Genomic DNA, 72089 nt, shown 5'->3' on the forward strand with positions numbered 1-72089 from the left:
GTTTCCAAGGGAAGTTTGCATTTTAATTACCTATTCACCTATATGCTTTTTAATGGTTTTTCAACCACCGTTAAATGATATTTGCCTTTTAAGCAGAAGAGGCTATTCAATCAAAACCTGATCGGCATACCCAGTGTGTATCACAGATGAAAACAAACAGATCAGGAGCCGCCAGATTTGGTGTCTAGGGAGGGCTGGCTTTCTGGTTCCTAAACAGCCCAGCTGTGTCCTCCCATAAAGGAGAGAGGGAGCTCTGGGGGGGGGGGCGGGGGGCTCCCTTCAATAAAGACACTGATCATTCATAAAGCTTCTGCCCTCAGGACCTAGTCGCCTCCCAAAGGCCCTACCCGCTCGTCTGCTAATACCATCATCTACTATGAATCTTGGCGGCGGGGAGGGGGGAGACCACAAATTCAGTCTAGAGCAATCCCTTTCCTGCATCACGCCCTCCAGCCTTAGTGAAGTCATCATTCCCCTAATAATTTTAATTTCCTACACCTCCTATGCCTTCCCCGCTTCCCAAAGAATTTCCCAGACCCCAGTCTCTGCCAGTGGACTCCCATGGCCCAGGTTACTTATTCATCGAGGGGGGCTCTTCTCCCCACGAACTATGAGGTAGACGTCACCAAATGCTTTATTCACAGCATGTCCTCAGCCCCCAGCACCCCCAGCACAGCAGGGACAATGTGGACAGTGGTTATATGGTAAGGATAGCAGATTCCTCTGAATGCCCTGTACTATTGAAAGGTGTAGAAAATGCAGTGGGTCTGTAGCCAACTTACGACCGCGCGGGTCCCAGTCCACCTGCACCACGGAGAGAGGGAGCTGTGTCCGCCCTTTGCCAACTGGCACGGTGTAATGCTTCGTCAGTAGAGGGCGTAGGAGGAACACTGGCTGAGGATGTTTCCTTCCTGACTCCTCTCGGCTCCTCAGCCATCTCCTCAAGTAGGCCTAGCTGCTAGCTGCTGGGGATCCCGGGTCAGGTGATACAGGGGGCAGGGGGCTGGCAGCCAGCAGCAGCTCCCCGTCAGCTTCCTCCGACACCCCCCTGGTCCCCAAGCATGGCACCTGCCTTTGAACAGCTTCCCCAAGCACCCTCAGAAAACCTGTTTCTAGCAAGTTCCACCAGTGTGGCCCTTCAGTGATGTCTCCACCGTGGAGCGGGTCCACACAGGTCTGGAACTCAGCCCAGAGACCTGACAAAGGGGGGTTGGGGTTGGGGGGTAGTGGGAGGATCTTAGATTTGCTCTCCCCTTGAGTGTGCTCTCTCACTCCCTAGGGTGGCAGCTGGTCCCTAGAGCTGCTATAACGTTTTCTTTAGTCCTGACTAGCCAAGTTCCCTGTTACCTCAGTGCCTGGTAAGAGTTCCTAGTTATGCTTTTTTCATTTTCAAATTACTGGGTGGTTTTGGTCTGCTGGTTGGGCCCTGACTGATAAGACAGGAGCCATTTTAACACACTCAATCTCCCTGTTAACAAAACCCAGATAAGACTTTTGTCTGCCTTGTTTGCCGACTTAAAAACACTGAATCCAATATCCTGAGGTTGTATACAAAACAGAACACCAACAATATTTAATACAAGGTACATAAAGAGTTTTAAGATTATCCTCCATGAAGGACAAAAGGTTCTATATTCGAGAGGCAAGGTTCACATAGCCATCAACCACTTACCACAAATGTGGAATAAAAAAAAAAAAAATTCCTGAGTCAAAACTTGTCAAGGAAATGAGGTGCTACTTCTGAAGGTGCCCCCATCTCTACCTTATACTTACGGAAAATTACAGTACCTGGAAACGTTCATGTTTGCTTTCCAACCAGTACCCAAAAGGGCAACAGTTACTGTGAATCGTGGGTTTCTATGACACTGTGTAATTACCATTAATTCTTTTATGAACCCACAAATAAATCACACATCAGGGCAATATTCTGGCCCTACTGGTCAAAATGTTCAACTGAGGTCTGAGCTGGGGGCGTGCTCCTGGCTGGGCTACATTCCAGCACTGGGGGCAACATCCTCACAGAGAATCTACTGGCCACTTACTCATAACCAGCTGCTGCTGTTGCTATGGTCCTCCCAGTTACATCTGCCCAATTAAAGAAAAGGATCCAAAGAGTACATAGAAGAAAATGAAGTGCCGTCCGGAACTCACCTGGGCACTGCGAAGGACCTGCTCTCCAACTGTTCTGAAAACCCCAAGAATAGTCACTTAGTTCTGATTTTTTACTTGCGCTGTTAAAACTTGCGATTTCCCGGGGCGCCTGGGTGGCTCAGTCGGTTAAGCATCTGCCTTCGGTTCAGGTCATGGTCCCAGGGTCCTGGGATCGAGCCCCGCATCGGGCTCCCTGCTCATTGGGAAGGCTGCTTCTCCCTCTCCCACTCCCCCTGCTTGTGTTCCCTCTCTCTCTGTCTCTCTCCCCCCCCGCCCCCCATCAATTAAATAAATAAATAATCTTTAAAAAAAAAAAAAAACGTGCGATTTCCCAGGTGAAGGACTCTGTAAGCAAAATCCAAAGTCGCTATCAGCCTCTGCTGTCACTGCCCGATCACCCCGCCATCAAAACAAAACTGTTTTTTTTTGGGGGGGGGGTTGTTTGTTTTCCAAGAGAGAATTTCACCCAGGCACTGAGAATTCAAAAGCAGGGAGGTAGAGTGAAATGAAATTTCTCCCAGACATCGTTAAACAGAATCACTCCGCAGCAGAGAAGGAGGGAGGTCAGGGAATTTATTACTTAATTAAGCTTCATCACCGGAACCGCAGAAAACAAGTCAACCTACATTTCCTCACTGCTTGGGGAACACATTCCTCTTTGTCCAGGGCAGCAGGCCCTCCTCAGGGTCTAAAACTGCATAAAATACAGGGTTACTCGGCACACTACTGACCAAGGCAAGGACGATCTTGAGGAAACCTCTATCTTGGAAGACTGGTTATGAAGTTTATGGAAAAGCAAAATTTATGATACCAGGCCCTATGCAATTCTCAATTAAAGTGATTAACATTTTTTTCAGCATTTATGTTTCTGCAAAACATATTACTCATTTTACCTTCAAAGCAACCCGAAATTCCCGGAGGTAGTAACTTGCTCAAGGTCCATTTGAAGGAAGGGAGTAGGGCCGAGTCTGACACCCAAACTCACATGTTAATCTCTGTATTAGGCTCCCATCCAGATGCCTTAAGAGTCAGAGAATGTTCGAAGAAGGGCTGAAGAGCATCACCCAGTACACTCATACAGGATTTTATATATTTTTTTAAAGATTTTATTTATTTATTTGACAGAGAGAGTGAGCAAGAGAGAAGGAGCACAAGTAGGGGGAGGGGCAGAGGGAGAGCGAGAACCAGGCTCCGCGAAGAGCAAGGAGCCGGACGCAGGGCTCGATCCCAGGACCCTGGGATCATGACCCAGGCCAAAGGCGAGACGCTCGACTGAGCCACCGAGGTGCTCCCAGAATTTTGTATTTTAGAAAAAAGTTAGAAGGTAATGTCTTTCGTGGGGTGAAGTGGGGGGCCTCCTGGCCTCACCCATTCAGCACAGCCCCACCCTCATCATGTCCCGTCCAGCTAACAGAAGCACCCCTGCTCCCACCCAGCAAGGTACAGGCACATAGTTCCAGTTCAACTCCCATTTTAAAAGATGAGGAAACTGTGGGGCGCCTGGGTGGCTCTGTTAAGCATCCAACTCTTGGTTTCAGCTCAGGTCATGATCTTGGGGTCATGAGATGGAGCCCCATGTGGGCTCTGCTCTCAGCAGGGAGTCTGCTTGAGATTCCCTCTCCCTCTGCCTCTGCCCCTACCCCTCTGCACACTCTCCAAATGAATTAATCAATCTTAAAAAAAAAAAAAAGAGGAGGAAACTGAAAAACAGCCATTTACTATTCATGGCTTCCGGGTCCAGCTCAGAGACCACAGCCAGGGATCTGAAGGTTTCCCAGTCATCACTCTTTCCAGTAAAACTGTATTATAAAACACAATAGGAGGGGTGGCCAGGCTGGCTCAGTCAATAGAGCATGTGACTCTTGATCTCGGGGTTTTAAGTTCGAGCCCCACGTTGGGTTTAGAGATTTAAAAAAAATTTTAAATAAATAATTATTTTAAAATAACCACCATAATAGGGTCAACCAACGAAGATTCCTGTGAGTGGTTTAAAAAAACTCCGGGGACGCCTGGGTGGCTCAGTCGGTTAAGCGTCGGCCTTCGACTCAGGTCATGATCTCGGGGTCCCGGGATCAAGCCCCGCATCGGGTTCCCTGCTCGGCGGGGAGTCTCCTTGTCCCTCTCCCTCTGCCCCTCCTGCCCCTGCTTGTCTGTGCTCTCTCTCAAGTAAATAATAAAATCTTTTCTAAAAAAAAATATAAATAAATAAATAGTAAAATAATAAAAACTCAAACACAAAGACCTGAGCTCTATTTCCACCAAGGATGCTCAGCAGATGCCTAGCTTGTCTTTTCAGTGGACAGGAATTTGGGTCTGTATCGGGGCAGCTACAAGAAACACTTGCTATACACCGAGCACAAGGTGGTTGCAGAGTTCCACAATTTATTGCTGGAAGAGCAGTATTCAGGGCAAGGGGGTGGGGCCAGAACTCAGCCACTGAAGCGTATGTGACACACAACGTGATGCTAGCTTGGGGGCATACGGCATAGGGATTCAACATGTCCATACACTACAAGTGATCACCTCAGTAATTACCAGCCATCCATTACCATTACCAACCATCACCACATAAAGTTGTTACAGTATTATTAACTATATCCCCTATGCTGCCCAATGCATCCCCATGTCTTATTTATTTTATAACTAAAAGTGTGTACCTTCTAATCCCCTTCCCCTGTTTCACCCATCCCCACTCCCCCCGGGTGCCTCTTCCTAAAACCACATAATACGGCCATTTGCTCACCAGGCTGGGTACCTCCCGAGGGAGTGTCTGTGAGGAAGATGCCTTTTCTGACTCACACAAAAGCACCCCATGGGCTAGCTGAGGCCCTGGCGGCGAACATTCATTATACACGGCTGATCTTGTTCAATCCTCACTTAATCTCCCCAACCCTATTCGTTGGCTCTGGTCATATGCATTTCGCTGCGGAGGAAATGGTCTACTTCTAGATCACCTGGATTACACATCCAGTAGGTGGTAAAGAAGGAATCGAATTGAGGGCACCTGGGTGGCTCAGTGGGTTGAGCATCTGCCTTCGGCTCAGGTCGTGATCCCAGGTGGGATCGAGTCCTGCATCAGGCTCCCTGCTCAGCAGGGAGCCTGCTTCTCCCTCTGCCCCTCCCCCTGCTTGTGCGCTCGCTCGCTCTTTCTCTCTCTGTCTCTGTCTCAAAAAAATAAAACCTTAAAAAATAAAAAAATTAAAAAAAAGAAGAAGGAATTAAACCCAGGTCTGTGGTACCCAAGCCACCCCCAAGATGTCCTGGTGCAAACAAATGAAAACCTCTGTGGTCACTAGTGTCTAATAAAGGGTCCGCCATATTCACTACAGACCCAGCGAGAACAGCTGCCATGTGATCTTCCTGAAGCCCCCACTTGTACCTTTCTCTCGCCTATGCTCCAAAACAAGGATATAAAAATGAAACCAAATAAACTAGAAGACTGTTGCATTAGTTCTTTCACTGTGAAATATTACATATAAGAACGCACATAAAACAAATGTATAGTTTAAGGAGTAAATTAAAGTGAACGCTCCTAAAATCACCACCCAGGTCAAGAAATTACTAGCACTTCGGAAGACACCTCCCTGGCCATTCCTTACCACTCCTAACTTCTTCCCTCATCCCTACAGGTAACCCTATCCTGACTTTTATGGTAATGGTTTCTCTTTATATTTCGGCACCCACGTATATATCCCTAAACAACACGGTTAAGGTTATTCAATCTTCACTGAGCATCTAATATGTGCTAGTCTCAGTTCTAAGCACTTGAAATTAATAGTAATAAAGATCCTTCCCCTCATGGGGTTATGTTCTAATAACTTCAGGTTGAATCTGGTTCTGAACTTGATATAAATGTCATACAGGCATAGAGAACTATTTCTTTTGCACAACACTGTAAGATTCATTTACTTTGTTGTCTGTAGTTGAAGTTAATTTTCACGGCTTTCTGTAGTATTCCATTTTACAAAGGTTTCATTATTTACTTTATTCTATTCCTGATGAACATCTGGGTTATTTCCAGGTTGGATGATTTTTTTTTTTTAAGATTTATTTATATGAGATAGAGAGAGAGGGTGTGCGTGTGGAGGAGGGGAAATGGACAGGGAGAGAGAGGATTGCAAGCAGACTCCACACTGAGCTCAGAGCCCGACGCAGGGATCAATCCCAGGACATGAAGATCATGATCTGAGCAGAAACCAAGAGTTGGACGTTTAATTGACTGAGCCACCCAGGAGCCTCACGATGAGTTTTCTAGTACCTGTATCCAGATGGACAGGAGCACGAAATCTCTAGGACATATACCTATGAGGAGAACTGCTAGGTTGTTGGGTAGGCAAATCTTCAAATTATTATCCAAAAACAGTTGTACCAATTTACCCTCCCACTAGCAATGTACAAGCTCCTACTGATCCATAGCCTTGCAAATACTTTTTATTATCAGACTTAATGTTTTTTAAAGATTTCATTTATTTATTTGACTGAGAAAGAGAGGGCAAAAGCATGGGAAGAGGGAAAGGGAGAAGCAGACTCCCTCCTGAGCAGGGAGCCCGATGCAGGGCTTGATCCCAGGACCCCGGGATCATGACCTGAGCTGAAGGCAGACGCTTAACTGACTGAGCCACCAGGTGCCCCTATTATCAGACTTCAAATTTTTAGTCAATCTGATCTGTGATATCTCAATGTGATGCTGTTTCTCCCTATCCTTGAACATGTATTGGTCTTTTAGATTTCCTCTCTCATAACATGTCTATTCAAGTCTTTTACTCACTGACAGCAGAGGGGGTTAGGGGGTAGGAGGGCAAGCAAGCAAACCTGATCCGGAGTCTATGTCTGATACTTCCAGGGGACTGCCAGTCTACAAGTCAAGACTGCCATGCCGATGTTAACGTGGACGTGGTGATGTGACTGGGTCCGGACTTGGCGGAGCACCTACTATATGCCAAACACTATGCCAAGCAAACTACGGAGGGAACTCATCTCAAGATGTCCTTCCAAGGTCACTGCTCGAAGAAGAAACACAGCAATCTAAGAGTAACTTTCCACCACCTCATCCCATAGACTGGTCGAGCTCGAAAAATAAAATGGTTCAAATACCAGGAAAAAAAAAAAAATCTTTTCCTTCAAACATATTCTGTATTAACACGACACTTAACCACCAGACAAGAAGCAAAACAGAAGGAAGAAAAAAATCTTATTTCCCCAACCTACCGAGATCAAAGGAATGCTCATGTTACTGAATAGAGCTGAGATATAAATTCCACTGGCAACGGAACTGTAGAGAATCTTCTAGAGAAACTGGGGCTTTGTGAAGGTAACACTCACTGAGTACTTATACACAAGGCATACATTACTTCAAAACCCTACCCATTTTTGGATGAGGAAACTGGCTTTGAGAGGTCATGAAACTGTGCCAAGGTCACCCCCTAGGAGGAGCAGGTCTGCTGTTTGAACTCAAGCCTCCCTCGCTCCGGAGGCAGAGCTCCTTACACGGCACCAGGATCCCCAGGCGGTGGATCCAAAAAGCGTGCCGAATGAAAACATTGTTGGCAAAAATCCAGGAGAGCAACTGAGTCAGGATTTAAGTGGCACTCAGTTAGGGAGGTGGGGAGAATTTACCAGAAGCCTTCCAGAAGTGGTATAGAGATTTGCTGACAAAATTTTCTAGTGCACTCTGATGAGTGATTGAAGACACCAAATGGATCTTCTAGATTATCTCTCTGATGCATTTTTTTTAAGATTTTATTCATTCACTTGAGAGAGAGAGAGAGAGAGAGAGAACACAAGCAGAGGGAATGGTAGAGGGAGAGAGAGAAGCAAGCTCACCGCTGAGCAGAGAGCCTGACGCGGGGCTCAATCCCAGGACCATGACCAGAGCCGAAGGCAGACGCTTAACCAAAGAAGCCACCCAGGCGCCCCTGCACTATTCTATCTTGTAAGATTTGTAATAGGGGCACCTGGGTGGCTCAGTCAGACAAGCATCCAACTCTTGATCTCAGCTCAGGTCTTGATCTCAGGGTTGTGAGGTCAAGCCCCACGCTGGACCCTGCATTGGGCGCCACATTACTTAAAAATAATAATAAATAGGGGTGCCTGGGTGGCTCAGCCGTTAAGCGTCTGCCTTCGGCTCAGATCATGATCCCAGGGTCCTGGGATCGAGCCCCGCATCGGGCTCCTGCTTGGCAGGAAGCCTGCTTCTCCCTCTCCCACTCCCCCTGCTTGTGTTCCCTCTCTTGCTGTGTCTCTCTCTGTCGAATAAATAAATAAAATCTTTAAAAATAGTAATAATAAATAAAAGATTTTTTTTTACTGTAAACCATGCAACATTGTCTTTTTATTATGTATGGGTTTTAAAAATTATTTCCTCAATCTCTCCATACACAGGCAAAAGTAAGTATACTGTTTAACATACTGGAACTGGGAAATATTGACCATTGCCTAAAGAAGGGAAAATTACCCTTAAAACATGCTTAACCAGGAGGTCAATTCATCTGCCGACCTCCAAGAATATGGAGATGAACATGACAGACAGACTGTCCCCCATCTGAACTTTCATTCACCACCATTCGATAACCCTTCTTCAGGCCCAGATCAGCAGCACATTTCTTGCCAACAATCATTAAATGTCCAAGAAGACTTTCATCATCTTCTTCTGCTACAGAAATCTGAGATATAGGTTTCTTGGGTATCACCAGAAAATGAGTTGGTGCTTGAGGGGAAATGTCATGGAAAGCAAGACACTGCTCATCCTCCAAAATGATTTGGGATGGGATTTCCTTGCGAATGATCTTCCCAAAGGTCGTGTCGCCACCAGGCCGCGCGGCCTGAGCCTTGGCGATCTCATCTGCCATCTCGGCCTCCCTCCCGTGCGGCCGCCCGGGGAGAAGCTCAAGAGCGCTAAATAAAAGATTTTTAATAGCTTGTCTTTTGATAAGAATTGCCGAGTTGGCAGAAAAAGTGTTGAAAAGTCCCTGGGAAATTGCACTTTATTTATGAGGTACCACTGGGCCATACACATGTCCGTGTAAGGGTCTACACCTGATTCCAATGTGGGGGGCGGGGTTCTTCACACATCCAAGTGATTCTCTGGATAAATAGCTGGGTGTCTCCAATTTAACTCAATTCTGACACTACCTACCCAGACAAAGCATCAGATTCTACAGTTCAAGGTATTAAAAACAAAACAACAACAAAGACTAAAAAAAACAAAACAAAAAAAACCCAGAGGCCCAAAATGGTGTCACTTAAACCCAAGTTCCCAAACCAGTGCTTAATACATAATCTAATTGCATTTTTTACCTCCCCCAGAAATGTTGTCTTAACATGTCAGTCAGGAATTTTTTTCAATCCGCACCGAGTCCACACTCGGTTCCTTTCCATGCCCCCAGAGAAAGAGATCATCTGTGGGGTAGGAGACCTTGCTATTTCCCCCTAGAAAGCAGCCTCACCTAGAACCTTCCTTTTCTTGTGCTAATAATTCCCTTGCCTTATGCTCCTCCCATAAAAACTTTCCCATTCTGGGCGCCTGGGTGGCTCAGTTGGTTAAGCAACCGCCTTCAGCTCAGGTCATGATCCTGGAGTCCCGGGATCGAGTCCCACATCAGGCTCCCTGCTCAGCAGGGAGTCTGCTTCTCCCTCTGACCCTCTTCCCTCTCATGCTCTCTGTCTCTCATTCTCTCTCTCTCGAATAAATAAATAAAAAAAAAATCTTTAAAAACTTTCCCATTCTGTACAACTCCTCAGAACTCCCCTCTACTTGCTGGATTGGGATGCTGCCCAATTCATGAATCATTCAATAAAGCCAATGAGATCCTCAAATGTACTTGGTTGAATTTTGTTATTTAACAAAGGGCCCAGTCCTACAAGACTGCCTTCTCCCCATTTCAGAGGCCAATCACAAGTCCAGGTAGTCACCTGTGGTTCTGAGCCACTGGCTATCAATCAGATTCCCATGACCCCCCTCCTTGGGATAGATGAATTTGCTAAAGCAGCTCACAGAACTCAGAGAAACATTTTACTTACTGGATCACTGGTTTGTTATAAAAAGATACAACTCAGAAACAGCCAGATGGAAGAGATGCATGAAACAAGGATACCTTTGGGAAAGGGGCACAGAGCTTCCAAGCTCTCTGAGCATGCCACTCTCCCCAAATTTCCATGGGTTCCCAACTCAGAAGCTCTCCAAACCCCTTCCTTCTGGGTTCTTACGAAATCTTCACTATATAAGCATGGTTGATTAAATCACCGGCCACTGGTCATTTAACTCAATTTCCAGCCCCTAGAGGTGGGGTGGGGAGGGGCTGAAAGTTCCAACCCTCTAATTACCTGGCTGGGTCCACCAGCAACCACCCCCCATCCTTAGGTGTGATCCCCAAGTCACCTTATTAACGTAACAGAGGGCATCTTTGGTGAGCTCTTCCCTTAGGAAGTTCCAAGGGCTTAAGAGCCCTGTGCCAGGAACAGGGACAAAGACCAAATGTGTATTTATTATAAACCACAAAGTCACACCATGGCAAATTAGCAGTTATATAAATGGGGTTGGGTCTCAGGGGTCTAGGCTGGACACACACTGTGGAACCATTGTCAAAGAGGTGGTTACTGAAGTCAAGTGCAAAGACGAGAAGATCTAAGGGAGAGGGTAATGTAAGTCAGAGTTCCATTATGTCGGTAATGTCAATTAACAGCCTGGAATTGCAAAATCCTGAAACCCTAAAAGCAAATACAGATGGTCTAAAATTACTCAAAATTCTCTCCCAGAATGTCAGCATGAGAAAAAAAATGCCATGATCTAGATTCTCTAACCCTTCTCTAAAGACGTAGCTCATCTGTGTAGAAGAGATCGGATCTGTAACACATTTCCTCACATTGGCAATCCAAGCCCCCTAGTAAAGACCATGATGGCCTGCCTAATTACAGTCGCTATTTTTACAGCACATGTGAGTACCTGTACCTAATGCTTTAGTCTGAGCTTGTCATCCTGCACCCACCTCTTCTACTAATGCAAAAGCATATTCCCCAGATGTCTAGATCCAAATGAACAGTCACTGAATGCCAAATGGAGCCTAATGTCCTTATATCACAGGGAACCCAGATTGGAAAGACTTAGAAAAATGGCCAGTTGGAGAACAAACTGGGGAGGTGGGTGGGGGATGGGTGAAACAGGTGATGGGTACCAAGGAGGGCACTTGTTGTGATGACTGAGTGTTCTATTTAAGTGATGAATCACTAAATTTTGCTCCTGAAACCAACATTACATGATATGTTAACTAATCAGAATTTAAATAAATTTTTTTTTTAAATAAAAGGCCAGCAGGGAAAAAAGGGTCAACATCATGGATCATCATAATTTAAGAATATTAAAGCCCATAAATTAAGTCTAGGTCAGCGAGTTACATTCCTAGATTGATTGGGAACTGACATAATTTTCTCAAATAATTGAACTTTATTTCATGTATCTCCATCACCAAAATATTTGTCCTGGGGCTCCTGGCTGGCTCAGTTTGAAGAACATGCGACTCTTGAGCTTGGGGTTCTGAGTTCTAACCCCCTGTTGGGTGTAGAGACTACTTAAAAATAAAATCTTAAAAAAAATTTTTTTGGACCATGTTCAATGTGATGATTTTTTCTTTGCCCCAAATCACATACGGAGGTTAATATAGACTGAAAATCTTTCTCATTTCCATAAATAACCTTTTCAAGTATCAAGTAACATCAGTGGTCAAACTATATACAAATGAACTGTGGATAGGTTGAAAACCTGAAGAGAGGTTTTTGTGTCTTTTGGTTGAATTAAAATGGATGAGGCAAAAAATTTTGCAGGGGGAGAAGCAGTTTTCTCCAACAGAGCTTCGATGAGACTATTTCAGATAGGCAAGCTGGAGGGACGCCATTTTAGGAAGGCTCCATGTCCGCTGTTTTTCTGCTAGACCTATTTACTCATGGTCTAGATTTTGCCTCTGAATAAGCCAAGAAGCCATGTTCCAATTCAAGGGGTAATCAGGAAAGTTATTGATGGTCTGAGTTTCGTCCAAGACCCCAAGCACCTGATAACACCTCAGAAGAGCCAGATCCTAAATATGTTCCAGAACATTCGCTTCAAACAAAAGTTGACTGGCATCAGGACCCCTACCTTCGGTAATTTATGGAGTAATACCCACTGTTCACCTGACACTCACCTGTGATCAGACCTTGCCTTGAATTCCTGAAGGAATACATTCCCTAGACCCTTTTCTAATATAAACCCCTAACCCCAGGCAATGATAACACTTATTCTTCTCTTGGTTCCCGAGTCTCCCAGACACTCCATCTATTCTCTGTCACTCATGCCACTGGATAAAGTCCGTTTTCCCTTTTCTGGCTCACACTGGAGTTCTATCCTGGGTGAAGCCAAGGACGCTCTTGGCTGGTCCTGTGGGACCCTCCCCTGGGTCCCTGTCCTGCCTGCCTCATATTCACACATAAAAATTTTTTCAGGGGCACCTGGGTGGCTCAGTCGTTAAGCGTCTGCCTTCGGCTCAGGTCACGATCCCAGGGTCCTGGGATCGAGTCCCGCATCGGGCTCCCTGCTCCTTGGGAAGCCTGCTTCTCCCTCTCCCACTCCCCCTGCTTGTGTTCCCTCTCTCGCTGTGTGTCTGTCAAATAAATTATTTATAAAATCTGTAAAAAAATAAAAAAATAAAAAAATAAAAATCTTTTTCAAAGAGGGCTTCAACCACCTCCTTTTAGACCTCAGACTTTCTAAATGGATTAAGTTCTTCTTTCCAGCTTCTCTCTTACCTCTGGCCAAAGACCCTGCAGGTAAGGCATCCCTGATGGGAACAAACTACCCCAGCAAGCAATAAGGACTGCCCCGAGCCAGCAAGACCCCGCGTGACAGACCCCAAGACAAGGATCGACGGGACCTTTTTTTTTTTTAAAGACTTGATTTATTTGTCAGAGAGAGAACACAAGGAGGGGGAGCGGCAGGCAGAGGGAAAAAGCAGACTTCCCGCTGAGCAGGGAGCCCAACACCAGGATGGATCCCAGGACCCTGGGATTCATGACCTGAGCCGAAGGCGGACGCTTAACTGACTGAACCACCCAGGCATCCCTCATGCACCTGATCTTTGTCCTGCGTTTTCCTTATATAAACCTGGAAGTATTTCAGCGCTTTGGACACAGTCCTTGAGAGGCCAGTCCGTTGCCTTCCTGGTGTTGGCCTCACTGCAATAATTCCTTTCCTGTTTCCCCACCACTCCTCTCTGCCTTTTGATTTTTTCTGCAGCAAAAGTAAGCTCTACGCCCAACACGGGACTCAAAATCACAACCCGAGATCAAGAGTCACATGCTCTACCGACTGAGCCAGCCAGGCACCGTCCTGGCTACACTTTCTGAAGCAATTTATATTTTAGGGGAAAGGAAAAGCATGAAGGGTAGTATAGAATATGAATCAAGACAGATTTGGGGGCACCGTCACCAAAGTACACACGTCTCTGCTCATGACTGGACAAGGTGCCACCTAACGGTAATTCTAGACTCTGTAGATAATTATGGAATTTCCCCTAGGTAAAATCCAGTAACTTCATCCACTTTAGAATCGATCATCTATATCTGAAAATGGCCTATGAATACGTCTTACCACCAAATCCTCGACAAATCAACTTGCATTACCAACTTCAGAGTCCTAGTTTGCTTTTGAAAATACTTACATGCTGAGTCCACTAAAGATCTCGAAAAGACTTGAGAATTTCTTCTCTTCCCAATTCACTATGCCTCCCTTTCCCAAAACTCTGAGCCCTGGGACACCTGGCTGGCTCAGTCAGTGGAGCATGCGACTCCTGATCTCGGGGTCATGAGTTCAAGCCCCACGCGGGTATAAAACTTACTTTAAAACAAAACAAACAAACAAAAAAAACCTCTGAGCCTTGAAAAACTCAAAGGCTTTCAGAGGCAGAGCAAATAACAATGGTATAAAGTGACCCTGAGAAAGAGGATTGCACGCCCTGCCCAAGAGCAGGAAAGCATTGAAGTTTTCGTTGTTTTGTACAAGATTGGTATTTTTACAGACAGGGAAGCGTAACATATGCAGACACATTCCTCCTTGGAGTGGCCACTCTGAAACCCTGTACCTTGGTCAGATTATAAGAGGAGGGGCGCCTGGGGGACTCAGTCGGCTAAGCGTCTGCCTTCAGCTCAGGTCATGATCTCAGGGTCCCCGTGAGGTGGGAAACAAAAGCAGAAAAATACTAAATTTTCTTACTACCTACAGCCCACTGACCGTCCTTGAAACAGGCAGAGCGACATTCCTCTAGGGACTCAGCTGCCTAGATGTTGATACTTGGCTAAGGGCAAAAAAACAATCCTAGCCCAACCCTCTCCCCCGCTCCCAGATCCTCTAAGTCTACTTTAACATATAAAAATGCCTTTGGAAACTCCCTTTCTCTCTAAATCCCAAGATACATGTTGGTAATCATCCCCCAAGCATATGGCTCACTGATACACATCTGAAGGGTCTCGTGACTAAGGTTTTATTAGACCGTAATAAATGACTTTTCCCAACAATGGCTAGCCCCCTCAAGGTCCTGGAAATCTTGCTTCCAAAATTCCTTAGAGACTTAACACTATCTCTAACCCCCTCCCCCAATTTGAATGTATATAATGGGCCACTCCTCCTGACCCCAGGGTAGCTCTTTCTGCCCACGGGTCCTGTCCCGGTGCTTTTTAATAAAACCACCTTTGTGCACCAAAGACGTCTCAAGAATTCTTCCCTGGCTGTTGGCTTTGAATCCTAATGCTCTTATCTACATCACTTGGATTGAGCCCGCATTGCATGGGGCCCCCCGCTCAGTGGGGAGTCTGCTTCTCCCTCTCCCACCGCCCAGCCTCCCCTGGCTCGTGCTCTTTCTCTCTCTCTCTCTCTCTCAAATGAATAAATAAAATCTTAAAAAAAAGTGTAAGAGCAAAGACTAGAAAATCTAACCATCCAACAGTGAAATTCTCTGCTGTCATTAAAAACTTGTTTTTTAAGATAAAAAACATTTCCAATTACTGTCATTTTAAGGGGCTTAGTACCCAATGAAACTGCATTTCAGCCTCTCCCAGAAAGGTCTTAACCCCATCCGTCAGTCAGGTGTGTTTCAATCAGTGCCTGGGAGTCAGCCATTCAGGGGGACGCTCTCCATCCCCTCAAAAGAAGATAAGGTCATCTACATGACAACACCCCTTGCTTTTTCCTCCTAGATGGGAAGGCAGTCTTACCGGTAAGCATCCTTTTCTTCCGCTAAAAACTTTAACCCACCCTCCTTCTATAAAATCCTTCCGCTTTGTACCGTCCCTCTGCTTGTCCCACGAGATGTTACCCAATCCATGAACTGTTTGATAAAGCCAATGATCCCCAAACTTAGTCGGTTGGATTTTGTTGGGGTTTAAAAGATTTTGTTTATTTGACACAGACACAGAGAGGGAACATGAGCAGGGGGAGTGGCAGAGGGAGAAGCAGACTCCCCGCTGAGCAGGGAGCCCGATGCGGGGCTCGATCCCAGGACTTGACCTGAGCTGAAGGCAGACGCTCAACAACTGAGCCACCCAGGCGCCCCTGGATTTTGTTTTTTAACAAATGATACACTCTCCTTAGCAGTGCTGGAGAATTCAAATAAGGTCTCCGATAACGCAGTCAGCCTAGTCTCTGGAACACAGTAGTCAATACACGGCCAGCTTCTGAAATGATCGACCTTTATCGAGGCAAGTCTTTTAGCTGTGGGTTACATTTTGCAGCTAACACATTCTGGTGTCCTTGGGGGCCACAGGTCAGGATCAAGCAAATTCTACTCACACTCTGAAAGACACATGCTGAGATTGGCTGATTTCCTTAAAAGGCTGCAGAGCCTGAGAACCTCTGTGTTCTTTTGGAAGCCTCCACATTTATACCGTACGACACAGGATCCGGGGAGTTTCAATTAAATGTTCGCCTAAATGCCCAAGCTTTTAATACTGCAGTAAAAGAAAATTTGGCCCTTACCTGTAAATCTCAGGAGGCCTACTTTGGAATACGGCTCCCATTCCAGTCGAGCCGGCTCCATTTTCACCGCAAACGAATTCTGCTCTGGTACCTCTCATCCCAGGTCCCTTAGACGTCTGAAAGCCTAGCTAAAGCCTACCCGGTGAGCCGGGGATCAGCCGCCTTGGCCGCACCTGGAGCTGGTTAGCCATGCAGACGCTCCAGTCCCCGCTCAGCCCTACTCAATTAAAACCGGCATGTTAACCGGATCCCCAGGTGAGCCGCACGCCTTTAACACGTGCTGTGGCTTTTTAATTAACCAGTCCATCCCAGCTCCTGGAGCAGCCCGAGAAATCCATGCTGACCTAAATTTCCCTGCGAAGCTGATGCTTGACTCGGACTAACACGGACTACCTAAGACCTTTTCCTCTGCGTGTTATGAGCGCTGGCTCCTTGTTATTTGATAACAAAGAAAGATGCCTGGGCCCTATGATCTTGGTCTCTCAGAATCTAGAGTTATCTGTCCGAATTCTACCTCAAGTGATTCATGTACCTCTTCCAGTTTGGCTTTGGACGTGAGAGGCAAATAATAGCAGGTGAACGTACTATTTACGATTCCCCTGGTACAATCGTGTATTCGAAGATATTCTGATCATTCCTAAAAGATATCTGTGGCGTTAAAAGACCATTTTTGGGACTGCAATTGAAAAGCAGCATGGGTGGGGGGCACCTGGGTGGCTTAGTCCGTTGACCGTCTGCCTTCGGCTTGGGTCATGATCCCAGGGTCCTGGTGGGGCTCCCTGCTCAGTGGGGAGTCTGCTTCTCCCTCTCCCACTCCCCCTGCTTGTGCTAGCTCGCTCTCTCAAATAAATAAAATTTTAAAAATAAATAAAAAATAAAATTAAAATCACACAGGTATTAAATGACAAAACTCACATATGAATCCAAAGCAAAAACCCACACCAACCACCCCTACTTTGGACACGAGTTCCATAGAATCACACAGGCAGTAAATGCTGTGAGAATTCCTGCTGCCAAATATAAAACAATTACCTAATTTTGCCTAACAAGGTAGCACACCAACTTTCCTCCAAACCTGTCAACTCCCACTAGATCACTGCATAAGACTCGTACTGCAATGTACTGACCTCTGCAGCATTTTACAAATGTCTTTAGGCTTCCTCATCACCCAACAATGTGAAGGCATATTAGGTACATTTAAGAAGGAATTCCAATGTCACACGTGAGGGGCACCTGGCGGGCTCATCGGGAGAGCGTGCGACTCTTGATCTCAGGGTTCAGAGTTCAAACCCCACCTTGGGGATAGGGATTACTAAAAAAATAAATAAAGTTTTGGGTTTTTTTTAATGTCACATGTTAAAGTTATGAGCAGAACTGGCAACTCAAGAAATTTTACCAAGAAAATCATTTCTGGGCTACAGATACTTCCTCAATTATCAGATGTGCTTTGCCTGAAAGTGGAGATCAGTTAGGGCAAAAAGAATCAAAATGGGGAAACAAATTAAGGAGTGACAAAGTACCTTAAAACTCTCAAACTTTATCACATATTGAATCCACTCACCACATACCATAAAAGTTCAACTTATAAGCGATTTTCCAAGACCATGTCTTCAGCCAAGCACAAGGTACACTCCATCATGTAAAAAAAAAAACAACCAAAAACTTGTTTTGCTTAAGAGTCAAGGTGTTATAAAATGAAGATCTGAAAAAGATACTAATTTTATGGATCCATCATTGCAAAAATACTTGTTCTAGTTCCAAGATGGCAACATCCTAACTGCCTCTTCCTCTTGAAAGTCATCCCCCACCCCCACAAAAAAGAAAATCACCCTGAAATAAAAATACACAGGAAACTGAAAAGCCAACTCCAACTTCACCCCAACCAGGAGACCTGTGTAACCATTAACGATGCGGACGTGAGAGCAGATGGACGAATGGCAAATGACCTGGTGGAGGAAAGTCAAATCTGATGAAAGCTTGCAGAGGGAGCACCCTGTGAGCTGCAAGCTGATTTACCCACGCAGATCCCCGGCAGGCTCAGGACCCGCAGGGACCACATAGAGGAAGGCAGCAGAGGGTCCTAGGGCTGGAAAGCAGGAGGGATTCGGGGTGCTGGGATCCCACAGTGATAAAAACTGGATACAACTCTTGTCTTGGTGGAGCTAATATTTTAGAGGATGCAGACAAAAGTGAAATGTCTAAGTGCTTCAAGAAAACAACTCACACAGGGAATGGGGGGTATGGCCTGTTGGGGGGAAGGACACAATTTTAAAGGAGTTAAGGACGGCTGGGTGGCTCAGTCTGTTAAGCGTCTGCCTTCGGCTCAGGTCATGATCTCAGGGTCCTGGGATCGAGTCCCGCGTCGGGCTCCCTGCTCAGCGGGGAGCCTGCTTCTCCCTCTCCCACTGCTTGTTCCCCCTGCTTGTGTTCTATCAAATAAATAAAATCTTTAAAAAAAAATTTGAAGAGTTGTTAGGGTTCTTGCTGAGAAAAGATCAAGGTGAAGGATTGTGTGGCAACCTGGAACAGCAGGAATTTGCAAAAGGCTCACGCTTTTCTTTTGCAATTGAGAAAAAGTGACGGTGCAAGGGCTTGAGAGAGACATTATTAGTGCTCGCCCGGATCTGGTGGTCTCCCGCCTGGGCACTTGGAGAAAACCAGATTAAGTTTCTCACTGCCACGCCTGCCGGTTTTAGCACCACGCAATTAGTTCGAGCTAATGAAACATGAACGCAAATGATGTGCTAGGGCATTTGTAGCTGTTGGGGACTTTCCAGCCTCTTTTTCTAGAAACTATGTAAACTTGCAACATTAGAAACCCCGTGCTAAGATGGCATCGCAAAGCGTAGGGAGCATGACCCTCGCATCGACCGCGGAGGAAAGCCAGGGCTGGGCTACAAGGGATTTTGTGAGAGCCAAAAATCCATATGGTTAAGTCCAGAGGTCTCAGGGTTTCTTAGAATTTAGTTATGCAACTAATAACACACGGCTAAAGGAAGGAGACCAGGCAGGAAGCTATTACAGTGACCAGGTGAGAACGCTGGCGGTACCACACAGGCGGGACAAAGTGGACTCTGGAGCGTCTCAAAGTGGAGCCAAGAGACTGTTGGAAGGCTAGTGTAAGGGATGGTTAACCGCCCCCCCAAACCCCGGCTCCCACGTCCCAGGCCCCTCCCAGCTCTCCTGCCCGCCTGGCTCACCAGCACCACTCATTCCTTCCAGAAGTCAGGAGGTGGAGCTTCCGAAGAAAATTGGAGAAGTGACTCAGGGACAGTTAAGGGCACAGAGATCTCCCAGGTAATGGTTTTCTAAGTCTTCTTTTTTGTGTTTTATCATTTCAGGACATCATAAATACCCTTATTTAAGCAGTCCGCACAATGGCCAATAGCCTTTTCCTCCTCAAGTACACCAAGCTCCTTCCCAATTGCACCAACTGTTCTCCGTTTAAGCCACCCCCCCAGACCCCCCCACCAGATGCCTGCTTCCCCATCTCCACCCCAGGATGATCCCTGCTGTCCGCATCTGGAGGGCCCTTGCTGGGTGGCCGCCAGCAGGGTTTAGTCAATAGGCAGCACCAACAGATCCAGGGAAGAGTATTTCTGACTCCCTCCGTGTCCTGGTGCCACAACTCGGGGGTTAGCTGCCTCTCATGGTGAACCCAACTCCCACTAAGCAACCCTTCCTTAATGTCTCTCTCCCCCCCCGACATCCTGGAACACGATTTCCCCTTGCTGTCCTTGCTCTAGAGGCAGCAATTGCTTCGGGTGGTGGCTTGTCCTTCCAGGGCCTCACCATTGCTTGTTTCACCATTGCTCATCTCTCTAAGTAACCCTTTCATCAATGTTTCAACGGAACCCTCTAGGGTGAAGGCTACTTCCTGCCAGTATGCTCACCAGTTCGTGCTCTCAAAGCCTTCTTGAGCTCCTTGTTCTCTCTACCCAGCATGCACGTCCCTTGGCTCTTTGTATGGCCAGCTCCTTCACGGTGAGGTGTCAACCTTCTAGTGCCTCCTCAGAGGGGCATCCCTGACCGCTGCCAAGTCTGAGCCCCCTCCTCAAACACTCTCTAGCACTTTCCACTTCCTCAAAAGGAAGCTCCTAAGAGCAGGAACCTGGCTGGGCGGTCTTGGTCACCTCATACCCAGTACAACAGCTCAATGTCTCAGAAACAGCGGGAGTTAAAAACTTTCTGTAAATAAATGAACTGGGTTCCAAATCAAAAACGTAACCAAATTCCTTCAGGTTTATTTGTTGAAGCAAGAGAGTTCTAAGAAAAACTTCAGTTCTCAGGATGTTAATCGCCATTAACAAGACGGTAAAGATCCTCTAAAATGAATGCACACCTGTCTGGTCGAAATTTCTTATGCAGATTCTTGCCTTTAATGCTTGGTTCTCCACTTTCTGTAGCAAGGCCAGGACTGATGATATTCCCACATGGGACACACTCCCAGGGTCTAATCAGATGACGACCCAGAGTGTATTCAGTGCCTCGGAGATAGCTCTGAGTCCTCCTACTTTTCCGAAAGCAACTGCGAATATGAGAATTAGGTTACTATACAGTATCACGGGGATAGCCTGGAATTGACTTTTTTTTAAAAAAAATGAAGACCCATCAAGCATGAGTAACAATTCATTGTGACACACAACTCCTAGAGCCTGATGCCCCAAGAGTACGAATGTGAACTAAAGGAACAGTCTTCTGATCAAAATCGGATTATGGAGCAGAAAAGGAATAGGAGACAATCTGAACAATTAGCTGAGGTAAGCTAATTTCACGTTAAGCTGTTCCAATATCACTTCGACAAGAGTTAGAGCTAGTAAGTACATGCCCAAAACAACTTTACGTAAAACCTTAGCTCTGAGTTAATATATTCAGCTGAACATCTCTTTAACAATTTGTCTCCATTTTCCACATAAATACACTGAGAATTGCCAGGATGCAGTTCAATAATTACACTTATTTCAATTTTTATTAAAAACGAAGGAATCCAGGAGAACGATTTCTATACAACTATACAAGGTTTTACGCGCCTTCCCTATTCCCGTTAAAGCTTTATGTTTAAAATGTCTACAGGGTATGTGCTTACACAGGCTTGAGACTCAAACCTTACCCACACGTGACTTCAGCAGCCTTCATGCACAATGATCCACGTTAACACTGCGGATGTGTTTAGTTCAGCCTATGTCGTAAAGTGCTATTCATCGGTGGGAAAGTAACAAAGTCTACGCAACACTGAATTTCACCACAGTATCTCCTACTTGGGTTGGGGATAAAAAAGCTAATTTGATGCTACCAGCCTGAAGAACAGACTTCCACTTAAAAATATATATTAAAAACTAACAAGGAAACCAGGTAAGGCCTAAGATTTTGGTTGGTCTATCAAAATAGGTCAAAAGCCTTTCAAAATCATGAGTGCTACAATGTATAGCAGTCTAGCTTCTGAACATTTTAACTTCTAAAAAATAAGCAGTTTAAATAAAAAACATCTAAGTAAAAGGCATCTTTCAAAAATGAATGTAAAAAATTTCAACTAAAGCATTAATTCTGCAAATCAAAGAACTTTTAAATGGGTACACACAGTCACTATGATTTTCGTTATTATTCCTAACAACTAAATCTGTCTTTTACTTACTTTTACAAATGCTTATTACCAATGGGCCACAGAAAATAACATCCAACTGACCAGTTACTCCATATTTTAGAATAATTTAATGACATTAAAAAGAAATCATGAACTTTCCAAACATGTAAACATAAGCCAGGACAATCTGATATATATAGTATCAGTGCCAAAAAATGAAAATCATAAATCATAGGACATGATAAGAGGGCAAAAGAATATGCCAAATATCAGTGAATCGTCACTAATATTTGTGAAAATAAATTATTTGCTATAAGCTCAGATAATCATAGAGTAGGAAAAATTGAAGACAAATTTTACATGAAGTGAAAAGTTCCGTGTGTTAGCCAAGAACTCTTTGTTCCCTGCAAAAGTACAAAAACAGAAACAAAAACAAAAAACCATGTTTAACTACTACACATGCAGGTGTGGAACATGACAGCTAAGGGAACTCTTCAAAATATCCTTAAAAATACAATTTGAAGTCTTAAAAGAAAACGAAAAGCAGTATTCATTTTCCAGGGAATATACTCTGAATAGCCATTATACACCTCAAAATACATAATTTTCCATTTAAATATACTACCATTTCTATGGCCTTTTTACCTATCCATAGGTTTGTTTTCCTATGAAAAACATGCGAGACACAAGGCTAAGTATGAATTCCCACCCGTAAGGCATCTAAAAAAATCAAGACAAACATGATACAAAATGAAAAACCAAACACAAAAGAAACATAATAAATACTTTTGTATCCCCCCCCCAAAAAAGAAATATAAGTATCAGCAACAGGGCTGACATAAATAAATTAGATTTCCTGTTCGTAAAAAAAAAAGAAACACAATCCAGTTACAGAGTTAAGCATTTCAGAGTTAACCAGGAGAAGAGTGTCTCTACTCCCCTGGCTTGTGCAAGTCGGGACGACGACACGGACGAGGCAGGACTGTTTGGGTTTTCCGATTTTAAGAAAAAACACACACAAAAACAAGTGTGGCCACAGACTACTTTGATGATATGTAATTAGTTACGAAGGTTAACACCAAGGCATTATTCTGTTTCCCTTTTCCACCTTAAGTCACAGATGCTTAAACTACATGTGCTCTTGGTATTCTAGGTACTTTGCCGTGATGTGTTCCTCGAGTTGAATTCCTCCACTGCCCATTAATGCAAATGCTGGGTACATGGTGTGCGAACAGTCCACCTGGCGCTCGTAAAGGCATTTCATGTGATCCATGTCATAGAAAGCCACTCTGCCTTTATCATAGTCAAGGAAAACCCCTATGCTCGTGGGCATGGGGAGAACTCTGTTCTCAGGTTCGTTGGCGGAAGTGGCGGACTTGGGGATGAAAAACTTCTTCATGCCTATGGTGACCAATGTGAACGGCTGTGAGGAATCAAAGCACGCATCTTCGCTTCCACTGTCATGGCCGCTGTCTTGCTCGTATCTAGAACGCAACACACGAGAGTCTCAGCTGGGTCGCCAGCCACAGGCCTTCGGCTGGCCTCAAAACATTGTCACAAGATGCTATACATCACTTTAAAATTAAACCATACATCAAAAACTTTCTATTAAAACAAATCAGTTAAAAACATGACTACACACTGCCATTTAGAATGGTACCAGAGACTCAACCCCATATTCTGTGTCATGAAATATCATAAAACATCTATATATACATGCAGATGAGAAAAATAATAAAAACCTGTAAAATCAGGACTTTGGCCTATCAAAACTGAAGTGAGGAAGAGGTGCCTAACTGGCTCAGACTCTTGGTCTCGGGCTCCTGAGTTCAAGCCCCACATTGGGTGTAGAGATCTTAAATAATAATAAAGTAGGGGAAGAAAACTGAAGGGAACTGTCGTAGATTAAATATTCACAGCACATAATCATATGTAAAAAATATATATATATAAAACCAAGACGTGCTCTAATGCAAGGAATTACCAAACTAAAGTAAAATACACGGGCACTGCAAAACAATGCAGGAGAAAAAGTCATGTTTCACGGTCCTAAGAACCCTCTTTCTGGACTGGGATTTCTACGTGGATCTATGAGGTAAGCAAGCACAGTTTTTTTTCCCCACAAGTATAAAACAGTAGCAGCTTATATACATTTTTGATACAAAGGTCCTTCCATTTTCTTCCTATGCATAATTCACTTTTTATATATTTGTGATTACATGGATGCTTTTAATCGGGTTTTCTCACTTCTAATATTTTTTCTGTTACAAGCTTTTTAAACATTAATACCAATACTATCAATATTCTAGGTCTATGGTACTGTGTTTAACTGACCATGTCCCAATTGCAATTTTTATTGTTTTGTCAATTTCTCACCCTTGTGCAAAAAGCTTTTCCTATTAACTCAGATTATTCATTTGGGATTCTGTTCACACAATGATAGGGTCAAAAATGATTTGTGTGGACTAGTAGACCTTATGCCATCTAAAACAACGAAACCATACAATCTCAGTTCAATAATCGATCTTTTATTTTAAAGATTTTATTTATTTGTCAGAGAGAGACACAGCGAAGAGAGGGAACGCAAGCAGAGGGAGTGGGAGAGGGAGAAGCAGGCTCCCCGCTGAGCAGGAAGCCCGATGCGGGGCTCGATCCCAGGACCCTGGGATCATGACCTGAGCCGAAGGCAGATGCCCAACCCACTGAGCCACCCAGGCGTCCCTCAATAATCGATCTCCTAAGAAACTGAAATTCTTGGGGTGCCTGGATGGTCACCATGGGAATACAAGACAACCGACCCCTTTCCTTAGCCAAAGCCCCAGAGTCTAGGGAACGCACTCCATCTGTGGTAAGTAGACCCAAGGGGATTTCCGGGCTTGCCTTGCTCAACAAGGATGTTTACTTGTAAAAGAACTCTCGAGTTCTAGATCAGTAGAAGAACCTACCTTGGGCTAACGGCATCGCGGGGAGAACGGAGCCATTCCTGTAGTTTATCACTGGAAGCAACTCCTGCTTTGACCAGGTATGAATATGGCTCCACACGGAAGGCCCAGAAGTGCTTCCCCTTGGTAATTCCAACATCTCCAATGATGTAGTCCAGGCTTGTGTAATAACCCACTTGGATGCGTTCTGCGGCGAGCAGGAGATTAAACCCAGCTCTGCTCTCTACGCGGTCTCTCTTCAAGTTCAGCAAGAGGTGTTCATTATTATAGCCACATTTTTCATCAAAGAGGAAACTGAAAACTGTAAAGAGAGCTTGAAATTAGTCTGATGACTACGTGTTAGCGTTTCTGTAATTGGCGGTTAAATCCGATCAGGTTTTGAACCAGAAATGACGGAAATGAGCCGTGAAGAGGAACGGTTCACACTACCCTTGACAGACTGGGACAAACCAACTCCCCGATGGAGAAATCACTTACAGGAAATTCTCTACACCTGAACATCTTCAGAAAAGTCAAAAGGCAGAAGGGAAGCATTTTAAGTGTATGAGAAAACTTATGAATGGGGTTCCTTGCAACAGATAGAGCAGATCTCTTCTAAATGTTTTTACACTACTGGATCTGTGCCTTTTCTCCTTAAAATAAGGGACTGTACATTTTCATAATTATCTGTACATTTTCCTAAACATGTATTCCACATTTTATAAATGTGTAAAATATTAGCAATTTTAGTAGGGGCTCTTCCTTCTCAATCAGTATGGCAGATATGAGACACAGTGCATGATGTTTAAAAAAAAAAAGGCAAAGGTTTTGGCTTTAGAGAGATGAGTTTTAATCTCTGCTCAAGGATTTAAATGAAAGTTTAACCTAAGCTTTAATTTCCTCAAGTACAAGATGGACATAATGCCACTCTCCTAAGCCTCTATCATCTCAAATACATGAGCATTGGCTGTTAGCCCCAAAGTGGAAACAATTCAAATGTCCATCAACACATGAATGAATAAAGAAAATGTGGTCTATCCATACAATGGAATAGTATTCAGCCTAAAAAAAGCAAGGCAATTCTGGTACATGCTACAAGGATGAAGCCCCAAATACACCAGGCACAGAAGGATTAGATCAATCCCCTTCTATGAGGTACAGGCAATTCACAGAGGCAGAAAGTAGAAAAGAGGTTCCCAGGCTCTGTGGGAAGACGGAATGGGGAGTTCGTGTTTAATGGGTACAGAATTTCATGTGGAAAAAACGAAGATGTTCCAGAGATATGAGTGGTGGTGGCCGCACAACAGTGTGGATGTACTTGATGTCACTGACCTGTACCCTTAAAAATGTTTAAAATGATCATTTTTAACTATATCGTATACCACAATAAAAAAAAAAAATGTCTAGTAGCAAGCTAAAGCCATTCTCCATTTATAGGCTAACCACTCTTCCTGGTAATGTCTACTGTCCTGCCGTGATCATTCCTGCTTCCGGTGGATCTCAAAAGTCTCCTGGTTTGCAAAATATATGATTGGTCACGCCATTCACACAGCTTCTCTCAGAAAAAAGCAAGTCAATTTTGGGGGCGCCTGGCTGGCTCAGTCAGCGGGGCGTGTGACTCTTGATTTCGAGGTTGTGAGTTCAAGCCCCACATTGGGTGTTGAGATTACTTAAATGTAAAATCTTTCAATAAAATCTTAAAAAAAAAAAACTTGGAACATGTCCTTGCTTCCTTCCCCGTCCACCACATCACTGAAAACTGCAGCTACTTCCAGGTTTCTTTTTAATTCCACTTTCAGTCAGAGAGACGAGAAAAGAAAGGGGAAACTACATAAATGGTAAAATATGACTTAATACTTGCAAATCCATCCCCCCACTCTGTTGGACTTTATTCAAATTCAATAACAATGCTAGGCAACCCTGATTTGTATTTGTATTCTAATTTTTTTTAAATTGGCCACAATGGCCCTAAAAGTAGTGGTGAGTACACTTCAGACAAAAGAGGAAGGAAAGCCGAGTGTATGAAATCCGGGCACATGAGCCAGTGAAATCTGGTGGGGACGGTGGGGTCTGAAAACCAACTACAGGAACCTCAAAGGCAGTGACCAACAGGCCAGAAGGTTTTCCTGCTAAGCACAAGGAGCAGAACTTTGGTTCTGAAACCGTGTTGTCCATGCAGAGCTGCAGGGAGCATCTAACCTGGTGATTCTCATTCTATAAAAATCTACAGGTGCTCTGTAAGGGGCAGCAGTGGTTTCTGCCTCGGAAGGTGGGGGAGGGGGCTGGGCAAGGGGAGCTTTTGGGGGAGGGGGCAGCTACCATGTGGTTCTAATATACGCCCTCCAACCCCGCCTGCCGGGAATCACTGAGTTAAGAGAGAAAATCCAGACAAGTCAGAAGGAGGTTAATCACAACATTTCATATTATAACAATAATTTTTTTTTTAAAAAATCTACCTATAACTATGTTGTAGAGCTTTTTTTTTTTTTTAGATTTTATTTATTTGAGATAGAGATAGAGAGAGCGAACGGGAGAGCAGGAGGAGAGGAGGGAGAAGCAGACTCCCCGCTGAGCAGGGAGCCCAACGTGGGGCTCGATCCCAGGAGCCTGGGATCATGACCTGAGCCGAAGGCAGACGCCCAATGACTGAGCCACCCAGGCGCCCCTGTTATAGAGATTTCTATAAACTTATCAAAAACACAGAATTCTACTGTTTATAAAACTTGTAAGGTAGCATCTACGCCATTTTAATCTCAAATTAATAGCCCTGCTCACTCAAATGTCTTGTTTTTCTGTATCTGCTGTCAGGCCAAACTCTAATCCCGTTCCCAGCCTACCTGATGAAATTCACGTACTTGGTCTATTTCTAAATCCTAGCTAGGGATGGAACCTACTTTCTAGAATTTTTTTTTTTTTTTTTAACAAATGAGAGCTGGTTTCAACGTGGATCTAGACAGAGATGCTGGCTAGGTTATTTTTTCTCAAGGTCTCTTCCAACTCTAAGGCTTTCTGAGTCCCAATATTCACAATACCTGGAGCTGGAGGGGTATGGAGGATCAGCTCCCTGCTGCAAGGGCTGCAGATCGAACCCTTGTAGGCTCTGACTCTGAAAGCATAGTTACAATTGCTTTCCAGGTCTGAGATGACTTTGCTCGTGCCACACACTTCGATCTCACTCCAAGACAACATTTCTTCATCTCTGTTAATCTTCCGATATTCAAGAACATAGCTATCCACTTTATCCTTCTCGGGATGGTACCAGTTGATCAGAGCATTGTTATACACTTTGCTCTGTTCCTCATTGATCTCTGGCACGTCTATGCCTGAAAGCATCAAGAAACAAAAGATGTTAAAATATCAGTCTTTCAGAACCTGTATGTCCCTCAATAAAAATGATGTACCGACGAGACTTTAATCATTTCTGTCCGGTCCAAGACTTTTCTAAGTCTGTAATGCTGTGTATAAGGAAAAGAGGAATTCCGGCAACGTACAACACGGACGGGCCTTGTGACACACAAGCTGAAATACGCCAGACACCAGAGACGTACGCTGACGGCGTGATCCCACTTCTATGAGGAATCTCCAAGAGCCGAGTTCACAAAATGAAAGACTGGAATGCTGGCTGCTGGGGCTGGGGGAGGGAGCAATGGGCAGTTATTAATCAAGTAATCAAGAGGCATGAAGTATCAGTCAAATAAGATGAGGAAGTTCTGGAGACCTCAGTACATCATCATACTCAAGAGTCAAAGCCGCTGTGTTCCATGCTTAGAATTTAAGAGAACAGATCTTGAGGTAAGTGCTCCTACCACAAAATTGAACATGAAAAAGAATAAGCATGGGGCGCCTGGGTGGCTCAGTCAGTTAAGCGTCTGCCTTTGGCTCAGGTCATGATCTCAGGGTCCTGGGATCGAGTCCTGCATCGAGTCCCACACTGGGCTCCCTGCTCAGTGGGGAGTCTGCTTCTCCCTCTCCCCCTGCCCCTCCCCCCCTGCTGTGGTCTCTGTCAAATAAATAAATAAAAAATCTTTTTTGACAGAGACACAGCGAGAGACGGAACACAGGCAGGGGGAGTGGGAGAGGGAGAAGCAGGCTTCCCACGGAGCAGGGATGTGGGGCTCGATCCCAGGACCCTGGGATCATGACCTGAGCCAAAGGCAGACACTTAACGACTGAGCCACTCAGGCGCCCCATAAATAAAAAGTCTTTAAAAAAAAAAAAAAGAAAAGAGGGCGCCTGGGTGGCTCAGTTGGTTGAGCAAGTGCCTTCGACTCAGGTCATGATCCTGGAGTCCCGGGATCGAGTCCCACATCGGGCTCCCTGCTCAGCGGGGAGTCTGCTTCTCCCTCTGACCCTCCCCCTTCTCATGCTCTCTCTCTCTCTTTCTCTCTCTCTCAGATAAATAAATAAAATCTTTAAAAAAAAGAAAAAGAATAAGCAATAAAGATTTTTAAAGGTATATTTAAAGGTATATTTATAACCGAAAGGAAGAAGGAAAATGACAAATAAGTAAAAAAAAGAATCCAATTTAGCTTTACATGTCATATTCATTCTGAAACACCATAAATCAGTTTTTAACCTATGCCTTTCAATTTCCACCTACTAAAACAACAACACTGGACTTGAAATTTTTCATCTGTGTCCTCCTAGAATTATTTTAGTAAATACTTTTAAATCTAAGTTGGGCAAGTCTAACAAAGTTCAATGAAACATTATACAATTTTCTTTCAGGTTTTCTTCCAAAGAGTTGCAAAGCAATTTAAATGAATTTTTCTTGGCATAAATATGACACATAATAAGAAAATCAGAAACTACATAAAACACACTTTAAGCAACTCAAAAATAATCACCACAATAATTCTGTACAGATCCTGCCAGTATTTTTCTCCCACTGGCATTTCACTCCATGGCTGTATCTACATTTAACAATTTTCAGAAACGGGTTTCCAGTTTTTCATAAAAACTAGGATACAAAAGTATCACAGCTAAACCTTTGTGCATATGCAGAATCCCTTCCATAGAAGAAATTCCAATAAGCTTAAGTGCTTAGGATAAGCTATAAAAGTCACACACGCACGTAACACAGATTTACATTAAATCAGAAAAGTATATGGAATGAAAATGAAAAGTCTCCCTCTTGGCCTCCCCCAGATATATATAAGCAATGTAGAAGCATGTCTGTGTATGGTCCGTTTATGCAACTGAATGTTACACAGCCATATGAGATCTGGAAAGTCATTCAAAATACATTTTGGGGGGCAAAATTACATGAGTAGTACATAGCCCAGTCCATACCCCTTTTCTTTTGAAACATAGCTTACTAAAAAAATGTGCATGCAGGACACAATGAGACCATCCATCACAGTCAGAAGCTGGGTAATGACTTTCCATGGTCACCCATCCTCTACACTTGGTTCTTTGTTAGACACTGGTCCAACCCAAGATTACCAACCTTCAACATCATCTTTCCAAGGACTGTTTTGGGACCCCCAGGGACGAGAGGACCTTGTTCTCCTAAGTAAACTAGCATGTATACAAAAAACAATTCAAGTATATGTTTTGGAAAAAGGGAGACTACAGTACCTGAAGTAGAATTAGCATTTGAAAGAGTAACAAATACGTATTTGGAAAAAGATCGTTATAAATAAAATAAGCACATATTCAGGTGCCTGGGTGGCTCAGTCAGTTAAGTGTCCAACTCTTGATTTAGGCTCAGGTCACAATCTCAGGGTCCCAGGATTGAGCCCCACATCGCGCTCTACACGCAGCTTGAGGACTCTCTCTCTCCCCCTCTCCCCCTTCCCCCCTCACTCGCGTGCACTCTTTCTAAAAATAAATAAATGCTCTAAAAAAATCAATCAATCAATCTTTAAAAAAAAAAAAAAAAAAAGATAAGCACATACCTGAAAGGAGATTCAGGTATAGATGTGAAAGAAAGCAGGTCATGGTAATAATCCTTCCGAGTTTTTAACTTCAATTTTTTTTCTTTTTTTTAGGTAGGTTCCATGCCCAGTGTGAGGCTTGAACTCACAACTCTTGAGGTCAAGACCTAAGGATCAAGTCAGATGCTGTACTAAGCCACCCACCCAGGCACCCCTAGAATTTCTAACTTTAACAGGACAAATTTCCTCCAGATGACTACAAAACCACACATACATACCTACACTGTCATCAATCTGCAAGTATTCCATTCTAACGATTCTAACTGTTCACCAGCACTAGAAGAGAAACCCGGGCGGCAGGGGGGTGGGGTGGGGGTGGAATACGAACCAGGCAAGAAGGGAAAAAGGAAAGGAAGACCTCCCCACTGGGGAACAGCAAAACACAATCATAAGCACGTGTTATGGCCCCAAAATTTGCATGCTCAAGTTCTAACCCACGGTAACTCAGATTGTGACTTTATTTGGAGAAAGAGTCTTTATAGAGGTAAAGTTAAAATGAAGTCATTAAGATGGGAACTAATCCACCATGACTAACATGACTGGTATCCTTGTAAGTAGAAATTTAGACAGACGTGTAGATGGAAGGCCATGTGAAGACACCAGAAGGCCGCCATCTGCAAGCCAAGGAGAACAGCTTCAGAAGAAACCAACTCTGCCAACACCTTGATCTCAGACTTTGAGCCTCCAGAACTGGAAGAAAATTACATTTCTGTTGTTCAAGGCAGGCAGTCTGTGGTATTTTGTTTCAGCAGCCCTCACAAACTAATTAATACAGCCAGGCAAACACTTAAAACCTCTTAGCCTGGAGACATCATTTCTAGTTTTCTGCCCTAGAGAAAAACCACATACATGTGCACAAGTGAACACTGACGAAGGTGTTCAACACAGCAATGGACAAAAAAACAGAAACAAATCATCTCTCGGTAGGGAAATGGTTTATATAATGAAATACTATAAACAGCTAAAATAGAGCTTTCAACCAGAACTTTGTGAGTCACAAATATCTTAAACTTCATTTTCTTGAAAAACAATTCACAGAAAGGATACATAAGCAATGTGATGCCATTTATTGAATGCGTTTTTTTTTTAAAGATTTTATTGATTTATTAGAGAGAGTGAGTGTGCGTGCACGCATCAGAGCAGGGAGGAGCAGAGGGAGAGGGAGAAGCAGACTCCCCGCTGAGCGAGGAGCCCGATGTAGGACTTCATCCCAGGACCCTGGGAACTTTACCTGAGCCGAAGGCAGACGATGAACGGACTGGACTGAGCCACCCACACAGTGTTTAAAAGCCACACAAACCAACAGAATATATACTCTTTGTGCAGAAAAACATGCCTTTTCATACTATCAAACCGAAGGGGGCGTTTTTCCCATGTAATGCGAATTCCGACTACAAGAGTTAAGAAGCTTTTGCCCGTCACTGAAACTTACCACTCGAGAAAAAGGACAATTCTCCAAGAAGTTCTGTTTGTTTAGATGTATTAACAACATAGTCTTCAAAAGAAGTCTGAGCCGCGGGTCTAAAGCTCTTCAAAGATTCCGTAGCTTTCTGTATTCTGTGGACAGATAGAGTTTATATAAAAACAACTCCATAAAAGGCCCGTCAGACTAAACATCTGCAATGTGATTAAAAAAACAAACAAACAAACAAAAAACATCGCTCAAGGTTCCGGTTAGGAGTGCAGCAAGGGTGTCTCTGCAGGGCACAGCATTAGGACCCCAAGAGCTCAAGCTGAAACACAGAGCGGCATTTAAGGTCGCTGCCAAGGAGATTCTAAATTCAAAGCAACGTACCTGAGGTGGAGCTGTTTCGCTGTCTGTACGAAACAGGACTGATCCGTCTCCTTAAGCACTTCTTGGGCATATCCCACCAGCCCATTGTTCTCTAGAAGCCCCTGATATTCCTCCACTTGGGTCTGAAATTTGTCTAGTCTTAGTTTCTTAGAAGCATCAATTGCTTTCAAAACAGATGATTTCCTCTCTTCTAGGATTTCAAAGAGCTTCTCAAAATGCGTGATTGCTTCTTCTTTTGCTCTCTCTCCGTTACACTATTATAAAACGAGCGAAAGCGTTACCTCACCTGCTAAATCCAAATGTCTTTTCTCAAAATAACCAAAATTTAGTTTTGTCCGACTGACATTTTCAGAACAATAATTTGGCATCGAGTACACTTAGTGAGGAATGATCGCCGACTCTTAGTTAGACATACTTTGTGATCGTATGATACTGTATTCTCCTTAAACTCTCAACTCCAAAGTTCAGCAGTAAATAATCCCATAAGGAAACAACCTTCAACGTGGATGCAAAGGCACCGGAGGCAGAAATTAACTGATTTAACCAAAGACACTGTACAATATAATTCTGGAGTTTCTAATTTGGGCAACTTTTGACCCCTTCTACCCTCTTCCAATTTTTTTTAAGAAAACTTAAATCACAGCATGAAACTCAGGAAGATGACATCCTTTACTAAGATCCAAAACTGTAACTCTTCTCTTCAAATTAATATAACTTAATTAGAATTAAATCCTGTGTGACTTTAGGCAAATTATTTAACTTCTGTGTGTCTGAGTTTTTCTCTTCTGAAAGCTGGGGATAAGAGAAACCATTTGGGTTTTGTTTTGTTTTTTTTAACAGGTTTTTTTTTTTTTGTTATTTATTCGCCAGAGAGAGAGAGAGAGAGAGAGAGAAAAAAAAGAGAAAAAAGAGAGACAGAGCACAAGCAGGGGGAGTGGCAGAGGGATAAGCAGGCTCCCCGCCGAGCAAGGAGCTCCATGACCTAAGCTGAGGGCAGACGCTCAACTGACTGAGCCACCCAGGTGTTGATTTGGGTTTTTTTTGAAGATTGAAAAATATTATGTACACAAAATGCCCACGACAATGGCACACACTCTGTACACAGAGAGAATTATTATACTCACTGCACACACAGCTCTTCCTCTACTTGGTCATAAAATGATTCTGTCTGTACTGCTTACAAAACATTCTGAATGTCCATAAAATCAGGGACAAACTTGATTTTGAAAATAAGACCAGCAGAGCACACATACGCAATCATGATTACAGACCCATAAGCAATAGCCAACAGAAAAAAAAATGTCTTCAAACACATTCTTAAAAGCTGACAACATATGGAAGAAGTGCATTGTGCACTTCCCAATGGCTTCTGGCCAACATTTCTGATGAAAGGAAATTTTTTCCAGATTCCTTTCTCTGTTTCCTAAACCCAACAGGCAAAAATTTTTGTAAAGGGTGGGCAGGAGGGAAGGAAGAAAGGGGGACAGAGGGTGGTGACATTTTGGTAGTATTTCAGTGATAAAAATCACAACCTTAAATTCAAAAGATCATTCCACATAGGTAAAAAAGAGGGATTTTTTTTTTCCCCCAGCTAAGTGTAATTATAGAAAAAAAAAAAAAGTGTCACAGTCCTCACTGAGTAAAAGTCAAGAATACAGACAAATTCTCCAGTGTAGGACATTCTTGCTAATGAGCTCACAAATGCAGCTTTGGTCAAAGGGACACAGAGAAGCTAAGTAATTTTTCCAGGATCCCAAGGACTCAGTGTCTGCATGAACACTTGATATGAATCAACAACTCAGCAACGGTGCTGGGGCTCCCTTATTTCAGAAGTCAGGGCAGCATGACTGAGGACCAGGAGTGAAACAAACCTAAAATGACCCAAGATACGATCCCTGCAGCAAACTCTTCTATGTAGGTGATCACCTGCCAAGAGGGTTGGGGGATGATCCGGCACTGAGAGAGTGGGTCATCAAGACAAACATGAGAAAAACAAAATCCCGCTTTTCAAGTACATGGAAGAACAATTTACTTAGGGTGGTGAATGCAATCAGTGAGTATCAGAAAAAAGTATTAAAAACAAAAGCAGTGGGCGCCTGGGTGGCTCAGTTGGTTAAGCGACTGCCTTCGGCTCAGGTCATGATCCTGGAGTCCCGGGATCGAGTCCGGCATCGGGCTCCCTGCTCAGCGGGGAGCCTGCTTCTCCCTCTGACCCTCCCCCTTCTCATGTGCTCTCGCTCTCTCTCTCTCTCTCTCTCATTCTCACTCTCTCAAAAAATAAATAAATAGATCTTTAAAAAAAACAAAACAAAAGCAGTGCTGGTTATCTGGTGCTAATTTGCATAATGTCTCAATTTTTTTTTAACCCATTTTGGAAAACTAAATTTCAAGAAATTAACAGTCTCATACTAGCCAGGATATTTTTCTATTTCATCATAAGTTCTTAAAGTGATCAGGAATAATGGCTCTTCAATTTATTTCAAGTAGAGAACAGAAACACACATCCAAATCAATGAAGAATATTTGGAATTTTAAAACAACCCAGTCCTATCTTCTTCTACCGTATTTTTTATTTTTTATTTTTTTTAAAGATTTTATTTATTTATTCGAGAGACAGAGAATGAGAGAGAGAGAGAGAGCACGAGAGGGGAGAGGGTCAGAGGGAGAAGCAGACTCCCTGCCGAGCAGGGAGCCCGATGCGGGACTCGATCCCGGGACTCCGGGATCGTGACCCGGGCCGAAGGCAGTCGCTTAACCAACTGAGCCACCCAGGCGCCCCCCTACCGTATTTTTTAATTGCTATCAATTTTCTCCATTTTATTGAAGTATAATATACACACAGAAAAATATATATGAGTGTGGAGACGGACAAAATCTTTGCAAATACACCCATGTAACCTGCATCCAGGTTAAGCAAAGGAACATTACCCAGACCCCAGAGGCCAGTCTTTCCAGACACCCATCCTTCCACTTCCCCACCCTTCCACAACGCCTGTCCCGAGTTCTAACTGTTTCACCTTTGTCGGTACTTTTCATAAGGGCGTCACAGAGTTTGTACCCCTTTGCTGGGGCATCTTTCTTTCAATATTATTGCAAGACTTAGCTACATTGTTGCATCTAGTTGCAGATATTCCCGCTCAAGGCTGATTATATTCCACTGCTGAGGGATACATGGGTAGTTCCCACTTTGTGGCTGTTTAATTGCAGCCATGAACATTCCAATGTGTGTCTTTTGGTGAACATGTCTCAGGCATGTACTTGGGAACAGCGCATTTTAAGTCAACATATAGTACATACTTCAAAAGCAATTTGTTAGTTTCGTAAACTACAGATAACTGTCAAAAATTCCAAAATGTACCTTATGTTACTACTTCTGAGATCAAAACTGCCCAAGTAAAGGGTCAGTCATTCTTTCCCCCCGTGTCTCAGTAGCATTTAATCACCACCTCTCTCAGGCACTGATCACACATTAGAACTTGTTTTTTATACTGGTTTTCCTAGTCCCATAAAAGCAGGGGTGAAATCTAACACAACTTTGTACTCCCAACTCATTTACTACCTTCCGGATTTTATGAATGAATAAATTCTCTAGATGGAGAAATAAAAATACATAAACCAGTTTATCACTTACCTCTGTTTCTTTCATTAGCAAGTTTAGTTCAGAAATTTGACTCTTCACCTGGCTCTCCTTGCCAATAAGGTAATCAATATCCTTTGAAAGCTTTTCCTGTTAGAATATATCAGTAACACAAATGAGCAGAAGTTTAACAAAGGCCTTGCAGATCTTCCTTCTTCCTTCCTTTTCTTCCTTCCTTCCCTCCTTCCTTCTGTTCTCTTATATTTTTACACACAATTCTTTAGCCTATGATGAACAGGCAGTAAAACCAACCCTGAGGATTCTCCTTATTAACCCAGGGTAAACAGTTACTGGCCTTGAGCACAGAGGCCCACGGATCTATGAGAGATGAGAAGCAGGCTGAATAAAAGAACAGGGCAGTGAGGCTCAGATTAGTCAAAAAACCAGAATACATAAATAATACATTTTTGTTGTCTCTTCATTGTTCCCCGGTCTTCCTCCCCAGGTTTCTAAGTAAATGGAAGAACTAGCAATTCAAATAGGATTGTCTTCCATCAGATTTTATCATTCATTCTCTCTCTCTCTCTCTCTCTCTCTCTCACACACACACACACACACACACACAAAGACCCAAAAAGCAACAGAGACCCTTCCAAAATGACCTTCGCAGCCTAGCCAAGACTAGATATTCATTAAATAATTACACATACACAATAATATAGATTTATAAAAATACAGCTCATTAAGCTCCCAGAGCTTACTAAAGTAAGTATAAAGTAGTTAGTCTGCTTACCATAGACATAGTATCGTAGGTTTTGGTGAGATCCCTAGTTTAACCCAGAAAAAGTAGTATGTATGACTGAAGTATATTAAAAACCAAACCAAAAACCCCTTGAAGCACCATGGGGTACACAGTTGTAAGAGACAAACGTATGCAGTCTAAATAAGAAGAATGTCATCCAGAAAACTCCACCCAAACTGGAGCCATGACAAGCGGATCTGAGCATTTCTCAAACGCGGCTGCCCCGAATGAAAGGGTGGGTAAGAAAAGGAGAGGACCAGATATCTAACTTTTAGGAATTCAAGAAGTCAGTCTCCTGCCTTTATCATTTTCCTCTTTGCTCACTCAGACCACGTAATAAAGAGAACGTATGCTGAAATTAATATGGCTGGAAGAGCGAGGTCAATAAACAAAGGCAAGCTACAAAAGAAATGGAACCATGCCATCTGCAACGTGTGTCCACGTAGGCAGGTGTCTTTCTATCCAGGGATTAGCAGGAGTGAGGTCATGTGGAAGCACAAACAAAAACAAAACAAAAAATACATGTCTCACCCCAACAGAAGAACAGAAGACTGCCAGCCAACAGGACCATTCCTCTCCATTATTCACTATTTAGGCCAGTTCACCAGAAAGCGTTAGCACTTTCTGCAACTGGAAGGGCACCCTCAATTACATAGCTTGGTAGAAATTCCAAGGAGAGGCCAGACACTGCAACACAGTCAACCGGTATTAGAAGCCAGATCGAACAGAGGCAGACGGGAAGCCTGGCCCCAGCTTCAGCAGTTTCAACAAAGAGCAGCAGTAAGGTGGACAAGGTTACATCACCGTGATGCTCATCTTTCTTCAGTTCTTGCAACACTCTGTATAACAGGGGCACCTGGGTGGTTCAGTCAGTTAAAGTGTCTGCCTTTGGCTCAGGTCATGATCCCAGGGTCCTGGGATCGAGCCCCGCATCGGGCTCCTTGCTCAGCAGGGAATCTGCTTCTCCCTCTGCCTCTGTCTAGCACTCTGCCTACTTGCACTTTCTCTTCTCTGTCAAATAAATAGTATCTTAAAAAAATAAAAAGTTAAATTTAATTAGCAAACAAAGGGAATGCCACTGGGGGGCACAAATGAGTAACAATCGATTCTCCCACCTGAAAAAAATCTTAAAACCTAACAGAATATATAAAATGGCTCTCAAGACGCTGGACACAGAGAGAGGGGAAACAAGATGGGCCCATGTTTGTGCCCACCATCCTGTCTGGACCCGGCGTCATTCAAGGCCAAGGGCAGAGAACTCAGGTGGATCCAGGGTCTCCCAGGAGCTGAAGAGACGAAACCGAGAGTCCAGGGAGACCAGAGTTTGGAAAGCAAAATCCCCAAAAAGAGAAAATGACAGAATTCTGGAGAATGTACCAAGGGTTCCTCTGGCTTATTCAGCAGAGTACTGACCAATTCCCATGTGTGAGGAAGCTTTCAGAGGCCAGGGGAAGGATCACCCAAGAGGATTACAAGGAACAATTCCAGGAGCTCACATCAGGCTGGGAATAGTGCCTATGACGCACCAAACTAAACAAACATGCAACAAATTAAAAACCTCTCAAAAAAACCCACGAAACTCAAAATCCAAAAGTCATTGAGAAGAATAAATGAGAAGAGTAGTCTTAGTAAGAGAATTAAATGCTACTCCTTCCTAACTAAGCCTAAAGCAAGACCCAAAAGCAACAAACTGTTCTGAGGTAACTTAATCACACATAGAAGAAAACTCAAGAATATCTGTAGGGCACAGAAGCCACTGCCCAACAAGGTGAAATTTACAAAACTGACCTAGCAATGACAGATGACAGAATTAGCAGACCAGGACAATACAACGATTATACCCATACCCCACGTATATTCAAAGTAGAAGACAGACTGAGCTCACGTGATAGACAAATCATATGCAAAAGATAAAGCTGTGTGGGTAAATAAGAATTAGATCTAGGCCCCAAAGGCAGGTACATACTGTTAAAGGTAGAAACTAATTAAAATGGGAGGTGGATTTACGAATGAAGATATCATTTGAAAGAAAAAAGAATAAAACAAAAAATAGCATCATACCATTGCCTACCATGCTGTAGATTATCGATCAATCTGAAAGTTTTCAAAGGTCCACGTATAAGATTCAGAGACAGGAAGTAACTCAGTTTTAGCTGTTAAGGGTCCCACCAGACCCTTATTGTAAATAGTTTCCATTATTTCTACAGGCAAGCAACAGGAATCAAGTGTCTTAACATGGCTACCGTCCTTTGAGGCGTGGCATTCCCACACACACACTCAACAGGTGTGCCATTTCCACACACACTCAACAGGTGTGACATTCCCCCAACACACTCAACAGGCATGTCATTTCCACACACACTCAAGGTGTGACATTCCCCAACACACTCAACAGGTGTGACATTCCCCCAAAACACTCAACAGGCGTATCATTTCCACACACACTCAACAGGTGTGACATTCCCCCAACACACTCAACAGGCGTGTCATTTCCACACACACTCAACAGGTGTGACATTCCCCCAACACACTCAACAGGCGTGTCATTTCCACACACACTCAACAGGCTTGTCATTTCCACGCACACACTCAACAGTCTTGTCATTGCCACACACACACACTCAACAGACGTGCCATTGCCACACAAACACACTCAACTGCAGGCACCAGGCTCACATGGGGATCATCATGGAGTGGCCTTCATCCCTCTCTTTCTTCAGAACTAGCCCATCAGTATGACCAAGGACTGCCGACTCAAACACACTAACCACCTCGTACTGGATCACTGAAGGACCCTTTACGTTGTTGACTCGTTTCAGTAAAACAAGACCACAGGGCAAGCCATGATTTTATAAAGACAAAGTTAAAGGCATAAAGTAACACCAAAGTTATAAAAGACTCAAAAGTTAGTTCCCCAAACACATAAATCCTACCTTTAATGTTTTGTAGGCGCTGCTCATGGTGGTCACCCGGTGATTGGAGTGATTACCGCCCAACTTACAGAGATGACAAACTGGCCTCCGACATAACTCACAGTACATGTTTATTCTCTCCGTTTCATGTTCTGGGCACATTAAAATCTATTGAGTGCAGAACAAATGTGTAATTAAGGGTCCTCAGAGTTTGCAGGATACTCCAAGTCCCAAAATACAAAGACGTGCTTTACAAAATCACTAAATAAAGCCATTTAAATGAATAAAAGTGTAAAAAAATTTGGTGTATTAGAATTAACTCTTTTTCAAATTGAGGGTTCAAATGATCAATTAAATATGCAGATGTTATTGCCACTGAACTTGGTGGTAAGGTGGTGATAGGTTTCATTCCTATCAGACTTACTCGCTGAATCCAGCCAGAAAGGCCCTCTGGCCACACAGACTGGCCCATCTGAATGACACGACCAATATTTTTGTAAGGTACCATAACAAATAACTGTTGGGACCCAGGGCCTCACCATCCTCATAAGAAATGCGCTACTAAGGGGGCGCTTGGCTGGCTCAGTTGGTAGAGCATGCAACTCGATCTGGGGCTTGTGAGCTTGAATTGCACATGGGGTATAGCGATTACTTAAAATCTTAAAAAAAAAAGAGAGAGCAATCTGCTAACTAAGGAGTCCTGGAACACTTCCTGATACAAGCTTCCAGATGTTTGCTTTTACATATTAAAGATGTATACGTTGACCGAATTTAGAACTGCATGTTTCTTTCTTTTTTTTTTTTTTTTTGGACTGTGTTTTTCTGATTTAAGTTTCTACCTTCTTATTTACTCTATAAACTATCACCATAGGTATGTCTGAAATTGTACATGAAGTAACTGGTTTCACATTTGCAAAAAAGAGGAGATTCCTTTAGACTAGTGTGTCAATGAAATCAAAAAGTTGTCTGTGGCTCCAACAGTTCCGATTTTCAGCAATCACACTGGTTTGTAATATCAAGACACAAAGAAATGTCCAATACGAAAAGTCCTAATCCCAATGTGCAGGACCAGGAGAAAAACAACTGGGAAAAAATTCAAAATTTCCAGCATGTCCAAGTTCCTACATTCTCAAAACCACTACATTTATTTCTTTGTTTTAATTTTAATTCCAGCATAGCTGACACACAATGTTACATTAGTTTTCAAAGCCATTACATTTTAACGAAATGTAAAATCTGGCTTTCTACAAGGAAGGATGGTAAGAGCTCAAAGTTAGACGCAAATATTCCATAAGGGACAAGTTCGCAGAATTTTACTAATATGGCATAACGCTGTAATTTAAGGAAAACAATGTTTTCCTCAATATAACCTAACTCCTACCTCTTCAGTTCTCTCTTACCAATCTTTTATTGTATTTCTAAGGAGAATAAGTCTGCAATTTATACTCCATGTGTTTTAAATTATAAAAACCTAAGTCTAATATAATTCATTTAATCATAGGTTCTTTCATAATGGAATAGTATTAATCAACTTAATTAATCTTCTAAAAGAGGCATTTAAAGCCCCAAGCTGAAGTCATAAATTTTTAAGAGTCTGTGACCTGGCGCATTTAAAATGAGATAAGGAACATAATAGGGGATTAAAAACTCTTTGATAAATCTATTGCCACACTGACCCAGTTTGAAGAAAGAGTCAAAGCTGGAAGCACAGACTGTTTTTGTTCTCATCCACCAGTCCTGCCCTACTGAGAAAGATGTCAGAGGGGAGCCCAGCTGGCTCAGTTAGAAAAGCATGCGATGCATGATCTCACGGTTAATGAGTTCGAACCCCACGGTGAGCATAGAGCTTACAAAAAATATATATATATGTATATACGTAAGAAATAGCAGCTAGTTTCAAAGATAACTTTCGGGATTTTTTTTCCCAAGTAGGCTCCACACCCACCATGGAGCCCAACGTAGGGCTCAAACTCAAGACCCTGAGATCAAGACCTGAGCTGAGCTAAATGGTCAGACATTTAACCAACTGAGTCACCCAGGTGTCCCCCATTTTTCTACTACAAATTAAAGTGACAGCGAAGTTTTATGCTCAAGAATGTAAACAGATTTTCATACTCACGCAAGTTACTGAACTGGAAGGAATAAGAACTTTAATCCAAAGAATCTATTGGGTTTTTTTTCTTTTTAAATCTATCTGAATCAGAAAGCACTATGAATGAGGATATCCAAACATCATTCTGCTTTTCAGTCACAAAGCAGAGCAAACAATAGTGCATAAAGGTCTTCTGAGCATTATTAGAGAGATTACCCAGAATATTTAAGAAACGCAAATTCCACTTCAGATATTATATAAACGTTATATCACAAGCTTCAGAACCTTAGGCTGTACTTACTGTTATGTATCCCTAGCACAAGTTTGGCTAACTAAAAACGTCAGAAAAAAGTTTCCCAGTCAAATCTTTTAGACAACTACGGGTTTATCACATTAAAGCACAAAAGCGTTTGAACTTCACGATCGTTTCGATCTTAGAGAGTACCTCTGAGACAACTCAGCCTGTCCTGTTTGCAGAGGAATCACAACGAATGTTCGTGTGTCATGTTGCATGACACCGTGTATGCATTACACAGCGACCCAGAATAACGCCTTTAGGCTGTGTGGGGTGTGTATCCACATACGAATAACTCCAGATACCAAGGCCTTCATTTCTTGTACGGGTTTTTTTTTTTTTTTTAAATGTTCTCATTTTCTTCTAACAAACTAAACATAGGTTTCTATGTTCATGAACACCATCCAATTAATTAATTAATTTATTAAAAGTAAGCTCTACACACAATGTGGGGCTTGAACTCACAACCCTGAGATCGAGTCACACGCTCAACCGAACGGGCCAGCGCGGGGGGGGGGGGGGGGGGGGGGGGACGGCCCTCTTATGTAGGCTTTTCAAGTTCTTTCCATTCTTGCTGTCAAGCCCCGCACACGTAATAATTCCTTTTGCAATATGACTATTCGAACTCAAATCAAAACTTCCCTTACCTTGGGCCTAAAGTTAGTGGTTGGACCCACATACTCGTGCTGAGCTTTCACTGTACCCCAAGGGTGGTAAATTTTGAAACACTCGTTGCAGTAGCTCGCACTACAGTCCATGCAACTCTTGGTGGACTCCTGGGGTGGTGGCTTACAGAGGTCACACATGATGGCTGTGGCCGCCCTCGCGGCCTGCCGGTACCTCTCGACGATAGTTTCCAAAGTGAAGTTGCGGAACAGACCATTGATTCCTCGTTCTCCCAGATCCACATCGTGCTCACAGCCGGGGCAAGGAAAAGTGGTTGTCCTAGGGGTCAGGGAACCGCGCTTCCAGCCTGTGTAATTGGAAGTCCTTGTTTAGTTATGTCAGTAGGAAAACGAACAGAATGAAGAAGAAAGGAGTGGTGTTTTGCAAAGAGACAGATCTACATAATATAGCTCCCCCTCCATCCACCCCCCAAAATACTACTCAAAGCGGCTCCACGTCTGTATGCTGAAAAGGCTTAATGCTTGTTTTTCCTTGGTATACGAAAGACAAGCCCAATTTATTAAATAGGTCTAAAAAGGAAAGGAAAATCTATAGTAAACCCCACACAACAGCCTTATCAAACCAAACAGATCCATGGACAAAACACAGAATACAATACTACACAGGGTCAGGGTTTTTTTGAATTATATACTTAACATTTATTTTCATTTCTATATATCATATCCACAGTAATTTGGTTTCCATTTAAATGAACACAGCCTTGGCTGATGGATAGGAAATGAGTTCATATGTAAATGACAGGAGTCCCTAACGGGTGCCCCATGGATAGGCTCCAGAAAGATCCAAATAGTTCTGTACACTATTTGAAACTGTAGGCAAATTTTGCATCTATATACCGATGCTTATTTTCTGGTTCAACAATCCATAGCTTTGATCAGATTCTCAAAGGAATATGTGATCACAAAACGGTTAAGAACCACTGCAAAAGAGAGTTTCCCACGGTAGTATTGTTTTATCTGGGTAGGCCAACCAAATCATTAGTTAACTGAGTGCAATCTATCAAAGAGTGAAAAGCTCATCCATAGACCTAGAATCTAGTGACTTTATGAGGGACCAACCATTTAGTATCTTCTTATGACCTGAAAAAAAGAATCATTAAAATTACTTAATTCAGTAAGCCACCAAGTTAACCCAAAAAGTATTACAATTTTCTAATATATACCTAATACAGTGAATGATTATAAATAGCACACTTTTGTTCAATAGTATCCTGATTTTAACAAGAGACCAAGGCGCGACCATCCTTACCCACAGGTTCACGAGAATCTGGGGTTGTCCCTTTAGCCTAAGTGCATGCATATCATATTCCCTGCTCTCATTTAGAAATTGAGAGGACACAGTCTTGGTTGCCCACAAAGTAACTACCTAATTATAAACACAAACTTCTTAACCTAAAGCCTTCCTTTATTCTGCCATGGATCCAGTACCAAAAACGAATGGCTAAACTTGGTATACCACATTTAGAAAAGGTCTTTCAACAGCTATGTTAGTATCGCCTTGGCACATTACCATCATCACTGAAAACACTGTCTTCAAGTAGGTCTGGCCATGGTATCATTAAAGGTAAAATTTCGCTATCAGCCCACAATAGTATTCGTTTGAAGTGATTCTACAGCATGCCAAGTGGTACTGAGTCCCCAAAACTACTTAATGTGAAAACATGCAGTATTTTTAAGATCTTCATTTACCTTTACATTTCTAAACCTATAAAAAAAAAAGCATGACCAAAAACGCTTGCCCCATAAAAATTAGAAAACGCTACATAAAATATATTCTTATAATAATTCTTAAAACATGCAACACAAGTCCAAGACAGTTCACAACACAGCAGGCATATAACGAAATAAGCAGCAAAGCCACTTTTAAGGCACATGCCAATGAAAATTTCATTCAGTGAAAAGACAAGCCAAAGAATTCTGTTAAGTGATAAGAGTGCAGTGGTCAAGTTGAAACAAATGGAAAGTCACATTTAACTGCATGCCTCCCCACATGACCCAGGTGATAGAAATCAAAATGGAGATTGTTAAAAAAAAAAAATGGGTTATTACTGGTTTTATTCACTGAAAGTGGCGATCAGTTTAAGGAACAGGATCAAACCAAATTAAATCATGACAACAAAGTCATGTCATGCTTTAAACTATATACTGGTGACACCCAGATTGTGGCCTTCGTGTTCAGAAATTTCAAATGAGATGTTTTGTCCCTTTTCTGTAAACCTCTTTTATTTTTATAACAAAAATAAGGTGTAAAGCATCACACTAGCCTAATCAGACAAAATATTAAGTCAACATATCTCAGCTGTTTTCCTAAACAGATCTTTAAAAAAGTCTCCCATTTTTCCGTGAATTCCAAAGCATTTATGTTTTATTTCATCTGCCTTGGATTTCCACCATTGTTTTCAAAAACAAACGGTAGAATATATGCTCTGGGCAATAAGGAAACAGAACAGATCTAAGGATATCCTGGGAAGTAAGTCTAGTGAAAAAAAAAAAAAAATCAAGAAAGTGGAACTAAGAATGAAATGTAAGAGAGTTAACTTTTTAATCGCTATAGCTTTGCTGTTTACTAGAGTAACCATTAGTCGAACGTCACTATCTAAATTCAATTTAAAGATTCAGTTCCTTGGTTGCACCAGCCACATTGCAAATTCTCAAGAGCCACATGTGACCGGTGACTCCCATACTCAATAGTGCAGGGTCAAACAAACATGCCCGTGATCACAGAATGTTCCACTGCGTAAGACTCCTCAACAGCATGACATAATGAAAAGGAAAGTTATGATGACTCTGAAAGGTAAAGAAGCAATGCAGGCCAAGCAATGCAATTGTATATGTCAAACTGCATTTATGGGGCCAATAATATATGCGGATTATTTGAATCCTGTCACCTTGCGGAATCAACTCTTTTCCCCCATATCCCTTGACCTCAAAGACAGATTAAACAAGTATAAATCATGAAACAATTTTAAAATGAGGACTCCAGAAAAAAATCTTCCAATTGGTTTGTAGCAAATTTCCCCCCAGAATGAGCTTTCTGGCGTTAAGTTTTGTCATTTAAATATCAAAGAGAAAAATCAAGTTATTTCAAAACCGAGTCAATTCAGAACAGGTTCAAAACCTCTGCGAGCTCCATCCTCTCCCATGTTCTGACTACCAGCTACTTCCCCTGTTACCTCCCAGGCAGGGAGTGGGTATCTCCCTCTATGCTGGACATTCGGGGTCGGGCTTCTAGGTGCTTGACGATGGGCTGATGCCTCTTTTAGCACATTCTGATCATCTCATGCTTATGAGTTACAATTATCTTTTGAGTACTATGAGCATTTTCAACCTGCAAAAGCCTTTTTCTCAACTACTGTCTGAATAAAAAAATTTGGAACAAGCAATGAACTTTTTTAAAGCAAACTGCTCCTACCTTTCCTCCTATTTACTAAATCTCAACACTGAAAATTCTCAGGGACTCACTAAAGCCTGTAAGAGAAAGGATGACATGTGGCTTTTGGAACTATAAAGATCTGTAAATTGAGGCACGCAGAGAGGAAGGTAAGGAAGACAGAAAAGGGATAACATTTCAGGTGTTTATTTTCTCCAATAAAATATAAGGTATCACCAGCATTCCACAAAAAAGTAGCCAATGTTACTTTAAAGGTCAACTGGAGTTAAAAAAAAAAATTCCTTTTAATAAGATAGGGTTGGCCCATCGTTCGCCCAGCCCAGAGTCAAATACTTTGGAAAGCCTAAAAAAGCAGTGTGTGTACATTATTTACCCACAAATGGGTGAGACCTCAGTGTTAAAACTGAAAACACTTTAGACCATTAACTGAGGAAAGACACCGTATGCACAAAACAAGCAAAGATTATATTATTAAGTACAAAAAAATTGCCAATGCTGTTCAGCAAATTTTTTTTCAGCCAATTTTTAAATGCAGAAAAAGTACTGGCTCATTCAACCTCCCCAAGGTAGCAAGATGGCGGTGAATGAGCTTTGTTCCACGACGTAAACGCAGAGGATTTTTAAGGTTATTTAAAAGAAAAAAAGCGCACAACATGGGTATGTCATTTTCTTCAAAAACATCTTGTCACGCAGATGGGCAAAAAGGAAGCATGCGGGATCGGAGCTCCCTTTAAAAACCCCAGATGCCTCGCGTGGAAATTTAGTCCTGTTGACCTTTAAGTCATTCGGCCCAATTTGTCCCCTTTCGAGAAAATTCGCAACACTTGACCACTGATGTTTCAAAACTTTACGATATACAAGGTCATTAAATTTTAGAACTCTCACACTACACTGCCTGAGGCCGCACAAGCAAGAAAGCGTTTTCTACCTCTCCACCCCAAAGATCTCCGCTGTGCCGCTGTGAACAATGAACAGAAAGCTGGATTTAGAATTTAATTTCAAAGAGCAGATTCACAACTTGTTGACAAAAGATAAAGCAGCAACTGTGTCCCGTACACAACACAATTCTTGAGTTAACAGTAAGAAAATGTGCTTTTTCCCCTGGCACACATGGTATTCATGGAACCAGCCTCTAAAAGAGCGTTCATCAAGCTGACCTTGGAGTTCAGAATTACTCCTTGTTGGGACAGCCCTCAAAAGGCCCAAACCCGATCTTGTAGGTTCGCATTTGTAAACAATCGTAGTTCTTGTAACTGCTGAAGACAGAGCAATAGCAAAGCATCTTTTGTTGGGTTTTTTTTTTTTTTACTGATGTGTATCAACACTGTACATAAACATTGCTAAAATGGACTGTATCTTCCCGACAAAAAGAAATACAAAATGTGGGGAAAGCTTGCACATATGTGACCCAAAATGTACAGTAATGTGGCTATTTTTACCTAATTGAATGTGTTACAGTATCGAGAACACAAACCCTACCCGCCTTTCGAGGCACCCTTTTATTGTAAAAATCTGTCAAATCTCCAAGGCAATGATATCCAAATGGGGCCAAGTGAGCCAACAGCGTCGGCCACATCTGCCATTTTCAATTTTCCAGGAGCCAGATTGATGAAAAATAAACAAGTGAAATTAATTTTAATAATACCTGTTATTTATTTAACCCAATATATCCAAAATACCATCCCCTCAAAAATGTAAGAGAGATAAAAACTACTAGAGGTGTTTCATATTTTTTTCATTCTGAGTGTTCGAAATTCGGAGTTGTATTTTATGCTTCCAGCACATTTCAGCTCAGACTAGCACATCTGAAGTGCTCAACAGCCACACGGGGCTAGGGGCTACTGTTCTGGGCAGTCCTGGTCTAATTAAACTAATTTTTAGAATTCTACTCCTCCCACACCAGTTGCTCAGAATAGGATTATCCTTCCCAAGTATGTCTAAATGAGGAAAAATAGAAAAGGAAACCTGCCAGGGGAAAAAAAAGGGGGGGGGGGCGGGGGGGAAACGTTACTTCCCTAGAATTTCTCTTTGAATCTCGCCAAAGAAAAATTAGAGGCAAATGCCTCATAAATGGAGGGTGGCATTATATTTGTAATATAATCACCTCTACTAAGTTAAAACTCCCATCGTGAGGAGGAGGGCAATCCTAAAATCCACATTCATTTGATAAAAGCCTCCAGGAATGATTACTACACTTGGGGCCTTCCCACTCTGAGGGCTTTACTTGTATTTCTTAACTTGCTCTGTATGCTCTTAATGAATGACTGGGTTCTAACTATGAAGCTCTGTACAGTGCAGTCTATATGCTTCTTAAAAAGGAGGGACGGATCTATCTTGTTCACCTCTCTTCAAGCATTTAGCCATGTCCGGCAACCAGCAGGTAAATGAAATATTTGTTGACTGAATGAATGCAAATGAATGCAAGGTATTGAACTTTAGTGTTGGAGAAGATAAAGCAGTTGACATACAACTGACTCGACCTACCACCCAAGGCAGAAATCCCCTCTACAATGTCTGCAAATGGTGGTCCCTCATCCATTGCTTAAAACAAAGACTTCAAATACTGATGGCCCAAATGCTGGATGGGTCATAGTCAAAGATGTGTTTTGGCTACCCTATCCTATGCTGAGCTGGCATGGAGTTTTTTAAATGATTTGAATTAACTGCCAATGTTTAAAAGACAAAAGGTTTTTGTTGGGGGGCAGTAAATCTGACAATCTGGCACCCCCAAAACCCATATGATAATGCACACGTGCCAAGTGCCCAGGGCTGTGGCCTCCTCAGACAAGGCATCCAGTCTAGTCTACAGAACCGTGCACTGCTGTCTCTTAACAGGCGAGGCCTGGAGTCAGCCAGCCGCTGATACCTAGGCTGCTGGTTTCCTTACAGCAGCTGAGGTGATGGGAAAATGAACTCTTTACTGTCTCTATATCAAAGAAGTAAAAGCAAAGAGGTTCCTGTATTTATTATGCCTGGGACCTGCTTCCCTAATGTATCTGGTCCCTGCAGCATCTCAATGTGACCCCACGTTTGAACACTTCCACAGACAGGGAGATGACAGTCTCATCTTTGGAAAGCCTGTCCTGTCGGTTTTCTTTCCTGCTGAGCCTGAAATCTGCATTCCTAGTTCACTCACTGATCTGGAGCCTCTGCTGTGAAGATTCCCAGTTTACCTTCTCTTTCACAAGACAGGCCATCATATTCTGCAGTCTCTCCCTCTCCAAGTTAAATACTCTTTTTTATTTCCCCTAACTGCCCTTTCCACGTTTTCTAACTCCCCGCCCTCTCAGGACATGATCCAACTTGACAGGGTTCTTCCTAAAGGACAGGGAGGAGGGAGGAACTTCTCAGTAATTCTTTTTCTGATCTAGAAGGTGTAAAGTATGGTGCAATGGATCGCTTGTTCTGCGGGGGGGAAAAGGCCACGATTATTGAATAAAAGCCATCATGGCATGCTTTGTAGAAATCTTTTAGCAGAGGTTTGTCATTCAACAACCACTCCATAAATATTTATTAAACATCCACCAAGTACTATCTAGGTGAGCTCCTAAATTATATATTTTTAATTATATATCATTTATATTTCTTAAGAATATTCATCTGTATTTCACTCAAACTCCATATGAATCACATACCAACCAAATGTTAAGATTAGAAGCCCACATAAGATACAGGATTTCATATAATATGTATAGAAGCACAATCTAATTATAGAAATACTAGTACGTAACAAATTCCTTTGAATGGTCTGTGCTAAATATTAATACACAAAAAGTGAATTTCCTTGGTCAATCAGGGGGTCTGTCCCTAACTAGCCAATGAGGATGGATCTACCAACAGAATCTGTTTTCTCTGGTAGGTAATTTCAAGCTATTGAGATCTGTCCCCTCACCCTATCTGCCCCCCCCGCCCCCGCCCCCCGGTGCCAGCTAGTTCCTAGCAGGGAGGGAAACATACAAGTGATGAGCTCACAGTAAGCATGACCCTCTCTGACCTCATACTACTCCCTGCAACCCCAATCACTTAATGCTCCTTTTAAAATATAGTCTTACAATTTTTTATATGTGCAAAATAGCTTCCAAGTAATTCGTGATTACCATTTAAAGAAAAATACGTGTTTTTAAAATAGCGTAATACTGCTCTTAGATCAAAGCCACTCTTACCCACTGTCTGATGGAGCACAAAGATGAGATTCCATATCACAGTGCGGACCAAAAAAGACAGCGTTCGCTAAATGCAAATGAGGGGAAGGAGATTCTCTTCGGCTAAGTTTTTTAAGATTAAAAAATAATTCCTATGCTCCAAGGGGGAGAAATAAACAGAGTGGCCTAAAGGACCAAACGTGAAACCTTCAAGACCAAATTGGGCAGAACTGAAGGCCTGAAGTCTGGTGCTCACAGCCACTCACGTCCTCTCCTCCAAACAAAGCGTGTGCCTAACGTGATATTGAGATATTTCTACCCAAACCTCTGCCTCCCCTTGGTCCTCACTGCTGATGTTGGGCCTGAAATCCCCAGTGGCCCTGTTCCCTGGGATTTCAAATTGATTTTGTTCTACCTTACTCCTGCAGTGGATGTCCGGGAGAAACTAACACCATCCAGCGGGAGCCAATGGCCGTATAATAAAGATACAGCACATGTGCCTGTAACATCTGGATCGACCTCTATCCTTACTACAGAATTCTACCCCTAGTTGGCTGGTATTCAAAATCCTGATTTCAAAAAAAGATTTTAAAATGGCTGAAGAAGATAAAATCCTCAGGAAGGACAAAATGACAGTAAATAATTCATCTAAAAAACCTTCGAGGAAGAGTCATTATGGAGTCTTGTCCCTTAATTTGGCATATTTATTTACATACTACCGTAGACAGAGGATTCCCTAGTTAAGTACTTCCGTGGTCCATCACTTCATCCCTCATATAAAGGACCCCACAGGGTCAGAACACCCCCTAAGACAAAGACGGTTATTAAGAGGTCTGACACAAAGCTGGTGTTCAATATCCAACTTTAAGTGTGTAACAGTTCATTCTGACATTTGAAAAGAGGGAAGGGTGCCTTTACAACTAGTTTTAATTTATTCACCCAGAAAGACCAACCCGCAAAAGGGCACAAATATTTCCCCTCCACAGATTATCGCTGAAACTCCCAGGCCCCGAGCTTCGGTCACATACCTGGTCTGCTAATTCTGTCAATTTTGTCCATGCTAGGGGACGGGAGCCGAAGTCGAGGACTGCTCTGATTGGAGTTGTCCGATCCCACGTCATTGAATGAGTCATCATGGGTCAGTAAGAGCTCTTTTACACACTTATGACAGATACTGTGTTGACAAGGGAGAATCAGCGGGTGGGTGAACAGCTCCTTGCATGCTGGGCAAATGAGCTCTCTTTCGATATTCTTAATCGTAACCTTGAGGAAAAGAAATCAGAATCAAAAGCTGTTAGTGGGTAAATATATTTTTTTAACTTTATTTTATTATGTTATGTTAATCACCATACATTACATCATTAGTTTTTGATGTAGTGTTCCATGATTCATCATTTGCGTGTAACACCTGGTGCTCCATTCAATACGTGGCCTCCTTAATACCCATCACCGGGCTAACCCATCCCCCACCCCCTCCCTCTAGAACACTCAGTGTGTTTCTCAGAGTCCATAGTCTCTCATGGTTAGTGGGTAAATATATTAATGTGCTTATACCTCTTGGATGAGTACGTGTGTAAATTTACCATGCCAAAAGGAATTAAGAAACAGTGTATAATCTGAAATTCCTTTCTGGCAATGAAATTCCCGTACCATCGCCCCCCACTCCAACACCCACAGCCTAGAACTGAACGGACACAAGACATGGAAAACACTGAAGTCGGAGAAAAATCAGCACAAGATATGAGGGGACCGTAATATTCCATCAATTATGAAATTATTCAAATCATCATGAATTCACTGATTTAGGACGTCTGAGAAATCCTAAAAGTAGATGACTTCAATAAAAGACATCACACTAAGAATGAGACCATGTTCCTCCTGAGCACACTAACTCTTACAGCCAGAAAAGGGCTGGCAAAAACTGGGTTAGCCAGCATGTTCGTGGAAGGCTCCTTGAAATCTATTTACAAGCTGAATCATCAGCAATTTTCTACATTAAAATGTGACCAATTTTCATATGCTGCAACTGTAACGTAGCTAAAATGCTTGAGGTTCTCTTGCTGCCTAGCAAAGTGGTTATCTTAAAAGCACTTGATGAATATTGAAAGGGTGGAGAGGACTAGAAAGCACCATTGTAAGCGCTCTCAGTACTACAGGCTTGCATTATTTTCCATGAGAAACATTCAGTCTCTTATCACAACCAAAAAGGTTTGATGACCTCATACTCATTTTCCCATCCTTTCCATATGTAGTTTTTCCCCCCAAACTGCAGGTGCTATGAATCTATATTCAGCCTTCTTGTAGCTTTACGGTCCTCTTAACCTTGTACAATCATTTCAATTACTGGAGCTCCACAGAAAATTAGAACTGAATTAATTCACCTGTTTTAATTAAATAAAAATGTATGCTCTTCTATTCCCCCTACAGGGACGCTAAGTGCTTTAATAACCCCCGACAAAAGCACTACATCCAACTGGCTTTATCACTGTCCATGGTCTTTGATGTGTTTCTTGCTGCATCATTCAATAAATATTTCATAGAAGCCCACATCCTCTCAGGATTTTATTAAATTTGGAAGATCGCCACACTTCACAATTCAGGGCAAAGAAAATAGAATATTCACATCCCATCTCATTTCACAAAGAATTTGACACCTAATTCAAAGGAAAATACTGTTCCGAATGTCCAAAATAGATCCAAAGAAAAATATTGTTCTGAAGGTCCAAGATAGATTCCCATTTGATGGAAGGTTTGCTTCCCAGCGGAAGATCTCAAATTATTTCCATCTTTCTGGTACATAAAAAGGAGGACATAAGCTTTTTAAGCACGGCAGATATAAAGGAATTCTTACCCGAAAGAAAAATGAGTTTTCCTTTTAGAGCCACTGAGGGAAACAACCTGAATTAAGAGAAAGGTTGAAGTGGCGGCTCCCACAATTAAGCTGTCCCAAATCAATGGGGTTCGACGGGAAACTAACAAGTCGGAAAGAACTGCAGATCAGACCCTTTCAAACAAAAACACTTGTACCCCGACAGCTGCCAGGGCCAGCCCGCCTCCAGCGCGCGAGCTGGCGAAGCCGGGGAGGAGCCTCGCCCGGGCTGGGCCGCGCCCGCGGGGGTCCGAGAGGAGCCCGAGCGCCGGCCCCACAGCGCTCCGGCACAAAGGGACGGCCGGACACGCGCGGGGCACGCGCGCCCCGAGCCGCGACGGGCACCCGACTCCCCGAGGCGAATGAATTCTACAGCCCGGACCCCATGAAAGAGCCCCGCCCGGACTCCCCAAGGTGCTCAGGTGGGCGATCGCCGCACTCGATCGGCGCCCTCTCGCGGGCCCAGGTGACCCGGGGTCCAACCCTCCGAGGGGCAGAAAGGGGGCGCCCCGGATTGCGGAACCCGGGGCGCGGAAGGCGAAGAGGAAGCGGGGCCACCACACGTCCGCCCTCGCTTCTCGGGAGGAGAGGCTCCCTCCGGCTCAGGGAGGAGGAGAGAGAGAGAGAGCCGGGGGGGGGGGGGAGCCGCCATGGAAACGTGAGGCAGAGGCCCCTGTCGCCCACTCACCAGCGAGTCGGAACCATCCCCTTCCATGGTAGCCTTCTGCCAGGTGTCATCAACGGCAGGGTCCAAACAGGCAGACGGACGGCCAGGGCAGGGTCTGGTGGGCGGGTCCCTGCGGCGGCCGTGGGAGCCTGGGTTCGGAGCCGGAAGGCGAGCTGGTCAGCCGGACCCGGCCAGCGGACCGACGCGACGAGGAGCGGAGAGCCGAGCTGCGCTCCCTGCGACGGCCCCGGAATCCCGCCCCGCGGCCAGCTGCGGCGGCGGCTCCTGCGGACTGCGGCTGGGCGGGCGGCCGCGCGGAGACCCGGGCGCAGACGCCGTGGAGGGGCGGGGCCGGGGCGGGGCGGGGCGGCGCCGTCGCCCGGGCAACAGCGCCCACCGCACAAAGGGGGCGGGGCGGCAGCCGGCGGCCGGGCGGGGCGGCGGCGCGCGCCGGGGTCCGGGCTCTCGCCGCCGCCGCCGCCGCCGCCGCCTGGCTCCCGGCCGCTCGCCCCCTCCCGGGCGGCCGCCGCCGTCGCCGCCCGCCGCGGTGGGAAGCCTCGTTGGGGCGGAAGCGAGGGGGCAGGGGAGGTGGAGGGCGGTGCCGGGGCGGTGCCGGGGTGGAGCGGTGGGCGGGGCTGCGGCTGACTGCAGCTCTGGCGGCCGGCCCGGCGCGGCCCCTCTGCCCTTCAGTTTGCTTTCCCTGCGCTTTGGTGAAGCGCGGTGCGAGGCCTCGTCACCTCCAGGCCCCATTTCCTGACTCGAGACGGCCGGCGGGGGCGGGGGCGGGCCCGGGCCGCCTTCCCGGAGCCGTCGCACCGAGCGCTGCAGAGCCGCGCGCTCAGGGGAGGCGATGACCGCCGCGAGACGCCGCTCTCCCCACCCCTTCCCGGGCCGGGGGGTTCCCCTAGTGGGTCCCGATCTCCGCCCGGCTCTTCCTCCTTCTCTTCCAGCCCAGTTCGTCGGGTGAACTTCACATCCCCGATTGGTCGCCAACCACTCGTATTCGACTTCTGCTTCGACACCCCAGGGCGCGGCGCCGTCACACACGACACGTTCTCGCCAAATGGCGCGGGCTTGGGGTCCCGAGCCGGCGACGCGGGAGCACCGCCCCCTCCCCAGCCCGGACAGCCGCCCTGCGGTGCCCCCTTGGGGACGGAGGGCGCGGGGCAAACGGGCGCCGCGGGTCCTGGGCTGCTCCCGCGACACCCGCGCACCCACGCGGCGCTTGGCCGGCTCAGGGACCGGCTGCGGCAGATCCCCCTGCCACGGCTCCCAAACGCCTTTCTCGTGTCTCGCTTCACCGCGAACCGAAAACAACCTGGGATGGTTGGAAGCCCTATTAGGGGATCAGGCCACTGCCTTCCGGGCTGGCTGACTCCATCCTTCCGTAGAGACAGAGAAAACGGGAGCTCTAAACAGCTGCGTGAAGGGACCCCAGCTGCAGCAGAGGAATCCCGTTCAGGTTGTGCAATTATGCGCACTTTTATTTTCCATCTGGGGGGACGTCTGTCGCTGTGAAAAGTTCCCACCGTCTTCCTGCAGCAGGGTCAGCAGTGGTAGCCTCTTCTCCAAGCCGGCGGTTAAATAATGGTGTAGCGGTGTGGACTTCAGAGCAGCAAGGGAGTAGCAATCGTCTTTAATGGCAAGCCCTCAGTTTACAGATGAGGTGGAGAGAGGGTGAGCGCGTGAGCGCCTTGCCGAGCAGTGACTGGACTATTCTGACCCGGATTAATGCCGGCTCTGCGGCCCCACGTGCTGGAGCTGAGGCTGCTTCCTTCCACAGGTTCTGAAACATCCTAATCTGGAGGGAAATGAGGAAGATAACAAATGCCTGCATAATTTGGTTACCTGTATCGCGTAGGGCACCATGTTCCCATAGAGTTTTTTTAAAAGACTCAGCCATGAAAAAGCATTATATATCAGTGTTTGCTTTTAATACTGGCCTGTGGGTGAAATTATCCCCCTCTGGCTGTAATCTCACATCAGCCCACCTGAATAGCGCTTTGGTCCAAAACTAACTAGTTAACTGAGTAAGAGAGATTAGAAGGTTTCATTAACATGAGCTAAAGATTAAACTCGTACAGACAATATTTGGCTGAAAATAAATTTGAAAGCCCTCCTTCCATTATGCAAATCAGACTTCAATGAGATAGCATTTTCCACCTGATTCTCAAGGTTCAAAAATTATCTTAACTCACTTGGCCAGAATGTGGGGAACTAGGCCCATTCAAGCTTTTTTGTGACACTGTAGCTTGGTACAGCTTATTGGAAGGGAATTTTTGTAAATCCTATCAATTTTAAATGCATATACCTTTGACCAAGCAATTCCACTTCTAAGAATTTTCCTACTTCAAGACTTGCATGGGGGCGCCTGGGTGGCTCAGTCGTTGAGCTGCTGCCTTTGGCTCGGGTCGTGGTCCCGGGGTCCTGGGATCGAGCCCCGCGTCTGGCTCCCTGCTCAGTGGGAAACCTGCTTCTCCCTCTCCCACTCCCCCTGCTTGTGTTCCTTCTCCCGCTGTCTCTCTGTCAAATAAATAAATAAAATCTTTAAAAAAAAAAGACTTGCATGTGTGCACAAAAACGTATACAAAGATCTTGTTGGGACCTTATTTATAGAAACTATCATCCATGATGTACAACAATAGCATGGACTACTGTGGAGCAGTTAAAATGAATGTACTAAAAAAAAAAAAGTGAATGTACTGATGAGCAGGATTTCTAAAACATCTTGTTAAAGAAGTAAAAAGCCATTGGATTCTTTATGTTGCCACTTTGGCCAAAAAAAATGAGACAAGCGTAAAAGCTTATATAGGCAAATAAGTAAATAAAATAAGTCTCTGACATAAAAGCACAAAAAATAGCAACAAGATTGTAGAGAAGGGGATGGAATCAGGTGTGGAAGACACTTTTCACTCACATTGTATTGCACTGTTTGCACTTGATATGTGCATGTTTTACTTCTGGAAACTTTTTAATGCAATTTACATAATTAATCCATAAACGTTTTAATCCATATTCATTTAAACTATTAACCCATGAAGTTTTAAGAACAAAAGGGGGGAGGGCTGTATTGGTAGGAAGATTTAAAAAAAAAAAAAAGGTTTAGGTTTGTTTGTTTTTTTAATCTTCCTCTCTGCTTCCCCTGTACCTCTGATCAGCCTTCAAATTCTCCTGTTCCTTCTCAGATCCTATCCTTTCTCATCCTTACAGCTAATTGCCCTGCCCACCCTGAGCCTCCTTGGCTCCCTGTACCTGGATTACAATAACAGCCTATCAATTAGGTATTTACAGATGACTTTCCATATGGGTATCGCTGTCCCTATAGCTCCATTTGTGACAGGGGCAGAGTAAGCTAAGGTCCTAGACTACAAGGAGCTTAGTGTGGGACTGTAACAGGGAGGGCTATATGTGCATGTGAATGGATGTATTTGCATGTTGGCGTGTTGGGGGGGCAAGGGACAGGAGAGGTGGTGAACTTGCAATAATACAAAATGAGTCTAGTGCAGTACGGAGGGCCTGGAATGCCACGCTTCTTTTCTGTAGACTTCAGGAAGCTTCTGAAGGCTTTTAAGTGGGAATGACGTGAGCAATCTGTATTGTTGGGTTTTTTTCAATCATTATTTTCCCAATTTACATTGCACGTACTATCCCTTGGTACCTACCCCTTCCTAGTTTGGAGTATCCTAGCACCTCTGCTTCCAAGACTTTCTTTTAAAATACAGGTCAAGAGGGCGCCTGGGTGGCTCAGTTGGTTAAGCGACTGCCTTCGGCTCAGGTCATGATCCCGGAGTCCCGGGATCAAGTCCCACATCGGGCTCCCGGCTCAGCGGGGAGCCTGCTTCTCCCTCTGACCCTCTCCCTCTCATGCTGTTTCTCTCTCTCTCTCTCTCAAATAAATAAATTAAAAAAAATAAAAAATAAAATACAGGTCAAGAGGCACCTAGGTGGCTCAGTCATTAAGCGTCTGCCTTCGGCTCAGGTCATGGTCCCAGGATCCTGGGATCGAGCCCCGCATAGGGCTCCCTGCTCCACGGGGAGCCTGCTTCTCCCTCTCCCTCTCCCCCTGCTTGTGTTCCCTCTCTCGCTGTGTCTCTCTGTCAAATAAAATCTTAAAAAAAAAAAATATGGGTCAAGGTCCAACGCAAAGAAGCCTTACTCCACACCTATCACCGCCCCCAGCAAGTCCACAGACCTTCAGCACTCTTGCCTACATTATCTCATGCAGTGTTGCTTAATTGCTCTTCCATCACAGAGGCATGAGCTGTCTTCTCTAATTTCGTCAAGTCCAAAAGGTCAGGGAAGAATGTTGTCAATTTCCCCCTACTTCAACTGCCAACAACCACCACACCCCCAACACACACATACACACACACACACACACACAAACACTCTCTCTCTCTCTCTCTCTCTCCCCCCCATTCAGGTTTGGTAAAGGAGCAGCTCAGTAAGTGTTCATTACCTGACATTTAAAATGTAAACCTGTTACCCTTTAGGCTATCCACTACTCACTAAACTGACCTGGTCTCTTTCCATACTGACTCCTAATACCCAGCAAGAGATTAAGTTCCTGGCAGAGTCAGCTCCTCAGAACCATGGCGCATATTTCAGTCTGTGCTGAGCGACACTATGACTCTTAATCTGTTTGGTCTGAAATCAAACAGCCAGGGTACCATTCTGTTAGTATGTCCTCAACAAGAAGTCGCAATGGTTGGTTAAGCGACAGACTGCCTTCGGCTCAGGTCATGATCCTGGAGTCCCGGGATCGAGTCCCACATCGGGCTCCCTGCTCAGCGGGGAGTCTGCTTCTCCCTCTGACGCTCCTCCCTCTCGTGCTCTCTATCTCTCATTCTCTCTCTCTCTCTCTCAAATAAATAAATAAATAATAAAATCTTTAAAAAAAAAGTCGCAACGCGGGGATGTGGCCACATACTCTTACACGTTGCCCCCTGCTGGGGACCCTAGGCATTGGACAACCTGGGGACAAAATGAAGAGAGCCCCTGGACTTAGGGGAAACAAGGTAGCCGGTGAGGAAATAAATCACGGCGTTTCCCAGTAGATTGGCACATGCGCTGTCTACACTGCTGGGCATCAGCAGGTTACAGGTGAAGGACAATGAATGGCAGTTATCAGTTATTGACCCAAGCCTCTGAGAGGCCAAGCTTACCTGTCATAAAGTGTTTCTATGGGAACAACCTCAGGGGAGAGGAGTCCAGCGAGGCCGGAAGTTCAGATGTCCATTGCCTGGCCAAATCCTACTCATCTTTCAAGCTGCAGATCTAGAGCCTCCTTGGTCTCGTTTTCATTGATCAGCTCCCCTGACTCTTAGAGTCTTTCCACTCAGTTGAACACGATTACATACTCTCATTTCGTACATGAATGTTTGATGTCTTGTAAGCCTTATCTTCCCAGCCATTGAAGCTTCTGTTTGTTTGTTTAAGAGAAAATCCAATAGACATTTACTTACTAAATAGTAGCACCAGACCAGTTATTTGAAATCTGATGAGACGAACGCAGTACTGCTCTGGTAGACATTTTTCCATTAACTGGCAATGTGTACCGGCTGCATCACTGGTGGGCAAAGGGGTCCCTTGTCCAACTTGAGGGGAACCACATTGGCAATATTTAGAAGTTATAAGCAGGTCCCCTTTGACTACATGTTATTCCTACACTTCGGATTGCTAGGTTTAGCAAAAACACAGGGCAGCCAGATAAGTTTGAATTTCAGACACATAATTTTTTTAGTATAAGTATGCCCCATACCTACACCCCAATGTTTATAGCAGCAATGTCTACCATAGCCAAACTATGGAAAGAGCCTAGATGTCCACTGACAGATGAATGGATAAAGAAGATGTGGTATATATATACAATGGAATATTACTCAGCCATCAAAAAAAAAAAATGAAATCTTGCCAATTGCAATGATGTGGATGGAACTAGAGGGTATTATGCTAAGTGAAATAAGTCAATCAGAGAAAGACATGTAGCATATGGTTTCACTGATATGTGGAATTTAAGAAACAAAACAGGAGCATGGGGAAGGGAGGGAAAAATAAAAAAAGACAAAATCAGAGAGGGAGAGAAACCAAGAGAGACAATTAACCATAGGAAACAAACTGAGGGTTGCTGGAGGGGAGGCAGGTGGGGTGATGGACATTAAGGAGGGCACTTGATGGGATGAGCCCTGGGTGTTATATGCAACTGATGAATCACTAAACTCTCCCTCTGAAACTCATAATACACTCTATGTTAATTAATTGAATTTAAATAAAATTAAATTTAAAAAGTATACCCCATATATTGCAAGGGACCTACTTATAGTAAAACAATTATGTGTTGCTTATCTGAAATTCAAATGTAATTCTACATCCTGTATTTTATCCGGCAACTCCCTATGTCCTCTTGTTAATAATCACAGTTTGGATAGAGGTGTCTCAACACCCAACACTTGTCACAGCAGCTAGATGTAATAGCTTTCACGTATTGAGGACCTACTATGTGCCAATAACAGTATGAGGAACTTTGCATAAAATATTCATTTAATCCTAGCAATAACCCTGTGAGTAGGTATGATTCCCTTCAAAGGGGCCATGTGACAACGACAAAGGCTCTTCACCTCCACCCAGAGATTAAAATACCCTCAAGGTCACATGCCTAGATGCCAAAGAGCCTTGAGATTCAAACTTGGGTCTCCCTCCAGCATCCCGATTGCCCTGCCTGCCCACAGGTGACAATACAACATGCCATTTAGTTGCATAAAAAATATGATTTAAGCATTATTTGCCCAAGTAGTTTAAGATACTCCTTTTTCAAATTATCTTTTGTACAATATAGTAAAAAAAATCAGAGGAAAATTATATTTATGAAACTAGCTAGCTTCAAATGATATTGCTAAAGTCTACGTCCTCTGTGTGCCTTTCCTAACCCCCAACATGCACGCATTTCACCCAGTCCCAAGATACAAAAAATATATATATTTTAAAGAATACTTTGCAGTGGACCCAACCTTAGTATTATCACCCAGTTTAGATTTCAGTTGTGTGAGCAACTACCCGTTGAGCCCTGTGAAACAGATCATTTGGTGGTATTTTTGTTTTGGTCCCAAGAGATGTTTAAGACTTTCCATTTAGTCTAGATTCGAGGATCTTCTCAATCTAATTCTTTCAGAGTACAAGTATCTTCTTGCTTTACGGGAAATTTTGTGTTTGTGAAAGTTCTTGAACTTTTTATGCCTCAGAGATGTTCGAAGTTAAAAGTAATAATTCACCAGATTTTAAGAATCAATGCCTGTTTCTCTACCAAAGTTAAATGTAAGCTTTCCAAAGCCTCTTTTATTTCGCTCAAACTATTGCACTCCTTGGAGGTATCTGAACAGTAACTACTGAACTATGGGAAACGAGTACTTTCTGGCTATTTATACATAAATATAAGTATGTTAAATTGTCTAAATATAAAGAGGTATACTAAATTTAAATTCTTCTATGTTCCTCGTCATCAAATCTTCATTAGATTCCAGAGGAGGGTGTGATGGTGTGAAGGGAAAAGGTGACTGGAGGGCACCTGGGTGGCTCAGTTGGTTAAGGGACTGCCTTCGGCTCAGGTCGTGATCCTGGAGTCCTGGGATCGAGTCCCACATCGGGCTCCCTGCTCAGCAGGGAGTCTGTTTCTCCCTCTGACCCTCTTCCCTCTCGTGCTCTCTGTCTCTCATTCTCTCTCTCTCAAATAAATAAATAAAATCTTAAAAAAAAAAAAGGTGACTGGAGATGAAAAAAAAATTAATAAGCCAAATCCTTCTAGAGCCTCAAAGTTTGAAAACACTGCTTTGAGCAATCCTAGATATTGACCACAGATTTGGAAAGGTCTCTTTTAGTGCAAAGAAGTGAGCTACAAAAGAAACAAGAAACCAAAAATATCTTCGAGAAATGGCACAACTTTCCCTAATAGTGAAATATAAGGAAATCCATTTACGTTGAATTTTAAACCTCTTGAGAATTACCATAGGCATTAACTATACTTACAGGGTATTGTGTGATGAGCAGAAAGACCACAATGGTAGAGGTCCCCCATGGACTTTAAATATTAAAGTCATCATCACAACAGAGTAAAATAAGCTGATCAAGTAGGTTATCAAGTTCACCATGTGGGTTTTAGGTTACACTAAGATGAAAGGCTCACTCCCCGCATTCAGAGAACACACAATAAGCTAATTTAATTTGAAATAGACACACGAGAAGCTGCTGCACTGGGGAAGGCAGTTTTTGGAGGTGGGAGTAAAATTCCATTTTTTACTCTGTAAAACTTTCTGTAAAGTCTGGCTGTTTCCACACCAAGCACATGTTAATGTCAAATTTTAAAGCTATCAGAGAAAAGTGAAAGAAACCAGGGTGATGTCCATCAACCCGTTGGTCTCGACCTCTAAGGAAAGAAAGGAAGGGAAGGACAGAGGAGGAGAGAAGAGAGGACTGGAGGGGAGGGGGCAGGAAGATTATGGGCTTCTGCTCTCCTAATTTAACTCAGGGGGCTTGGCGTCCTTAGAGCTGTTTCGTATCATCCTTTACATTGTACAAACCTGAACTACAAAGTGGAACCTAACTTCTCAAAGGAAAATAAAGCGAGTCAGCCTCCAAGCTCTGCTACTCCCTGGCTAGTACCCAGAGAGGTATTCAGCTGTTCAACTCCTGTACAACCACAGGCACAGGGAGGTGTTTAAAAAGGGGTGGAGGCGGAGGTATGAGGAGAGTGGGCAGGGAGTAAGCTTGAGCGGAAATGGCTAGGAGGCTACTCCTCATCCCCCACCCCCACCCCATCAAAAAAGGAGGAACCAAGTTCCTACAGTGAGAGCCTGCTTTCCAACCTCAGAGATTTCAGAGGGACACCTGCCTCTCTTAAGGTTGGAAGTCAGCTGAGAAAGCTCATGTCTTTGCTGCAAGTAGGTTGCTGAATCCTAGCGAAGAGGGTCTACCCAGCGAGTCAGCGACTGAGTGCCTGTTGAGTGAGGCAGAGAAATTCAGCGGATGATGCCAGGTCATTCTGGTTTTGTGGTTTCATTACAGTAAGCATATTGTGAACACATTGGTAATTCTGAGAGGTTTGCTTTTGGTTTTGTGTACCTGATTTTGTCGTAAGTTTTAAGGGTGCCCTACTTGCCCACTTAGTGTTTGTTGATCGGAAGTTCATCTGTCTGCTTACTAATCAGTCCCCTGAGGTGAACATGCAGATTCCTGGGTCCCACCCCAGAACTATTCTCGCTGAATTTCAACTTTTGCCTGTACTGAAGGAAACTCTTAGCCAACTAGTGCAATTCTGACTTACTTTGCAGACTGAGTGCCACGTGCCTGAACTCACCTCTCAGTCACCCCATTCCTGGCTCCATCGAGAGAGGTCCATTTATTCTGTAATCAACAAAAGACATCCTCTTTCCTCCCCACCCCCATCCCACCCCCCAGAGTTCCTGGACAGCCAGGGTCCTGCTGTGCGCTTTAGAAGGCCAGGTTCTGACCCCCTGGCTGCAAGCCTCTTCCTCTGAGCCACCGCTTCCTTTTGGCCGCCTCCTTTCCTCGGGGTCGGTCCCCCGGAGGGTGGAGCGGGCTGTGGCACGCACCCCGGGCCCCGGGGGTGGCCAACCGGAAGCTGCGTGGGGCGACGAGGAGCTTGGGTGTGGTGGTCCGGGTGTCCCCACGCCTGTGCGATCGGCCCCTCCGGGTGCAGGCTGGAGCCCAGGGTCGGAAGAAAAGTGGAAAACGGGTCCTCCAAGTGTCCTTCTGGTCCCGGGGTGCAAATGGTAAGGGTGGCTCGAAGCACAGCCCCGATCTTCGAAATGCGAATAAGCATTCTATTTCTGCTGAGCGTACCCCGTGTTTGCTGAGCAGGAGGCTTAATTTCGGGAGGCGCACTGCTCGCCGGGGACACTTGAATCCGGGAGTGCATTAACCGGCTCCCCAGCCCCGGGAGCGCGGGACTGCCCGCCCCTGAAGCTAAAACCTAGCGGAGTTGGGGTTGGTGAGGTGTGAGCCTAACGTTTCAGATGCTCACACCAGGGCTGCAGAATCATCCTTCTGATGACCGCACGCACGAAGTCCTTTTGTCCCGCGCCAGCACTCTCTCGAAACTCCAGGTGCACCAGGCAAACGCAGACGCCGTTTCTCGCTTTCCCGCCCGCTGCGCATCCGGGCTGAGCGCGCCCGGGGCGGCCTTTGCATTTCCCGACACCTCCAGCCGGCAGACCCCTTAGGAGCCTCCCTGGGCAGTCTCTCGGACGCAGCGCGGAGGCCGGCCTCCCGCCAGGCTTTCTGCCTGCCTAGGCGCGGCGCCACCCGGGCCGGCCGAGGGCGTGGTCACGAGGCGCCACCGACCGCGCCAGCCGCGGTTTCGAACCCGCTCCCGGGCAGGTGCCGGGCTGAAATCCGGCTCCTTGGCATCCCCCCACTCCCCTCCAAAGGCAGGCTGCTGGCAATGTTCTCGGCCTCGGGCAGTGGCTAGGGACCTGGAAGGAGGGCTGAAAACGCCAAGGCCACGCCACCTGGGGTTCTGTCCCTATTTACCCGCTATACGGTCGCCCTGCGCGCTGAACCCGACCCCGCCCTCCCGACTACTCACCCGCTAGTCCGAGCCCCTCTCCCCGCTTCGCGCCTGGACGCTCGAGGTCACCCCCTCGAAGTCACCACGCGTGGGCAGCCCTGGGGGCGTCGCGGAGTACCCCGCACGGCCAACGCCCCGCCCTCCTGTCCATCCCCGGGAGCTGAGCTCTCGTCCCTCGCCCTCCCGGGAGCCCCCCGCAGTCGCCCAGCTGGCCAAGTCCCCTTGGCTCATTTCAGAGATGCCGCGCGATAAAGAAAAGGCGGCTACTTTGCATTCTGCAGCTGCTGGGACGCCCTGGCTGGGAGCGCGGACCCGGGGCTCGGGTCCCCGCCTTCCGCGGGCGCTGGAAAGGGACCGGGACGCCCACAGCGACAAGCCAGGTAGCGCCCGGGGTCGGGGCCCAGGCCGCGACGCCGCGCGCCCCAGCACTTACCTTGCCTCTGGCCAGCAATTCCATGATGTAGCCAAACTCACTTATCTCCTCCGACTCAGACATGGTTACGAACCTTCACCAACTCTGGAGGAGCCAGGCGGGGGCATCTAATGCGTTCCTTTTTTTTTTTCTTTTCTTTTCTTTTTTCTTCCCCCTCCCCTCTCTCTGCTTTATTCTGAGTTTTGCCAAGCGCCCTCCCGTAGGCAGTTAACAAGGAAAAGTGAGCAAGCTGCGGGGGGAGGCCAGAGCGCGGCTGGGGGCGATGGAGGCCATAGAGCGCTCGCGGGCAGCGACGTCCGGCGTCTCGGGCTCCGGGTGCGGCGCTCCGGCCAGGGCTGGGTATCGGAACAAACCAGGGCGGCGGCGGCCGTGGCGGTGAAATGCACACCAGGCGGAGCCCGCCGCCCAGGCCCCGCCTCCTCGGGGGTCGCGGCCCGCGCGCCTCCCGCCCGGGGTCGGGCGGCTGCAGAGACAAACAGCGACACAAAAGCGGGTCCGCTCCCGGCGTGGCGCGGTCCCAGCCCGGACACACCAACCCCCCTGACCCCCCAGGGAGGGTTAAAGCGGTCCCTCCGCCGATACCGGGGGAGGTGGCCGTCCGGAGCTCCCGGAGCGAGGACCGCGAAAAACCCCCATCCCACTGTCTGGAGGTGCGAGGCCAGGGAGACTGAATGCAGAGGCAACAACAAAGGATCTGGCTGCAGGCGCCGGAAAAAAAAAAAAAAATTTATGCGAGGGCCCAGGAAATGGCAACGCCGCATCTCAAGTCAACCTTCCTGAAATCCAATAGGTAACAAAGCCCAAGCCCCGCGCTTCTGAGATGAGAACAAACACAAGGATTGTATTTTTAACACTCTTAAGTGTGTAAGAGCGATTGTATCTCTATCCTCCTGATACTCGACTTTCCCTTAATTAAAGGAAAAAGCACCGTTTCTGCCAGCAAGGTTCCTGCCCAAACACTGTCACCCTTAGTGACGACTAACACTTTTCCAACTAACTCGTTTCATTAATTGAGTTACACATTCAGGGCATGTCTCTCACATTTTCTACTTCTTTTTAAAATAGCAGCTCCCCTAGGAGGCTGCAGCTGAAATGGCCCTTCCGTCTTATCCGTGCTTCATTCATACCTGACAACTTCGCTTCCCTTGGAAAAGAAAACTTGGCTTGGGAAGTCTCCCCTGGTCTATTACTCCGCCGCCGTCGGCTGTCTCTTACCTTTCTTGAAAAGGAGGAAAGTGATAACGGCTTGAGTTTTTCCCCAAAAAACAAACAAAATCTGAGGGCCATCATTGGATTAGACTCGAATAGATTTAGGACAAGAGCAAAGCCACTTACCTTCAGCGAGTGGGCAGAGTCAGGCTCTGGGCTCAGCATCCGAGGGGTAGGGTGGTGTATGGAAATGACACACAGCAGTTTGGGAGGCTTGATAAGTAAGACACAGGGGCTTTTCCTCTTTTGCCTTTTCCGTGGGTCATTTTTCGAATTTCTCCCCTCTGGCCCAGAAAGCTATATAACAAGTTCTTGCTTTTTTTCCCCCCAGTGTACCTCTCCTTAAAGCTCCAATAATGTTGCTCCTTGACTATTCATCTACCAGAACTTTGCTACTTCTTCAATGTGTTACACTCCTCTATGAGCTGATGCTGATAGCCTCAGAGCAAAGTAGCAAAAGATAAGGAGCCGGGTATTCCTAGTTGGGGCTCAGTAGGAGATAAGACACAATCATAACACTTCTTGCTTGGAAGCTTCTTGTCCTTTTCAAGTTCTGTAGAAACTCCTGTGTGGTCATTGCTTCTATAAGAAAACTAGGAGCACTGAGAGTTGAAATAAGGCCGGGAGCATTTATGAATGGATTCCTTCCTAATATTAGCAATACCCTACAGATTACCAGGAAGAAATACTGCTCTCAAAGTGAAAGTTCTTCATGCCCAGAATGGATTCTGGCACTTGGTAAAAACCAGTGTTAGAAGTGAACAACTAGGGGCACCTGGGTGGTTCAGTCAGTTACAAAGTGTCTGCCTTCGGCTCAGATCATGATCCCAGGGTCCTGGGATTGAGCCCCACATCAGGCACCCTGCTCCGTGGGAAGTCTGCTTCTCCCTCTCCCACTCCCCCTGCTTGTGTTCCCTCTCTCGCTGTGTCTCTCTCTGTCAAATAAATAAATAAAATCTTAAAAAAAAAAATTTAGGAAAAAAAAGTGAACAACTAATCTTAATGTCTGCATTTCGAGCAAGGGACAAAGAGAGCATACAAGCCAAGATGTTTCCTCTTAAAAAGCTTTCCCTCACACCCCATCCAATGACTTCCACATACCCCTTGTGAGAACTGGGTCATATGTCCACCCCTGGCTTCAAGGAAGGCTGGGAAGGTGATCATTTCACTCTGGGAACATCGCCAGGCTGAATAGTCAAGGACTTGTTAGTAAAGAAGAAACAGATACTGGGTAGGAAACTGGTAGCTTCTGCTATCCCTCGGGTAAGTCCATTCAACTTTCTGAGGTTCGGTTTTCTCTTCTGTAAAATGACTGGTTTTGAACTAACTGGTCTCTAACCCTTCCCGCTCTTAATGCTAAGATCTCTGATCTAAGGCTCCCTTTGCCATCTGGTAGCACCAGCAGTTGCTATTATAAAAGGTCTGTCCAGGGCGCCTGGGTGGCTCAGTTGGTTAAGCGACTGCCTTCGGCTCAGGTCATGATCCTGGAGTCCCGGGATCGAGTCCCACATCGGGCTCCCTGCTCAGCAGGGTGTCTGCTTCTCCCTCTGACCCTCTTCCCTCTCGTGCTCTCTCTCTCTCTATCTCATTCAGTTAATGAGATAGAGAGCTCTCTCTCATCTCATTTAAATAAAATCTTTAAAAAAAAAAAAAGAAGGTCTGTCCACCTGATCACTTGCTACTAGGAGATACTTCAGGGAACATATCCCTCTCGGTTGCCTGGATTCCTACCCAAGACCAGGACCAGGGTTGGGGGCAAGGATCTTAGAATCACCTGCTGCAGTGGCAAGAGTGGACTTGCCCCTGAGAATTCAGAAGTTACAACCTCAGCTGGGTCCTAGCATTTACTCAGATGCCTGGTTGGTAGCATTTACCACTCTTGATTGTTGTCTGCGTGTGAGGCACTGTGGAGCATTAAAGACCTTTCAAAGTTGCCAGGCATACCAAATGAAGACCACGCTGAAATCGCCCCTGAAATTCTATGCGTGGACTTCAAAGACACAGGGACAGGCAGCCCATCAACACAAGCTGATTTATCATTTACTTTCTAAGAACAAATGAAGATTAATATCATACACCCTGATATCAATTAAGCTTCTTTCCCCAAAGGAACTAAAATTAAGAAAAAGCTTAATTCACAGTTCTCAAATATAATGAAACTCACAGACATATGCTGCTTCACAGGGAAATTCCCTACCTGAGGGAAAGATATTTGGGGCGACTGGGTGGCTCAGTCGTTAAGCATCTGCCTTTGGCTCAGGTCATGATCCCAGGGTCCTGGGATCGAGCCCCTCATTGGGCTCCCTGCTCAGCGGGAAGCCTGCTTCTCCCTCTCACTCTGCCTGCTACTTCCCCTGCTTGTGCTCTCTCTCTCTCAATTGAATAAATAAAATCTTAAAAAAAAAGTTTTTATTTATTTCAGTAACTGCTATACCCCGCATGGGGCTCGAACCCACAACACTGAGATCAAGAGTTGCACACTCTTTGAACTGAGTCAGCTGGGTGCCCCAATAAACCCTCACATTTACTTTGAAGGTTTTTATTTCAAAAGTGCAAGCATAAAATCTGGCTTTCAGACATGAATGCATCCTAGCACCTGTACCCAGAAAGGTCATTTTAAAAAACCCAGTTCTTTTTTTCTTTTTAAATAGCTTTGTTGAGGTATGATTTGCATTCCATAAAATGCACCAATTGTAAGTGGAGAGTTTAGGGTTTTTTTTAATTAAATTATGGAGTTGTGCAATCATCTCATAATCCAGTTTTAGTTAAAGATTTATTTATTTATTTATTTATTTATTTATTTGACAGAGAGAGCAAGCGTGCGTGCACAAGCAGGGGGAGTGGCAGAGGGAGAGGGAGAAGCAGGCTCCCCGCAGAGCAGGGAGCCCATTGCAGGGCTCCATCCCAGGGTCCGGGGATCATAACCTGAGTGGAAGGTAGACGCTTAACTGACTGAGCCACCCAGGTGTCCAATCCAGTTTTAAACCATTGGAGTGTCTCTCCATTTATTGAGATTGTTTTTAACTTCTCCTAGCCATGCTGTATAGTTTTATTTTTTTTTAAGATTTTATTTATTTATTTAATTGACAGAGAGAGAGAGAGAGAGAGAAAGCGTGAGAGGGAACACAAGCAGGGGAAGTGGGAGAGGGAGAAGCAGGCTTCCCGCCAAGCAGGGAGCCCAGTGCGGGGCTCGATCCCAGGACCCTGGGATCATGACCTGAGCTGAAGGCAGTCGCTTAACCAACTGAGCCACCCAGGCGCCCCATGCTGTATAGTTTTTGGTGCTGGATATATTGCACTCCTTTTGCTACATGTATTGCAGAATATTTTGTTATTGTGAATGAAACTGATTTCTTAATTTCATTTTTGAGCTGTTCATTGCTTGCATATAGAAATACAACTAATGATTGCATAATTAATTTGTATCTTGTGATGTTTTAAAACTCATTTATTAATTCCTGTAAGTTTTATTTGTAGATTCCTTATCATATTATCTGTAATTAAGCAAGTTTTACTATGCCCTTTCCAGTCTTTATTTTTCTTGCCTTATTACTTTGGTTAGCACCTTCACTACAATATCAAATAAGCACGACAACAGTGGATATCCTTGCCTTATTCCCAATCATATGAGAGAAGTTTTCAGTCTTTAACCATTAAGTATTGATTTAGCTATATTCCATAAATTTTGATGTATTGTTTTTGTTGTCATTCAGTAAGAAATATGTTTTTAACTTAAATTTTCTTAGTTAGCATATAGTGCAATATTGGTTTCTGAAGTAGAATTCAGTGATTCATCACTTACACACAACAAACACCCAATGCTCATCATAACAAGTGCCCTCTTTAATACCCATCCCCCATCCCGCCCATCTACCACCCACCACCCTCCATTGACCCTGTTTGTTCTCTGTCATTAAGAGTCACTTATGGCTTATTTCCCTCTCTCCTTTTTTTCTTTTGCCCTTTAGAAATGTTTCCTAAATTACGCTTAGCATTTCTTCACAAGGGTTCATGGGTTATTTAGAAATATGTTGCTTAATTTCCAAATAATTCCAAGTTTCTAAATATTTTAGAATTCCCATATTTCTGTGTTGATTTCTAATCTAACTCTGTTTTGAAAAATCATGCCTTAAATGGTTTCAGGGTTTTTATTTTATTTTATTTTATTTTATTTTATTAGATTTTTTTTATTATTATTCATTTGAGGCAGAGAGATATATATATAGAGACAGCATGAGCAGGGGGAGGTGCAGAGGCAGAGGGAGAAGCAGGCTCTCCGCTGAGCAGGGAGCCAGATGTGGGACTCGATCCCAGGACTCTGGGATCACAACCTGAGCAGAAGGCAGAGGCTTAACCATCTGAGCCACCCAGGCAGCCCTCAGTGTTTTTATTTTAAAGATTATTTATTCTGGAGGGGGGCAAAGGGAGACAAGCAGACTCCAGCTGAGCGAGGAGTCTGACACAGGACCCCGAGATCATAACCTGAGCTAAAACCAAGAGTTGGGCACTCAACTGACAGAGCCACCCAGGTGCCCCTGATTTCGGTGTTTTTAAAATGTATTGAGGCTTTATGTGACATGGGAGTTGGCACATTTTTTCTTAATGAGTGAGATATCAATTAAACATTTTACACTTGCAGCCATGTGGTCTTTTTTGACTACTTACCACTGCAGTTACAGGATGCAAGCTACCATCAACAATAAGTAAACAAGTGGATACGGTCATGTTCCAACAAACATTTATTTACAAAAACAAGCAGCTGAATAACCACATGAAAAGATGTTCAACAACATCAGTCAATGGAGAAATACAAATCAAAACTGCAATGGATTCCACTTCATATACCTATTAGGAGGGCTGTAATTAAAACAAACAAAAATGAGGGCGCCTGGGTGGCTCAGATGGTTAAGCATCTGTCTTCGGCTCAGGTCATGATCCTGGGATCCCGGGATCGAGTCCCGCATCGGGCTCCCTGCTCCTTGGGAGCCTGCTTCTCCCTCTGCTTCTCTCTCTCTCTCTCCCTCTGTCTCTCATGAATAAATAAATAAAAATCTTTAAAAATAAATAAATAAAATTATTTAAAAAAAATGGAAAGTAAATGCCAGTGATGATTTGGAGAAACTGGAACCCATGGCTAGTGGAAATGTGAAATGGTGGAACCACTGTGGGAAACAGTTTAGTGGTCCCTCCAAAAGCTAAACATTAAATTATCATGCAACCCAGCAATCCCACTTCTCGGTGTATACCCCAAAGCATTGAAAACAAGGACTCAAACAGATGCTTAAGAAACAAACAAACAAAAACAAAACCCAGATACTTATTCACAAATGTTCACTGGTGCATTTTTTTTTTTACAATAATCAAACATAAAAACAACCCAAGTGTTGGTCATAGATGAATGGTAAACAATGTATATGTTTACATATATACCACATATATATACATATAATGGTATATACATATAATGGAATATTACTTGGCTATAAAGTGGAATGAACTTCTGATAAATGCTACAATATGGATGGACCTTGAAAACATTATGCCAAGTGAAATAAGCCAGACACAGAGGCACAAATATTGTATGATTTCACATATATGAGATATCTAGAATAGGCCAACTCATAGGGATACAAAGTTGATTAGAGGGGCTGGAAGGAATGGGGAATGAGGAGTTACTCTTTAATGGGGACAGAGTTTATGTTGGGGATGATAAAAAAGTTTTGAGTGTGGTTAATGGTGATGGTTGCTCATTATGAATGTAATTGATGCCATTGAATTGTACACTTAAAAATGGTTTTGAAAATTTAGGTGGCTGGCCCTGGGGCTGTAGCTTATTGACCCCCGCCTAGAATATCATCTATTTGAGGTAACATTCCACATGTGCTTCCAAAGAACATGTGTTCTGCGGTTGGTAGAATGTTCCACGAATCAGTTAGGTAAAGTTGGTTTCTTCTGTCTTTGTTCTCCTGTTCCTCCTTCCCTGTCTTCTTTTGTGTGAAATACTTTTTCGTATACCTGTCCCATTCTTCTGCTGATTTTTAAACATTTTTATTTC

The 72089-nt window shown here is 44.3% G+C and overlaps 1 protein-coding gene and 1 pseudogene across 1 annotated transcript; both read right to left on the reverse strand.

The window, feature by feature from the left end:
* Positions 1-8630: 8630 nt before the first annotated feature.
* Positions 8631-8999, reverse strand: LOC114200738 (adenosine 5'-monophosphoramidase HINT1 pseudogene; annotated as a pseudogene).
* A 12095-nt stretch (positions 9000-21094) lies between these two features.
* TRIM36 (tripartite motif containing 36) lies at positions 21095-54093 on the reverse strand. Its single transcript, XM_028093035.2, has 10 exons — positions 53835-54093; positions 51306-51540; positions 42706-43031; positions 39693-39839; positions 36012-36107; positions 32381-32634; positions 32018-32142; positions 27679-27969; positions 24671-24968; positions 21095-23209 (listed from the first exon to the last, which is right to left on the reverse strand). Exons 1-10 carry the CDS (start codon positions 53859-53861, stop codon positions 22855-22857), a joined length of 2154 nt encoding a protein of 717 aa, XP_027948836.2. The 5' UTR covers positions 53862-54093; the 3' UTR covers positions 21095-22854.
* Between the last annotated feature and the right edge of the window lie 17996 nt (positions 54094-72089).

Source organism: Eumetopias jubatus, unplaced genomic scaffold (assembly GCF_037043125.1).
Source record: "Eumetopias jubatus isolate StellerSeaLion01/CBP00866 unplaced genomic scaffold, mEumJub1_p1.0 scaffold_5, whole genome shotgun sequence".
Classification (NCBI taxonomy): Eukaryota; Metazoa; Chordata; class Mammalia; order Carnivora; family Otariidae; genus Eumetopias; species Eumetopias jubatus.

What these genes read in the sequence shown, in the direction of transcription:
- TRIM36 (XM_028093035.2), bottom strand. Translation starts at nt 53,861, where the DNA reads ATGGAAGGGGATGGTTCCGACTCGCTG. An exon ending in CCACTAACTTTAGGCCCAAG is followed by an intron (nt 39,840 to 42,705) that starts GTAAGGGAAGTT and finishes TGCACTCAATAG; the next exon opens with ATTTTAATGTGCCCAGAACA. An exon ending in GCGCCTACAAAACATTAAAG is followed by an intron (nt 36,108 to 39,692) that starts GTAGGATTTATG and finishes ATATTCTAACAG; the next exon opens with GAAAAGCTTTCAAAGGATAT.